The 72,089-nt window shown below is 39.7% G+C and overlaps 2 protein-coding genes across 2 annotated transcripts; both read right to left on the bottom strand.

Moving 5' to 3' along the window:
* Positions 1–21,418: 21,418 nt before the first annotated feature.
* On the bottom strand, positions 21,419–35,590 carry tfap2b (transcription factor AP-2 beta). Its single transcript, XM_042503569.1, is given in 8 exon segments — positions 21,419–21,707; positions 27,777–27,918; positions 28,853–28,971; positions 29,294–29,513; positions 31,341–31,395; positions 32,906–33,121; positions 33,124–33,366; positions 35,515–35,590. Coding segments are annotated over 8 exon segments (1,332 nt in total). The 5' UTR covers positions 35,563–35,590.
* Positions 35,591–46,847: 11,257 nt separating this feature from the next.
* tfap2d (transcription factor AP-2 delta (activating enhancer binding protein 2 delta)) lies at positions 46,848–64,546 on the bottom strand. The gene is made up of 8 exons (XM_042504074.1): positions 64,508–64,546; positions 63,338–63,856; positions 59,606–59,666; positions 53,578–53,743; positions 50,443–50,561; positions 50,181–50,322; positions 48,990–49,103; positions 46,848–47,064 (listed from the first exon to the last, which is right to left on the bottom strand). Exons 1-8 carry the CDS (start codon positions 64,544–64,546, stop codon positions 46,848–46,850), a joined length of 1,377 nt encoding a protein of 458 aa, XP_042360008.1.
* Between the last annotated feature and the right edge of the window lie 7,543 nt (positions 64,547–72,089).

The following is a 72,089-nucleotide window of genomic DNA, read 5'->3' as shown; positions in this document are numbered from 1 at the left end:
TTGCTACTCTCTGCTCCGCCTTTGCTATCAGAGTGTGTGTGTGTGTTTGTGTGTGTGTACTTGCAGAGCTACACTAAACTGTTTTTAAAAAGTTAGAAATAGGGCACGTCTGCTTTATTACACTTTATCACTACTTTGCATGACACAGTCGCAACATGGTATGTAATATTTTTATGCCTAAGTCAATTCATTCAAATTAAAAAGTGATTTCAGGATAATGAGGCAGTAATTTTCTCAGTTTTTCGCCTAACATAACAGGGTTACACAGTGTGACTGTTTGCATCTGTTCCCCTTCAAATCCCCTAAACTTGTATGTGGTAAGAAAAGTGCTAATTTAAGAAAAAGAGATATTGAGGCATTTTCTTGAAACTTGAAGCTTAAGTTTAACCATAAAGTCATCAAGGACAGAGTGTATATTCTCTCCGCTGGAAAGAACGCATTTAAAGAAATAATAATAATCGTACTTCCTCATCCCTCCAGCTCACATGATCCAAACAAGCCACCTTTAGTTCCTCTTAAGCCCTGCAGGTCATAAGAACAACCCCTCAGATCTACTACACTGAAGTCAGAATGATTACGTGAGCAGGGATGAATATTCGCCCACTGTTGGCTCCAGCGGGCGAGTTGAGACTCAGTGCTGGAAGCGGCTGGTATTACTCTTGTTAACACTCACTTTGACTCGCCTGTGGCTCATTTTAAAGACGATCTGAGAGGAGACAATGCTCTATCTGCACAACAACCCTCAATCCCGACACAGTTCGGCCATATATGATATGTTTTGTATTGTCTGCACAGCCAAAGCCTGATATATCTTACTCTTCTGTGCCATGGAACACGTTGTTGTCCAAAAACTAATCAATGAGCGACACTGATGAACTGGGTGACATGTTCCTTCATTAAAGGTCCAGTGTGTAGGCTGTAGGGGGATATATTGGCAGAAATTGAATGTAGTTAATATGTTTTCTGTAGTGCAGACAGAGTGAGAGTGGATATGGATTAGCTGAGCAGCTGTTTGTAAGTGAAAGCAAACTTTTAGACCTAGAAGAATGAATGGTCAAGTTTCATTTTTTAAATGTGTCTGAAATTCTGCCGTGCCGAATCTGGCCTGAGTGCACTATAAATAACCAAACAGCATATATATTCTAATAGCACTCTTAAAGAAAAGTCAAGCTCCAAAAATCTGTTTGTGGCGGCAGATGCTTTAATTGTGGCAGCTTGCAGCAAATCAATTAGTGCGTGGAAAACCCTGGTATAATCACCTGAAAGAAAGAAGCATTGTATTTTCGTTTACTCAAAATGAGGCATTTATATCTACATAAGGAAGTGGCTCCTTGTTAAAGGAGATTGCCATGTTGAGCTGCCATACTTCTACAGTAGCCCAAACAGACAAACCAAACACTGGCTTCAGATCGGGTCATTTGTGTTTTTGCATCATAGTAACAAGCCCATCTGCAATGAGCAGCTATGGGAAACGACTTATTTGGAACGTGTTTTTACCTGTTTGTCTTTCTGTTTACCTGTTCGTGCTTTTAAAGAGGAAACAACCTCAGTTGATAACTTGGCTTCAGGTGAAAACCTCCTGAAAGTCTTGATCTTAAGTTACAAGACAGAAAGATGACCCCACCTCAACATGTGGTTGACGAGCCGCCTGTCTCAGCATGGCAAACAGAACCAGAGAAACACTGATTTGTCAGGTCATACTGCTTTATTCAGTGTTTTAACCGCCTTTAAGAACTTTTATTTTGGAGAGGAAGAGACTTCAGCTGCCATTTCCGCTCCTGGTAAAAAACACTGAATTCCTTCTGTGAACATTGAACACTGAAGGAATTCTAACCAGGAAAAGTTTCAGCTGATGTCTATCTGCAATCCACACCATTAGATACCACTAAACCCCCCTAAACCTTACACAGTTAACCTTCAACATGAACACATACACACTGTAATTTGATTTTTAGTCAAACCTACATTCATCTGCTGCCCCGGTTGCTCATTAGAGCTCATTAGAGCTCATTTATCCGCAGCTGGAAATAGTTCCTAATAAATGCACTATTTTCTTCAGTTTGAGGAATGTTTGCTTAAAACTACTTCGCCCAGATGTTTTGGGAAATTCCCTAGCCTTCCCAAAAAATTCAACTATTTATATGGAACCTGTTTTCGATAAATTTATATCCTCTGGAGGAACTGAAGGGTTTGTGTGCCACAGATAAGGAAGGGATATTGGAAATGATTGGTAACACATTTTTGTTTGGTCTTTACAAGGGGTTTGTTGACAATTAGAAAAATGTAGAAAATTACTAGGCCTATCTTTTTAAAACTGCTGTATGTAACTCTGGAGAAAGATAATTGATTAAGTGTTATTTTCAGATCGTCAAACAACAACGCTTTTGATTGATGGTTCGGTCCGACTACGTAACCAAAGCATCAGTATTTGAGTACCTAAAATGAGGCTCAACAATAAACTCTCCAGAGTGTCATACAGCACTATTAAAAAGCTCTAAATGCAAAGGAAATCAAATCCAAACCAAACATTATTTTTTGTCACTTGTTTTTAATCTTACTTAATTTGCAGAGAAACGTAACCCTTCCACAGAAAATATAAACATTTTTCCGTGCATGATAGAAGGTCATGTTTTGGTCAAGCTGTAAGTTAGAGAGTGCTTTTGATGTTAACAGACAGAGCTCTGCCTTCACCATAAAACCATTGGGTGATTGACTTTTCAAAATGTCAGAAAGGATATAAATGAAAGGTGAAATCAAGTCTGTAGGCTGTTGTAACAACTTTGATTGGCAGCCAGAGACTAACAGACTGAGTCAGCAAATATGGGACTATATCCGTAAAATGCAGGAACGTGCATGTGAACTCAAAAATATGGACTAATTGTATATATTTGATAAAACATACAGTGCATACTGTTGTGTTTGAGAACATTCACTTTCCATACAGTATGCAGTACTGTATTATACTGATGCGATTTAACCTATTGAAAATAATTTGGGCAGTCGATAAGTTCAAAAATCTTAAAATTAACAGTTACTATTTATCCTGATTACCATTACATGAGTTATGGTTATATGGAATGCAACGAATTGTTTATTATGACAGTCCCAAATAAACTAGAAGTCATGATATTCATACTTATCCCATTTTACAGATTCATATTCAGAAAGACAGATGCATAAATATACATTACATGCATTTATGCATAGATCCGTACATTTATACATACATACTGCACATATTTGCAGACATAGATGGAACAGTTAATGGTTTTGTCATTGGGCATATGAATGCATACAGGCAAGAATGTGTGTGCATCATTGTGCATCACTCTGTGTGTGTGTGTGTGTGTGTGTGTGTGTGTGTCTGTTTGTGTGTATTTGTGTGTCTGTGCATGCATGCTTGCTTGTAGCTTGAGGGTAAGGAGCCATGTGCACATTCAGGTCAGAGCTGTCAATCATGCACAATCTGTTAGAGAGAGAGAGAGTGTGTGTGTGTGTGTGTGTGTGTGTGTGTGTGTGTGTGTGTGTGTGCGTGCGTGCGTGCGTGTGTGCGTGTGTGCGCACTGACTTATAAAAGTAACCTAAAACCAGCTATATTGGTAGACACGGGAAAAGTATCAGGACTTTCCTCACAATTCAGGGAGAGAAAAGTCCAGCAAAGAGTCCAAATATTGTCTTAGTGAACTGAGGCCCATATTGTTTCTCTTTTGTGCTAGTGAAATCGTTTCTCAGGTGAAAAGAGCGTATAGGAGAGGAGACTAAAATGGTTTTTTTTTTTTTTTGGTAATGACTTTAACTTTACCCTTACTTTAAATATAATGTGATATGACTATGTCAAGGGTCTTGGAGGATGCTCCACCCAAAAACTTTTGAGTGTCAAACACACCGCTTGTAGTTTTGAAAAGTATCTCTACCAAGTTTGCAGCATGCTCCTTTTATGCAGGACGTTGGAGTTGGCAATCCATTGCCACAGCAAAGTAACAAAACAGTCAGAGAAAGATGTTAAACCACTCGTGTAATAACTTCAACTCATAGGCTCAGTATGTCACAAATTTGCTGAAATGTCCCAAAATATGGATAATATACACATAGACAGCAAAAAATGTGAACCTTGCCAATAAATTTACCATGGATGACTTTGTAACATGAAAATATACTTCATGATTGCACATTGATATGCAGGATAAAATGAGTTTCTATTCAATTCTTCCTTTTAAAGAAATGTATCATCTTTTCTCATGTCATCAACTGCAGTATGATATTTGGATATTCAAACCTTACAACTTAATAACGTAGCACTCAAACTGGACATCCTGGATTGTACTGAAAGCTTTTTCACAGCAAGCATGGGTTTTCATCTGAAAGATTTGCAGAGAAAATTGTTAAAAAAAACTAACTTAGTGGATTAGTTATAATTGCTGGCACACCCTTGCATAACATTTGTGAAGGGGAAAGAATGTTCAGATGGCCTTCGACTTCAGCGGACTTCCAAAAATAAGTTTACCTGCAGCTGCAGAAACAGTATGGTTACAGTTAGGAAAAAATGTCGAAGCCAGTGTCTTGTAGTGAAGGGGGTGTGTCATCTAGTGAAGCGAGTATTGTGAGAAAGTTAGCATCTACTTTGGTAAAGTGGGTGTGTCTTGAGGTCCTGTCATTTAAGTGGGTATCTAAAGTGGGTGTGTTATATGCTAAAACGGGCATGCCGTGCAGTTCTGTGGGTGTGTCACATTGTAAAGTGGGTGTGCCTTGTAGGGAAGCGGGTGTGCTACATGCCACAGTGGACATGTTGGTAGGGAGTAGTCACTTTTAGATTTATACCTGTGTAAATATGTGTTTGACCAGCAACCTTCAAAAGCTGGCTTTCTGCAAAAATGTGAAATTAAAAAACTTCAGGTGCCTGTCTGTAGGACCTTGATCAAACAATCCTTCTTCCCTGGTTGGCATCAAAGCATTCTGTGCAGCAGTGATATTATGATGGTAGTGACGGCGTAATCCCCCTAAAAAGAAAATAATACTTACATTTCTTCGTGGATGGGTGATTGTCAGATTGGCGGTTTGATGTTTGGAGCAGCCAAATGGCGTAGTTGGTAAGTTACAAAGTGTGGTAGTGTAGTTGCAGGCAATGAATCTTTGTGACTGCAGGGAGAGTGTATTTTTCGAGAAAACTCGAGAAAACTTTGGAGCAATGGGCGTTTGTTTTTGGGATAACATTCTCTGTCTAGATTGACAGATTTTTGTTGTGTTGAGGGAACACAGGACTATATAGGAGGAAACTCTTTTTCTCTGTTGACAAACATGCAACACGGCACTACAGGTAATTTGCACTTGAGCACGTATGCATAGTCGTCATATGGAAAATTCTAATGTGGATATTTTGTATTTCCACGCCATATTTTCACATTGCACTTTTGAGAAAGGCTTTTAATCTTCTCATCAAAGCAACAAAGCCCTGTGAGTGTTTTGTGCTATTTTCTCAAGTGTTGTTTACTACAGAGCCTGAGGTTTGCGTCCTGCCTCCTATTAACAGTCAATTGTTTGTGTCTATAAGTGAAGAAGGTGATCTCTCTGAAACCTTAACCAAGTAGTTTTAGTTGCCTAAACTTTAATGTAACTTAACCACAGGTGCAGCAGATCAGAAAATTACACTTTGGTATGCACTGACAAATTGATACACTTTGTCGTTGAGGTATGAGGACTTGTTGGACTGAATAATTGATCTAAGGGAATGTGTCACCTACACAGTGCTGTTGGTTCACATCAACTTGGATCTTTTGTTTATTCCATCTTCGCTCTCTCCCAACTCTCCTGTCACACTCCACCGTGTATCGCTTAGTAAAACTAGAAGCTTTAAAACAGTCTGTAAACAGCGCAGTTTCTCTTGTGGGAACGTCTGACTGTGTTTCCTTTCGCTAAGCAGCCAGCAGCCAAAGAGCTGGCACAGTGGGATTCAAACTTTTTCTCCAGGGACCCACACTGGAAGCTCATCTACCCAAAACACAACACCAAAACCTAAAGTAATAATTTTTGACAGTAGCTAAAAATATGAGAAACAACCCCAGGGGAGTGTGTGTGTGTGTCAATATTTTTTCTGAACAGGATGAAAATGATTTGCTTTTCCTTCAGTTTTAAAATGTCATTTTTCTTAACTTTTGAACAAGTGGAGACACACACACACATCAGCTACATGAGAAATTGTATCCAGTACTGCAATGTGTAGATTACAACAGTGAACGAACAGATATCTGATGGAGGCTGTGAGCTGAGATGTGATATGGCTGAATAAATACGTGGGAACATTGTAACCAGTATGTGGCATTCTCCTTGGTCTCTATTTCTCAGGGAAGTTATGATGTGTCTTTGCTAGAGGATCAGCGCCAAATAAACACAAATACAGTGAAGTGCAATGGCAAACGAAAGTAAATCTGGAGCTGGCTTTTACTTTTACTCTCGTTGGAGAGTATGTTTACAAATGGTAACTGACAATCCTGCGTAATATATCCTTTAAGCTATTGTAAGGGTTAGGCAATGGAAACTCTGGGTTAAGGTCAGGGGAGTAAGGGAAATGTTCTAAAGTGCCTACTGATCAATTTAAATGTCAAACATTGTAAAATATATTTTAAAAAATTAAAATAACATTTAAATATAAATATTTATTCAAGGATAGTTTCTATTTGGAAGCCAACTGACGTATTTAACCAAGCAAATAACTTAAGGATGGATCATATTTTCAGTTGGTGAAAAGACGATATAGTTGAATATCATCCTGAGCTTCAGGGTAACATTACATAAAGGGGACCAAGTATATTATGCTCTTTTTCAGGTTCATACTTGTATTTTGGGTTTCTACTAGAAAATATTTACATGCTTTGATGGTCAGAAAACACTTTATTTGACCTACACAGTCAGGGCTGGAACACTTGTATTCACCCTCTGTCTGAGGAGGGTATGCCTTAGCGCCTCTCTCTTTAAGGCCCCCTCCTTAAAACACCCAGTCTGCTCTGATTGGTCAACGTTTTGTGGATCTCAGGGTCTCACCGTCATGTCAAGGGCACGGTCACACATGAACGAATGGAGACGAATGACCATTGTCTGCCTGGGCGATATTTGTGTTAAATGTGGGCTGACAGGGAGAGTTGACTTGCTAGCTAATTTTAGCTATCTTGCTAGTAATACAGCAAAGTAGGTTTAACATATAAAATATGTTCCGTGCCTGTCTCTCAACTTACTGCGAGCCAGGCAGCATTTCTCATGTGGGGCAGTTTGTATTTTTCAGTGTCGTACAATATCAGCTTGTTAGACATGGCAAAATCAGTGTTGTGTCCACATATACTTCTTTGCTATTTGTTGATGCTGCAACTTTTTCAGTCAAAGCTTAGCAAAGTTGAACTCTATGCAATGTAAAGATGCAAATTTGCTTTTCCACCAAAACCAAATGTTTTATTTGCTCCTTTGTTTGCATTGAATAGTGAGAGTGAAGGAGGTATAAGCAGATATATGATACAAAATTGGGGACAAATAAAAAAACATCGGCAACCAACATTGCATTTATCTGACGTAAGCATATAGCTACATGTAGCAGTGTAGGATGAAGCATGCCTGAAGCTTTTGGCCATATAAAGAAGTCTCAAAAGTTAAAATAAAGGTTGGTATTTAAATCATTCTGAAGCTAATAGGTCCCCTTTAATAAAAAAAAAAACAAACAACTTTCTTGGCTCTACCTTCTTAGATTCAGGACATTTCCATGAAGTTATTTGTCCTGGAAAAACAAACCACCACCAAATGTTGAAAGGAAAACTAGAAATACAGGGTAATGTGATGATATAGCTTCATCCAGCACCCGGCGCGGCAGCTTGCTAACTGGCTTCTCTTTGTTTCCGTTGGCCCTGCTGCCAATGACTTTGCCCTGATGTCAGAGATCTGACATGACCTGCAGGCATCTGTTCTCCTTCCCTAGAAGCTTCACATACATACACCCGTCATAGGCATCACACACACTTTTTTGCAACACACACTCCCCACACCCCTGTCTTGTGGTATTTCTCGGGTATCCACGCCCCGTGTCCTGTGGTGTGTCTCCCGTAGAGGAGTGTATGTTTTGTTTATGGTCAGTGACATGCACAAGCACTGTGGGGCCTAACTGAATGTGAGCACTGTCAGAAGAGATTAGAGCCGTGTATGTTGGTGGGTGTGTGTGTGTTGGCTAGTTGACTGGTGGGGAGACACCAGTACAGATGGGGGCTTCAGATGTGATGAGCGTCATGGCCGGGCCTCCTCCTGTCTTCTTGGTTCAGCATCAAGAAAAGCCCTGCTGCTGCCGTGCAAACTAACCCAAGCAGCCCATCGGCCACACCAGTGTCCCCTTTGTCTCCTTGTCCCTTCCACACACACACTCTCACTCTCTCACACACACAGTTGTTTCAACTGATGTGGGTATTCAAAAGCCAAAATGATATATTTGCGACTGAAGCAGCTGAATTGCTTGCGCCAATATTCGATATTTTCGCCAAAACCCAGGTTTTTCAAAGGTTAACGTAACAATGTATGCACCACTCAGTACTTACATAATTTGTATCCTGCTGCAATAAGACATTGATGCCACAGTTTGTAGTAAACAACAGTCTTGTAAAACTCTGAGAATAAAATTTGAGGGAATAAAATTTGAAGACCAAATTGGGAAGGAAAGCAAATAAGCTGCTGTTTATGTACCAGAGTTACTGAGTCTTATCTGTATATCTGCTCACAACAACAATAAAACTCCTGTATTTAACGGACAGAGGTTGCTCAATTCTACATTAAATATTTATTCAAATAAATTTCACTATCTACGTCAAATGAACTGACAGAGAGCTGATGGCTATATCTTTTTATCAAGGCTTAACACACACACACACACACACACACACACACACACACACACACACACATGTATACCAAAACAGTAGACGGACACAGTGTTAGAAGTGTTATGAGGGTGGGCTGGATGCTATAGGGGTGGAGGCTGGTTCATGGCCTTGCTCACTCGATCAGACTAGGCATTTTGTTCAGACACTGAACAGAGACCTCTATCGCCCTAAGGCCATCTCTCTCTCTCTCTCTCTCTCTCTCTCTCTCTCTCTCTCTCTCTCTCTCTCTCTCTCTCTCTCTCTCTCTCTCTCTCTCTCTCTCTCTCTCTCTCTCTCTCTCTCTCTCTCTCTCTCTCTCTCTCTCTCTCTCTCTCTCTCTGCAGTCTGTTAGCAGAATTTCTATTAAACCTGTTAGAAACAGACTATATGGTTCGCCTGATTCCTCCCTCATCATCCTCCTCTTAAACACATCATCAGCATTCTCCCTCATTTCATCTTTGATTTTGTTTACAATGCATTTGCATCATGTAGATACACATTGTGTTTGCTTGTTGACTAGATGTGATTTCCACATCAAAAGAGGATGGCCAAAGAGATGGCCAGAGTCAAACAAAAGGTTTATTATTACTAAACTAGGTGTACAGGGTTCCAAGCAACCAACACAGTTAGGAAAGGAACCAAAAGACTTACATCAACACTGAATGGTGCTTCAGCTGGAGGTTTGTTAAATGTTTTTGTATGCTTAGGTAGTCAGATGCCTTCCTATGGAGCCAACACTTTCTCACTCAAAACTTGTTAGATACAGCAGTTTGATCAGTTGCATCTTAAACTGACGCTATGTACCCCCTGTGTCAGTTTTGTATGCTCATGGTCAGTATTCAATTTCCGCACAGCCTAGTGTCTCTTCAAAATAATTTTCCAAGTTCACAGGAAACATAGGTTTCATCACCATTAGGTTTCAACAATAAAACTTGGTTAGGTTTAGGGAAAAGAATATGGTTTGTGTTAAATGGGTACTTTTGTTATGTAACTTGTCTTCCATAAGTGTTAATGAGTATATTTTTTGAGGGCTCGTTATGCCATTACCAGCTTTGGAAAAGAATCTTCCATCCTGTGTTTTTTGTCATGTTACATATGTCATGTTTCTCATGTGATGTGTATGTAAGATAGTTTTAAAAAATGACACAGTGTTTCACATGGGACACAAACGTCCTGTTAGTTCGAGCCATCCATCACTCTGCGTTTTTGAGATTTTTTTCCTAGGACGGCAAGCATGACCATCCTACTCTTCTGCTGATGGGCTCGCTCTTGTTGCCTTCATTGGTTGGATTGGTTAGGTTTAAGCAGAGAGAGTGACATTGGTTAGGGTTTGGGTAAGAATGTCAGGGTAAGCCAATCAGAGGCAGAGTAAGGCAGAGTAGTGCTGTTAACAGCTTCAACATCCTAGAAAAAAAACTACCCTCCCTCTTAGCTTACTCGAGCTCTTGCTTTTTACATTAGGTCATTGCTACAGATGGGTTCACAGTGGACCTAGTTGAAAGCCTGGTACATCTTATAGAGATACTAAAGGGTGCTTTGTGCTTCAGATTCAGATGCCAACAGCAACTAACTAAACTGCCATATTTGATGCCCTGGGAATGAGAACAGGTTGCAAAGCACACTGCAAAGATCTGCTGCAGTCTTTGACCATAAGGGTGATGGAGTCGTCTTGGACAGAACTTTGTGTATAAATGTGATATTACATTAGTTGCTGTACTCTGTATTACACTTAAAACCTAAAAGGCACAAATAAAAATTGTATATTGCACGTTGTTTTCCCAACTTGGCCCCAACTGGTCCAACCACAGCATGATTTATGAGAATGTTTATTATTTACAAACCCTGCATTTTGGCCACTGTGCAGCCCAGAATATTCTTTGTTGAAGGAAATTTGATGGTGTTGCCATATTATTATTTTTGGGGAATGCTCTTAAAACAAAAATTATCCTTCTGAGCATATTAACGCTTTTAAAAAAAAATGCTGTTATCAGTCTACCTTGCACTGATGGATTTATTTTGCTCTTCGGCAGTGAATGTCTTGCACAATGTCACATCACATGAAGATATAAATACTGCAGCCATAATCATTTTTGGTGACCAAATTTATATCTTACAGAGCCCACCTTTGGTCCCAGTGCTAACAGCACTCCGGTTTTGCTTTCTAAAAGGATTAAGAAGATCTGAATTTATGCAGCTTTTTAATGTAACTCAGTTCACGACACCAGTTGGATGTAATCAGAGGCGGTCCTGGGTAGTTTTGTGCCCTGGGCGAACCCCCCCCCCCCCCCCCCCCCCCAAAAAAAACATCCATTAATATTGTATTATCTAAGCATAATGCCTCAAATTTTAATAGTTGCTAGTTCAGCAAGGCTAAAAACCAAACACAGTCGTCGTCTTCTGTGGCTAAGTAGCAGCATATTAGCAAGAGGATAATAAATAGCGTATAAACTACTGTTTCATTACGTACAATTAACGTCACTCGACCTGCATACCTTTTATCTTTTGAGCGTTTCTCCTCTTCTTCTTTCCCTTTCTTTCTGAACTGGACATCTGATGGTTTCTTTGGTCTTTTGTCCATGATACACCCTTGACTCAATTTAACATCATCACCTTTTCCCTCCGTCAAACGCCCATGTGGTGATGTTCAGCATATTCCAACATGCTCTTATGTTGAAAGGACTGCAACAGGAAGTAGTTCTGAGCGGAAGCTCTGTATTGCGTATTGAGAGTTATGCAGACGCTTGACGGATTTAATGCGGTCAGACATTAAAGTGAGTTCCAGTAAAAACCCGACAGTTGTGGCAGTTTTTACATTTTCACATAGCGCAATAAATGTAAAAGTATCTATGTTAATTTTATGAATGAAATACAATTTATTTGGAAGCAGCTGGGATCATAACAGGTCAGTCTATCCCTCACCCCCCTCCTTGCTTTTCCTCTGAGAGTTAAACTCAACCTGCTCACAACCTCTGCAGTTGTGAGTTGATCGCCCTCCTGTCTCCCTGCTGCCTTTTCTTCTGACGCACACAACCTGTAGACATGACTCTCAGCAGAAAGTTGACATGATAGTAAGGGCGCCCCGCACCTACTCCACTAATGTGACGTGGAAATGAGCGGTAGAAAACTTGCGATTTTTATTTATTTATTTATTTATTTATTTAGCGGGTGCTCGTGCGCCCCCAAATAGATTGCGCCCTGGGCGGTCGCCCACATTGCCCATAGCAAAAACCGTCCCTGGATGTAATGGTATTCAACAGGGTCAATCAGTCAAGTCCAGCTCAAAAAGTGTTCACGCTTATGGAAAAGGGGAAAAATACTTTTTGATTAATGCTAATAATGTCATTAGTTGCCTTATTTCGCCTTCTTTGGCCATCCTTGTCTTCAGTTCGTAGAATATTTCAAAGAATTTTGTGCTCTCTGTGTATCTGCATTCGCCAAAGGGTTCATATCTCTCTACTGAGTTCAAATCTCTTTATGTCTGCAATCGATGCTCTTGTGTCATGTGTGATTTCCCACTGTGACATGCATCCTCCCATTCACACGTCTGTTAGTGTCTGTAAGTGGTATGACCCAAGCAGGCCTCCAACAATAAACACAGCTAATAACAACTGGCTCTCAGAGGACTGTGTGTGTATATATCTGTAAGTGTGGGGTGAGTAAACAGGGAGTTAATAATGTGCACACACACACACACACACACACACACACACACACACACACACACACAAATGCAGTTCAATAGTGGTGGTCCTCAACCCCCCACACATCACACCAGTAATTTCTAACTCACTTGTTCTCCATTGCTGATAGTTGCATTGATCTATGTTTTTGCATTGAAAATGAACCTCCACCGGTCTTCCCTTGTGTCCTTGGTTTATTCCCAGCTCATCACTAGAGCCGCTGATTTCAGTGATTATCACATAGCCATGATGGAGTGTAAAAGCTGGTGAATTGCAAGGTCAACTCGAACAAGCACAACATTACAATATGATTTTACATGACTGTGGAAAAACAATTTTTGAAACTGTGTTGAGCGAGTTCCAGGGAGTAATTGTATATTAAAATGCTGAAAACTTATTTACCGTCTTTGCATTCAATTTAGTGTGAATTCATTTAAATGGATACTTTAGTATACAAGGGATGAATTCAGGCATTTTAACATATGGGATTGACTAACTCTTTGAGTCAGCCTCAAGTGGCCATTCAGGGAACTGCAGTTTTGGGCACTTCCTTCAGCTTGATCTGCACATATTAGCAAAATCACAGTGACATTGACCTTGTTGAAAATCTGCAGAGTATGAGTAGTGTTTTTTTCTGCAGTAGAGTGTGTTTTTTGCAGTAGAGTGTGTTTTTTGCAATAAAAACATAGAATCTGCTTGTGAATTCGGATTTTGTCGATCTGATCATACCCCTGTTGGTATGCTGAAGACACCAGCAGTGCTTTTTTTCAAGGTTTGGCAGTTAAAACTACTTGGCTATGTCCAGGGAATGTTTGTGCTTTTGGTAAATTAGTTATGGTAAAGGCATGGTTACATAAAAGCAAAGATTACATGGTAAAGGTTAAAGAAAATCCTCATGGTGAAAAGAGAACAATATTCTTTACTATGAGATGCAATACAAACCTTGTCATCACTGTGAGGTTTTCCTGTAACCAGCTGAGACTCTAAGAAGTTGTTGCTCCCAACCAAGAATTAGTCCTGGACAGAACCCCCCATGAAACCAAAACTTTTGCAACGCAAATCAAACAAATGAAACATATGTGGTCTTTTGTGAGCTTCTGAGGCGCTGCCATTTTGTGGATAGAGCTAAGCTAGCTGCTTTTGCCTTTTCTCAGTCTTTATGCTAAGCTAAAATAATCATGTCTTGGCCAACAGGTTCTCATTCCTAGCTCGACTCCTCCATGCTGACAACTTTTTAGCCCCTTGTCGTCTCATAGTGACGCACAGGGCACTCTTGACCGTATCCGTGCAACACACAGCTGAAACACATTGTAAGACATAGTTTATGTTTTTAAACACTTGCAGCCAGATTAAGGCAATAAGACTACTTGGTTAGGTTTAGAAAAGATCTTTTTTGGGTTATAATGAGTATCTTAATTATGTAAGGTAACGTGATGCTAAATACATGATGTGAGTGACTTTAGTGTGCAGTAACCGTGCGTAAATTGAATAACATTATATTCAAACAAAACTGACTTTTGGTTACTCATGGGATACAAACTGTTGTGTCCTGGATTGAAGTCCGCTTCTGCTTGACCAATCCACCACCCCTACCTCTCGCCTTATGCAGACTTTTTCACTCTTTAGACAACATCTAATGCTCTCAGTGTCAAGCACTGCTGCTGATGGGTTTACATTGAAATTTATCTCACAAAGACGTTAAAGGGTTCCTTTGGCGCCGAATATCACTTGCTGAGAGGCATGATAAAGTGACGGTATTTGACGTGCTGGGAATGAGAACGGGCTGTCCTGGCTGAAGATTCATATTATGAGAGCGGTATCGATCTTCTCACTTAACTCTCAGAAGTAAATCAAACAAGCGTACTTCCAAAAAATGTCAACAAATCTGAGCAGATGCAAAAGCCAAGGAAGCAGCTACATGATTTATTACGACAACAGTGTAGGCATGGCTCAGCCAATAGCATGGAAGCATCAATCAAAACTGACTTGGTAACATGGCAAAATGCAAATTATTAGGGCATTTTAAAAACTTAATATGCAAGACTATAACCTGTGAAAAAAGCCACTGTGTAATATAGTACGAACAAGTAACTAGATGTTTTTGACTTTGGTGGCTAAGCATTGCTTTGTATTCCTGAGCGTGTATGCGGGTGCCTCTGTGTGTAAGTGAGCGCGAGAAGCTATGTGGCAGAAGTGTGTTCTCCTCTGTGTAACCTTGACCCGTCTGGAGAGGCAGCCTTGCCTCAGCAGCAGCAGCAGCAGCTGTGTCACTTCAACTCAGCATCTTCAGTCCAACCTTAAGGGACCCAGACTGCCCGTGTCCCTGCCCACACATCCACATCCAAGGACCCCCCTGATAGAACAACCAGCCAGACCCCCCCCTCAGCTGCCTCCTCCTCCTCCTGCCCTAAGCTACCAGCAAACACACATTCATGCGCACTGTCCATCATGCATACTGATAAACGTGTTTGCTATCAACAGCAGCAGACAGTGGCCTGGCTGGCTTGGCTGCTTGACTGCTGACAAAGCCCAGACTCAGCCTGCCTGGCCCTGTAGACACAAGAACAGCGGCGGAGACAAACACTGGCCTCCAGCCACTCCCAGTCAGCTCTACATATGTCACATGTTAATGACATCAAGTCTGTGGCCACCCACAGACCACGACATACTTGAGGGCAGCAGATCGAGAAATAAAGTCGTTTCTCCTTGGAACGCAGGCCTTATCCTTTCGCTGTGGCATTCAGTGTCAGGACTCGAAGGCTTTAACCCCTTGCATCACTGCAGGTCTGCTGTCAAGTCTCTGGTCACCTTTCTGCACCTTCTCCATGCAGTCTGCCGTGATGGGATTTGGTCACAGAGTGATTTCGAATAAAATGTATTTGTACAACACAAATATATCATTATAATATTTATGATACATGTTTTTCTTCCTGTGAAATAATGAATATTTGTAGCCTGGAGGCTTCCTCTGTTAATTAATTAAGTGAACTAGACTGAAAAGGGAAAGTAAAAGTCATTATAGTGTCTGAGTTCATCATTCTGTATATGTTCAACTGTTTCATGGCAAACAGGGAGTAGTTACCCCTTTTGTTTTTGTAGGGATTTGAGCCAAAAACTAGGATGGATGAGCCAAAAACACATTCAAAGCTTTAATCCTTATCCCATTAGTGGACTCAGGAGTGAAAATAGTAAACAGCCGCCATGCTTGACTCCTCCATGTGCAGAAAGGAAACAGTACGCCGTCTTTTGTCAAACATGACTGATTCACTTTTGCCTTTTATGTGTGTGGGAGCTTTGCCTTTCATATCGATCATGGTTGTGCCAACTGTTTGTTTTGTCTTTTCATATAATGAACCCTGGGCCCTTGGTGAGGCCCCGGCGGAGCTTTGCTCCATGCTAAAGGGCTTTTTGTGAGACAGTGTCACGCTCCCTCGTTCCGGCGAGGCTTCGCATTTCTTATTATTCATGGCTCTCTCCCCGTTTGTTGAGAAGGCCGGGATCAAACAGGCCGATTTGCCACGCCTGACACCCACTGCTGTGAGTGTGTGTTTTGTGTGTGCGTGTCTGTGTGTGTGAACTCGGCTCAGGCTCAGTAATGACAGGATTTGTTAAACAGTAAATTAATGAATAATGAAATATCCAGCACGCGCCTGCCTTGCCTGAAGCACAGTGCCCCGAGCAGGAATTACTCCCGACCGGCACTCGGCTGTCTGCATGCTGGATAACCTGTGTGTGTGTGTGTGTGTGTGTGTGTGTGTGTGTGTGTGTGTGTGTTGGATAAGCATTTTTACAGCCCATTGCGTGACAGAACGCTTAGGGGCTTTGCTGATGGGGGCCTGCTCTCTCACTTCCTGGCGAAACGACAGACAGACTGACAGAGATTCAGACATAACGGCGTGCAGAGAAGACTGTCAGTGCTCCTCTCATGCTTTGGATATCAAATATTACCAATGTCTTCATAAGCTCAGTCCATGTTCATAACTGGATTACCCTCCCCTGGTTTTCTCATTAAAAGTAACAACCTGTGACATTTTCATAAAAATAAAATGTGCTTCCCATTATCACCAATTCATCAAACGTGAGTCACTCATATTGTATCCAGATCCTGAGTGAACACTCTGCAGCTGGTGGATGTTTCCCTGCTGCTGGTGTATTTTAGCATGATCAGCAATAGCCATGTGGGACTAAAATTCTGAGGAAGTGACTACATGCTTTGCACAAATCATGTGAACCAAAAAAGGAGGAAATTATGTTACTTTAAAAGGCATACATGTAACAATCCATATTCCATCATGGCTCACTGTTCAGGTCTATAGAAGCTGTACAAGAACTAAAGTCAGCGGACCTCCAGGGGTCAGCACACCCTAACCTTTTCTATTTATCAATCTTTAAACTTTTGTTATTGTTTTTTGACTTAATTTTGTATCCTCTGTAATGAACTGCCTCAGTTAAACTCTTCATACACATATTAACTTGTTTTGGTTAAAATAAAAGTTGATAAAAAGAGGCGAGCAAATGAAACACACCTGAACAGTAACTAGTGTAACTTAAACATTGATTCTCTGCAGTGTTAGATAAGATTTGAATCATTCTATAGCTTGCATTGATTTCTGAAATCAGTATCCATTGACAAGCTCCAAGTTTGTAAGTTTTCATATCGTTGTATTCTTTAGGAGGAAACAACTACACAAAACAACGATCAGAATGCCACTGCTCAATGCTGAAGTTTTGAATTTACAGTCCTATATTGACGACAGGTGCAGCCAACTCTTTAAAAGGACTGATTCTTCAACACGAAGCACAGAACTCAAAACATGTTATTACCTGTCATTATGAACTGGTTAAAATATGCTACTAGCTTGACATGACTGTGTGGGGTATTGTATTTTCTGTATCTTAATAAATATCTTGTAGAGGTAAACAGTAAAGCCTTAATTATGTTGTAAACATAGCAAAAATAATTTTTGTAATTGATTAAATACCTCAAGCAATTTGCAGTCATGGCCAGGCAGCAGTTACAGTACGTGTTGTGTGACAGCTTAAATGGTAGGTTGTTGTAGACTGTCATAAATAATTTAAAAAGCACTGCACTTTTACAATCACCTGCAGTACACAGATCAGTGCCACACAATTACACTGCAAAAAGAAACTATTTGTAAAATTTTAAGTTGACTGAATCTGAAAAGACAAGTTGAATCATTAAAAAATTACCTCAACACCAGCCTTTTTTAAGTTGAACCAATACATTTCTTATCACAGTGTAAATTCAGTGTTCATAATTTAATAACAGACAGGCTATTTCTTATATTTTTTGTTAGTAATAAAGTTTTAAAAAACATTTGTTTTACAATATTTCTCTGGATATTCCAAGCCATTTAAACTTGCATTCTTTTGGCCTTTTCAAAAAAGCACCGGGATCATCATTTGTGGACAGCAGGTAGTTTCTGGAGCCTTGACTTCACAATGAAGCATTTTCAAGAGGCCTGAAGCTCAATACTCAAAACTAACTTTGCTGGAAATGGAAACAAAACCTGCAGCAAACATTGGTGTTAGTAACTTGTTTGAGTTGGAAGTTTGAGGAGAGAAAATAACATTCACAAATAAGTGAACAATCCAAAAAGTCACCTTTCTGCCCCTCAGTTTAGTTCACTTCAGATTAAGAAGTCCGACAGCAAGGAAGCCTAACATCCCTTTCCTCTGCTACGAGTCGCAACAGTTGGTATAAGAGATGATCTTTGCCGTTGTGAATTGCATTTTCCTTTTAATTTGAATATTAAAATGTAGTTTATTATTATTCTATTGAGCTGTAATGACACTTTTGGATGAGCTGTTTTTTCTGACCAAATGGAAATCTGCCACACACCCAGGTATCTGTAATTTATGTGCACTACTTGCTTCATAATTTTTGTTACCTATTCATTGCCTTCTTTTAGACTATATAATAGGGACACCCCACCCCCATGAGTTTATTTAAAAAAACAAACTGCAGTTTAATGAAAATGTGACCTACATATTGCCTGGCACACCTAAAGTTTTTAATAGCCTGGCTAAATATTTTGTTTTTAACTTCTAGCTACAAAGACAGTGCAATAGCTTATATATTCCTGAAGCATTTACTGACAATCAGTTGATGAATAAACACACAAATAATTATTGTTCTGTCACATAATTTAAAATATATTATTATGATAATATTGCAAATAGTTTTCTTGACATTTGCTCCTAGCTTTTATTGTACTTTTTAAATATAATTGTCTAGTTTTTTGCCACGTTGCATGTTGCCTTTCCCCCCATGTTTTGGAGCCATGGCTCGGGGTCTAAAGGTTTGAATATTTGTGAGAGGCGTCTGAATGCAGCAAAAGGAAAATATTATCGATCCAGGTTTCAAATGTTTAAACTACAGTGTCACTCGTCCTCGTGACGACCGGATGCTGCCTGCGTTAATTAGTAAAAACACCATGTTTTTTTTCTTCCGTGTTTGTTGTTTTGTTTTCTTAGGCTTGTTTGTTTATTGTTCCAGCCAACCTGTCGTTGTTGTAGCCACCGATGCTCAGCAGCTTCCTGTCTTTGTTGAGCGAGAATCGCTCGCGGACATGCGGGTGCTGAACTCTGCACCTGCGTCACGCGGCGTTCCACTCCACGGGTCACACTGAGCCCGCGGGACACTTTCTCTCCCCCTCTGTCTCTCTCTTTCTCAAGCTCCCTATTTTCCGTCTCTCTTTCTCATTAGCTTTCTTTCTCTGGCTCCCTCCACTCTTTCTGTGTGTGTCTCTCGCGCTCTCCCGTCATTAGCACACCGGCGGTAGATCCCCACCGCAGAAGCGGGCCCGCGAGGCACGATTCTATTCCCCCTGCGCGTGTGCGAGAGAGAGAAGCCTCTCTGAAACGAGGGCCTCACTGGCCAGAAAATACAGCCAATTATCTCCCTGGAATAAGGCAGTATCCATCATAGTGTGTGTGTGTGTGTGTGTGTGTGTGTGTGTGTGTGTGTGTGTGTGTGTGTGTGTGTGTGTGTGTGTGTGTGTGTTTTTTTCGGAGGCTTTGGAATATACTGACTTCAGACTGCTGATATTTTAAACCTTACAAAGCTATTAAAACATTAATGTTATTATTATTATGATAACAATTTGTAACTTTTAATCTGGTATGGATGCATTCCAGAAGTAACAGTTTCATCATATCTTTAATATCTGCAATAACAAAATATAAGTCTATAAAAAAGACTTATTTTTTAACATCATAAACTACAAGTGTGGTCAGTTATGTAGCTGAAAACTTTGAGTTAAAACATAGTATAGTTATTACTCATCACTGCATATAAGAACTCTTGTTCCTGCAATGTTATTAAGGTAAATAATCCTTAATAGCACCAGAAAATATTAATGAGTCAGATTTAGTTGTGTGAATCAATTTCTGGTTGCAGAGTTGCTGGTTGCAGTTACTTTTTCCATTTATATTCAAATCAAAGATTGTGCCTTAGTGATGAATAGGCTAAATTGCTTTTTAAAAGAAATATTGGAAATACTTATATTTAATTCTGTTTTTTTTTTTTTTTTTTAATTTTTTTATTGCTTCATGTCCTCCCAGTGAGCGAAAATTTACTGTCTGCTGCAATGATTAATTAGTTAAAATTAGAAGTAAAATTAGATTTAATGGTTTTCCTAAATGTTGTCATTGGGCCGTTAATTAAATCTTAATGGGCTATTTTAAAACTGGTACCTAAACCAATAGGGCATTTATTTAGTGTAGAAGAGACAGCGGTTGTTAAAACATAAACTCACATTTTACAAATCAAAATGACTAACAAAGATGGCCTGTGAATGCGAACCATCACATTGAACAGCACAAGAATTAAAAACTATTAGTGTTGGTGTCCTGCTTCTGTTACAGTCACTCTGAAAGTTGCATTTTCTTTTAAGTCCCCCAGATGTCAACTCTTTGCTTACAGGTGTTCATTAATAAATAATAAATAAAGGTAATGCTCTTGACATCAGCTAAAGAATGCTGTTTTATATTTTGAATAGGTTGAACTAAAAGTTACTCTGAACCCCAGTGCTTGGTGGGACTCTCGCGGAGAAAAGGCGCAGGCTGCACACCTCGCATAATAAAACACATGGTTTATTATCAATGTGATAGAAATGAAATCACTGGACAATTAGAAGCATGTCTACCCATCATCAGCACCATGACAACAGCTCTATAAGAACAGAAAAACACTGGATGAGTCCTGCCTCCCCCCGTCGGCTCACAAAGGTCGAATCACAGATAAATAGGCCTACTCCAAAGTAGCTGGTGCACCTATTTACACAACCATCCATTTAAATTAATATAAATAAATATTTACACACATAAATTAACACCCTCCCTCCTCGTACTCGTGTCAAGTAACCAAACAAACCTGTTTCACAGATAGAATGCTCATCACCCAATCGTCATATCCACAATGCTTTTTCTGTGTGAGGACAAACACAAGCACACACACACTCACTCACTCAGCTGCACACACACACACACACGCACAATGTTGTTTGTTGGCTGCTCACAGCATCTCAGTCATATGGGATGCAGGCAGGGGGAGCGAAATGGATGTAACACAGTAACCATCATGTCCTCGGGGAATGAAAAGAACGTAACACAGATGAAACATCCCTCTGTGCTCTCTGACACTGGCCCACAGGTGTCTTCCTCTGTCTTTTTTCTCTCTGCCGAACCTTCCTCTTCCTCCGCCTCCTTCTCCACCTCAGCCCTGTGTTGTGGCAGGTCAGTGGCAGTGGTGTAAAGCTAGAAGTAACGGTGTAACGCCTCTGTCTGTGTATCTGCCTCTCTTTCGGCTCGCCTTCATCGCCCCCTCCTGCTTCATTTCCGCTGCTTCTCCTCTTTGTCGGCCTTGTTGCCGCCGTCCCCGTGCCGGTTGTTGGGAGGGTTGTTGAGAAACATCTTGTCGAGTCCTTTGAGAGCCTCGGTGAGGTAGTTCTGGAGGGTGGTGAGTGCTGCGCAGATGGCGGGTGAGCCGAAGCCGTGCGTTATGAAGGAGAAGTGGGAGAGGCAGCTCTGGATGCCGGGTTCCAGGATGGGGCTGGGCCTTGAGTTGCCCAGGGGAGTCCTATCCTGGGCCAGCAGGTCTGTGAACTCCTTACACAGCTGTCTGCAGGGGAGAAGACACAATAGGAGGAAAGGTTCAGGAGGAAACTCTGCCTCATTGTAGGGTTTCCCCAAAATAGCTAATGTTTGGGATAGATTATGTCATACAAGCTGATAAAGGGAAGTTAGATTTCTTTTCTGCATCAAAATTGTATGCATTTTACATGGAACTCTCTTCTGCAATGGCTTCTATAAACATATACAGTTATAGTGTGTGTAATTTTTGTTCTCTCTCAGTGTTATTAGTGGAGGGGCTGACAGAATTTTGTTTACAGGATATCTTAACTCTCTGAAAACCAATACTTCGATAACTGCCCCTTGTACTGAACCTGCTAATCCAACAGAATCATGCATACTTGTGTGTAACCTGATCAAAACATCTTAGGGTGCCTGCAGTCAACATGTAAATAATCAAATCACAGAATATTAGAGCGCAGTGAGTGCCGAATATCCAGTTAGTACAGTACTGACCCTGTCAGCAAAACTGTATACAGTACTTTATGTACAACTGCTGCCTACTAGAAACCCAGGAAAGCAGCCAAACCAACCACCATCAACATCTCACTGAGATGCCTCTTTGGTGAAACAGTCCCAAGAGATGACAGGGATGGTGTTTTTCAGCATTAGTTGCAGATGTTCCTGCAATACTACCTGAAACTGAATACATCCTATTAATTAAAAAAAAAGCTTACAAAGCAGGGAAAAATATGTCACAATTTTACTCTTCAAAGTGCAGTGAGGAAAAAAGAACCTCATTCAGTTTGAGCTGCATTTCATTGTATCTCTTATTTTTCAACCCGGCTGTCAGAATAAATGTTGGCACTGTGTGTTTCTGCACGGAAACTACATCACTGGAACTACATCACTTGAGAAATGTTGATTTGATATGTATGAAATGTACAAATGAAGCATATACATGATTTACAAAAACATAAAATGCCGACATTTTATTCTGGTAATTGGGCTGTTTGTTTTTTTAATTTTCAAGTGGGAAAAAACTCAATACTAAAAACAGTTGTGATGTCAGTAATGTTACAGTGAAGAATGTTAGGATAAGAAGTGATGTGTCAGTCACCAAATGTGCTGTGTTTTGTGAATACGCAGCACATGTAAGATTATGTTTGCGGTGGTTTAGTGGATGAAAAAGGAATAGCGGTGGTACACCAAAAACATCGTTCTTGTTAAGATGGGAATTACCATAACGCAGCATTCACACCATCACTGAAACCCAGACCGATTAAACTTATTTCAGATGGTTCAGCAGCTCCTGAGTTCAGCATGACCCCTCCCAAATATTCACTGTGTGGAAGACCTAAAACAAACACTTGGTGCATCAGTGCTGAGTAATCAAGGCCAGATTTTAGATGTTAAACCACCTTTCATGGTACAGTTCTCTAAAATAATCCCTGGTACATGTTGCAAACTGCCCTCTTCAAGGACCAGCCCTAAAACGTAACTCTACTGCCTCTCCAAATACTGTGTGCCTTATCAAGATATTTACAAGAAAACTGGAATGTTTTTACCCTATTGTCTGTTTAACTTCCCTTTATCAGTCTGTTTGACAATCTCACCTGAAGGAAAATACTCCCCCTGACACTTTTCATTTTTAATCCCTTTAAGTGATGTTCAGTGTGTCCCAAGGCTTATTTTTCAACAAAGTGTAGCACACTCTTTCAACTTTTCTCGATTTGCCTTCGTTTCATTTTTTGTTTTCCAAAATTCTTTGGAAAAACAGTCAGAGGAAAAAGCATGAACTTGATGGCATCAGCTGCTACAGTACACCTTTTCCTGGACGTAGTGGCAGCGCCAAGAGAATTTTCAGTGCAATGAGAGTATTTCATAATAATAAAAACATCTCTTCTGGCTGAATTGAATTTTGACATACTGGAACTACTATCTGTAAATCTGTGAAGACATTTATAATTCTTCAATGTTTTTCTTTGAGGGGAAAGTTCCATAAATCTACAACAAAGCCCTTTCTTAAACAACTTATCAATATGATGTCATACTAGAAGTGCGGACTCGAGTCACATGAGTTGGACTCAAGTCAGACTTGATGCACAAAATTGATGCCTTTAGACTCTACATGATAAAATCTAAAAAGACCTGACTTTGGACTTTAACACCAGTGATTTGTGACTTTACTTTTACTTGGACTGAACTGTTTCACTTCCAAAGATAAAGAGTTGTTGTTTTTTAAATTGAATCAATGTCCCTTCATTTCCCGAATAAATTAACATTAACTCTTTTAAATCCCATCAAGTCAACACTTAATTTCCCAGATCCACTAAGTTTAAACTAATTCGACATCATCCAGTCAAGTTACAGGAGACAAACATTAAGAACTAATGATATATCACTGAGAGACATTTTTAAAAAGTGAATAAAAATACTAAAGATAATTTCCTCTATGTGCAAGAACTATGCAGTGATGAACCAGAAACAAATTAGTTATGCAAAGCCTGCAAGTCTGAACTTACAGAGAGACGCAACAACCTCCAGCAAACTTTTTGTAAACAAATAAATACGAATTTTGAAAAGCATTCAGAACTTTGGTAGATTTAGTGTCTTTTTAATCTTTTTTTAAAGTGGCATTACATTTTGTGATGAGCACAGTATGACTTGTTTAAGACTTAAACTCAAAGTTTAGGACTTGGGACTTGACATAGGACTTACTTGTGATTGCAAAATAATGTCTTGATCCCACCTCTGTATCATAACATTTATGTTTGACAGACTATCTTCAAGGCTGAGAAAAATACATATGCACAGTACTCAAACAGCAAAATGCACCCATAAACACAAGGCTCATGCCAATAGCACATATTTGAACACTGCACAAAATCACCTCTGTCTCTTAAATGGATTGAAGCAAATGCTGGAGCAAAAAAGTTGTGTGGTTTGTGGCCTACACATTAAGAGCCAATCTGTAACTGTTAATATTCAGTTTTAGACAAGAGGTCATCTAATGGATCTTCATTCTTTACTTTTGATTTCAAGCAAAAAATGCAAAGAAAATTGCATCTTCACCTCATTCTCCTTGTTAAATTTCAGCAAATTATCCTCTGGTTTTAGGCCCACATTTTATATTCGAGACCTCTCTCTCTCTTTCTTTCTTAAATTTGTTCTTGCATGCCCCATGCACACACACACACACACGCACACACACACACACACACACCCTGTAAGCGGCCTAAGGGCAGAGCTCCAGCAAATGAGTGACAGGCTGTGCAGGCCGAGCCCAGCTGGGGTTAGGGGAGTAGAGAGGAGAAGCCGCCACCCCGGGCTACACTCAAGGCTCTCGCTGTTGTTTTCTGACGACTTGAAACACTTCACTGCTAAATAATGAATTTCTAACAGGCAGCACCGACACACAGTATTGGAACAGGTTTGAATCTGAGCATCAAACATCCACCACCGAACACATCGTACATACCAAGCACATTTGGATGCACACTCACAAACACACACACACACACACAAACAGGCAGATGGTTTATGCAGTGCAGGCCAGCAGACAGCACTATTTATGCAAGCTAAAAATACAAGCTTCCTGAAGGGATTGTTGTTAGATGGTTTGCAGCTTTGCTTGCAACCTTTTTATCTAGAAAACTCATTTAGGGTGAGTAAATGGGCACAGAATAAGACTACTCATTAACTGGCAGCAGGCTGATTTGGTCATTGCAAAAATAGCAAAAAGTAATTCTGTGATTTAATCCGCATTTATAAATTCACATTACCTCTCATAGCCTGGTTTCCTTAAAGAAAATCTATGTTGCTCGGTTGCTAAAGGTAATCAGAAGATCCTGGATTCAATTCCACACTTTAACGGCCATAAAAATGGATTCTTATAAGTAACTTTACGAGTAGAACCAGTAAAATGGAGTGCCTCTAAGACCAGAAGCCGAGGTCAAACATACTCTGGCAACTTCAGAGCTCATTTTTAATAATGTCTGTGCGCTATAGAGGCCACATTAAAGTGTTCAGCATCAAAGCTAAAGGTTATTCAGGTGGTGCAAATTAATGCCTTGCCACTTTTGTTTGAGATTCATGACATAAATATGAATTTCTGCTCATTTCTTAAACTGTTAAATTGACTTAAAATGTGCTAATTTCTTGATATGACAAATTTTCAATCATCCATGTCATTACAGGTTAGATACATGTTGAGTTCAGTGCATTTCGTTAAAAAACTCTTGCTCTCCTTTTTCAGTGTCAGTGGTATGTTCACTGCAAGATGGACTGTGTGTGATATAGAGTAAAGCGTAGAGGATACAGAAGAGGTTTACACCCCCAGGGGTCTCGAAGAGGGACCACAGAGGCCCCAGGAAAATGTAATTTCATCATCAGAAATGGAGCTACTTGCAGGGGAAGAATGGCCTGTTTGTCACCCTTTATGTGTGACAATTATGTAATTCAAAGTAACAGCAACAAAAACATTTTCAAATGGCACTATGAAACTGTAGAGCTTGGCAAATTCTGAGAAACTGAGCCATATATGCAAGGTTGTGGGTTTTGTTTCAATATTTGTGTGATTTTGTGGGTGTGTGTGTGGGTGGGTGTGTGTGGGGGGGGGGGGGGGGGGGGTGCTTTGTCAGAAAATTTTGACTATCATACACTTAATTTGCTGCATTTGGGGAATTTGTATGCACTACTTTTTCTATTTTCTGCATCAATGAATGATGGAAATGTCTTTAATTTGGTAATTTAGTTAAAATAAAATTCCTTGCTACTTTCATGTAGGGGTGGGCGTTATATCGAATGCACTCAAGGTATTGCACCTTGTTCCACATGCGATATATAACATGACTATATTGCAAACATCTAGTATAAATTATCACGTTGTTTTTATAAGCCACTGGAGTTTGGGTTCCCTTGCTCTCTCATAAGGCTCTCTCTCTCTTTCTCTCCATCTCTCTCTCTCTCTTTCTCTCTCACTCACACACACACACACACACACACACACACACACACACAGATCCACACAAAGCAGGTCTTTTGCAGAGCTCTAGACGGGTAACTATTTCGTCACATATTGCTACCATGGAGCACTACTGTGATTTCCAAATACTAATACTGCATGACCTGGACAGTTGTTTCCAGCTTACAGTGAATTAATCACAAGTTTAACACTGCTGTAGTAACAGTCTAATTTAATGAGTGGTAGTGGCGTGAGCAGGTTAGGCGTGTGTTTGTATTTGCAGCGCTCCAATCGCAACTATTTAGTCACATTTTGCGACCACGGAGCAACTTGGGCAACCTAGTTGTATTTGAACTGGAGAGCTGTTAGTTAGTTGGCTGCTCAGTGAATGAATCCTCACGGTTAAAGGTGTCACATTATCTGTTCAACTGTCTGCTAAGGCTAACATCCAACTGTTGACCAGAAGCTTAAAGTCCACAGCAAAAACATCAACACTTTGGCCTGAGATGAGCCAGGTCCTTCAAAATAAAAGCACCATGGGTACTCCTTTGATTTGTTTAATTATAACAATTATTTTAAAAATTTCATTATAAAATACTTTATTTAACTTCCTTATGACCATTTTTTATTAAATGTTATTATAACAGTAATGTATTGCGATATAGCCTTTAAATATTGCGATATTATTGTAAAGCCATATCACCCAGCCCTACTTTCATGCTTTTATGCATATGTTTTAAATTTAAAGGGGGCATACCCCCTGTATCCCCCCTGAAGTCTACACCTCCGCATAAATTTATGACTTTTTTGGTTCTGTATTTAGACAGTCTGAACTGGAAAAATATATTTCTGCTTCTCTGCTTGTCCTTCCTCTCCAAGCACTTTTATTTTACACACCCCTCTGCTGACGAACAGGAAGTGTTGTATGTATCAGGGCCTTGACCTTTGTGCTCCTTATTCTCCGTGATGCTGCGCTCTGGTGAAATATTCGTAAATACCGAAATTGCTCATTTAAATGATTAGACTACAACTAGAGTGTAATGTCATTACGACCCGGTATCCATGCTACACTGCAGATATGCATTATATATTCTATGACAGACAACACAATATAAAGGAACAGAATCTAATCAACCGGTCCATCAAACTCACTTTGTCGCCAGCAGCATGTTTTTCCGCGTGTGCAGCTCGTTGGGGTCCGCGTGCTGCCGGTTGAGGTACTCGCTTACGGCTTTGGTGGGAAACTCCGTCTCGCAGATGTAACCGAAATCCCGGGCCAGGTGGACCGCTTCACCTGGGGTGAGATACAGGCGCGGTTATAGTGGATGTAAATATAAGAAACACAAACGGTAAGCTGCATTTGACTCAGTAATTATTATTTTGGGAGAATTTCTGTACAGCCATCAGCGCAAAAGAACCTCCCCTCCGTTTTTTTTCTTTTTGTATTAAGCATTAATTGAGGTAATATTTCCTGGGCTTGCAGAGATTGTTAAAAATGATCATTTTAGGCACTGATTTCTCTCTACTGTCGTCCACTCGAGTGACGCAAAAAGAGTGACGAAATTCATAGTTTTGTTTTGATATTTCATGATAGCTGGGTTTCATTCATATTTTTATAATTTATTTTTTGTGGGCAAGAGTGAGCACTATACATTGTAATTTAGACGTGTAAATAGAGTGTAAGAAACTGCCAATCAGAATTTCTTAGTAGATTAGATGAGGGATTCTGGGTTAAAAAAATAATTAAAATGAAACTTACAAATATTCTCATTATATAATACCATGGTGCAGGACAATGTCACATTCTTGAAATTAGTAAATTTATGGGAAATATTCTTGTGGCCTATGAGAAATATGTAAAATATACAACTTGTGCTGGCCAAATGTTGGTGTTCAACCAGGTAGGCCCAACCTGCAACCTTATTTTACTAACTACAGTCCTCCTCTCTCCACTCCAACAATATTGAATATTTTCTTTTTTCTGGCGTTACATTCTTGGAGCAATTTTAAGAAAATAGGTTCATTGTCATTTGTCAAGCATGTAAGGTCATGACCTTTGCAGTCCTTTATTTTAGCCATGCATGCTTTTTCAATTATTGTCAGGGAGAGTCTAAGGTGCAAGTAAAATGTTTGGTTTTTATAGTCTTTTGCACAGTTTCCCCAGTGGGCTTTCTCAGAGTAAAAGAGTATATTTGTAGAGTATTAGTTTAGAAGAGTAAATAAATCACCTTCTACAAGAGATGTTAGTAATGTGACATTGGCAGCTTTACGTCTTCCAGCAGGTAAATTCAGTCCAATCTTCTCCAGCTTTTCTCTCAGACATTTCCCTCCGTTTTTAGACTTTGCTCTGCAGAAGAAAATATTTACATTATTTGCATATTTAAAGCAGGGTATATGTATTTAGAATTTTTTCTAGAATATTACAAAAAAAATATCTCACATGGCATTTTATTATTAAATGACCATTATTGACTCCAAAGTTTGGAAACTTTAGTTATCAGCTTGTACGTTTGTCTCCAGAGGTTTTGTTAAGTAGAATTTATGGCACAGATACAGAGGCCTTTTCATACAGCTCAGGCTGTAATTAATAGATCCTCTGCATATTTAACGAGCCACGAGCTTCCATAGAGTTCTCCATGCGCCAACATGCTCTGAGGCTGCAGTCGTACCTTCTCAGCACGCCTCCCAACAAGGAGGCGTTGAGGCACTCGGGCGGGGACAGTCTCCTCTGCACCTCCCCTACGGTCACTTTGTACTTGGAGGTGGAGCTGAGCAGGGACAGGCGGCCCGGTACCGAGCAGAACACCTCGTTTATGTTGACGGTGATTCCACCGATCAGGCCGTCCTTGCCGAGCATCAGGGAGCCCATGTTCTTGGGTGGCATGGGGACTGAAAGAGGAAGGTTAGAGTCGGTGTGAGTGCTTCTCTTAGTGTGAAGTCAGGTAATTTCGGACACTGGTAAATGAGACAAATAATGTTTTACATCTTGGGCTTCTTAGATATTGAGGTGTTGCTACAAATGTGCTTTACATGAAACAGTTGTTTTTATTGGTTTGAAAGGATGAGCAGAGCAAAGAGTTAAAAAAAAAAAAAAAGACTGTTACAAGAACTTGCCAGGAAAGCCATGTGGCATGTTGGTTTTGTCATGTTTGTAATAACGGCAGCTACAACAATAAGGGTTTAACAATAAACTGGTTGTAGGATGTTGCTTTTCATGAACTGTTCGAGTTATAATCAAAATATTGTCAGAGCAATCTTTTAAAAAATAATTTGTGTCAGTACTTATTGCAGGTAAAATGGGACAAAATAATAAGTTAAAATGGGACCTTTTTCTAAAGTAAACCAGCATGTTTTGGGCTATCAGATGCCATAAAATCATGATTTAGGCGATTGTGTGCTACCTTGTCACATTTCAGACATTTTTAGTTTTTTGTAACTTAAAAAATATTAAATATGAGTCAATGTCAGCCACAACACTCGAGCCATCGTTATTACACAAACCATGTTCATTGTACACATTATGGCACCAATGAAACATGCAACAAAGGAACTTGGCAGACAATTTGACAATCGTTTTAATGAATTTCTAAAGGTTACATTATGATTCAGTGACTGAAAACAAACATTACTGTCCCATTCTACCTTATGAGCTGTCCCATTTTACATTTCACTGTTATAAAAAGTAACACTTAAGGTCTGCAGAGTTTTAGGTTTTCTTGTTAATTTACCAAAAAGTGTCCGAAATTACCTGACTCCACGCTACATAAAACGTTTTTCAAAATAAGACAACGCTATCACTCAAGTTACAAATCTTTTTCTCCTGTCAAACTTTGTGTGTGAGGCCACGCGGGCTCAGAGGGCGGCCCCGGTCTAATGAAGCGCCCACGCGCCGGGCATTTGCTGTTATTTAATGTCGCGCGACATTCTCATTACAATATTATCGATTGTTGATTGGCTCGCGCTCTCAAATCGCATTAACCACCTCCCCGTCTTTTCTCCACGGCCGGTTTAACTCCCACCAGCAGCACTGGATGCTCCTTCATCCTGCGTGTTAATGTACGCGCTAATGGCGCAAAAAAAGAAAGAAGAAAAAGCCAGCCTCGTGCATGCATGCGTAGGGGCCAGTGCGAGGGGGTTTTGATGGCTCCACGGGGGATAATACCGCAGATTAGCTCTAAACGAGCTCACGAGATCTCCGTGAGCGGTGCCATTTATTACATCAGCGGCTTAAATGCCCCGCGGGGAGCTCAGTCACTCAACATCCCGTAACTAAATCACCGCACATCATCAGGGCGGCAGCATGGCAGCCTGTCAGCGACGAACTGCCTGCGAGTCAATATACCGGGATCGTTAACCCGGTACCTTCTCATACTGCACACCAAAAAACAAGAGGTGCCAGCACAATGCATGGACCAGGGATCTGCGCTTAAAAAACATGGAGATATGTCGCGTCTGGTCCAGTTAAAATCCAAATCGTGCCCAAATTTACCATTATTATGGGAGAAATATATATATATATATGGCGCCGCACATATAAATATATATTATATATATATATATATATATATAATCCAAATTATTTTATATTAGTAGGCTAATAAATCTGATCATTATCATATTGCTGCATGTATAGAACATTATTTAAAGCACAGACATACAGTGTGTGTGTGTGTGTGTGTGTGTGTGTGTGTGTGTGTGTGTGTGTGTGTGTGTTACCTTTCTTAATTACTGATTGATCCAGGATGTTCGTGCCGTTGGTGTCGTCAATGGTCTGTTAGAACCAAGATAAATACAAATCATTATAGTCTGCTTTATACAAGCAGATCCGTGCTGTAGTAACCCACATAACGTGCATGTAAAACTTAATTATTTCTTTCAGAAATTCCTACTGGATTCGTTTCAAGTCTCGAAAAGAGGCGTATTTAAATTATTTGTTTCCATAGAGCAAACAAATCTGATTCATAATCCAATCATTGTTGTTATTCATCACGACGTGATTCATATAGAAGAATCTATTGTCACACATTTAAAGCTCAATTCATCAATTTAATTCATCATCCTGCGAGATAAATTCCTCGTTCAATAGATCTGCTGTATATTGTCATTTTTGCACACTCCTATACAAAAAAGAAAAAAAAATAGAACTTGTTAAAACAAATTTTAATGGGGTTAATAGATGCATGACACAAATACGGAAAGCCAGAAATGAGAATCTAATGTGGAGGTTAAATGGCAAACAATTCGTGATGGTGGTGCCCTGAGGGTGGAGGAGAGAAAAATGGAATCCTCCACAGCTGACTCTAAAGTCTATTTCACCAAGTCTTGTGTATTTTGCAAATTGACAGTTAAGAAGGAAAAAAAATCTATATTACCCTAAAAACTGACAACTGACTCTTCAAAGTTCAATAACAATAATAATAGAAGCATGAATACAATAATAATAATAATGATAATAATAAACACTTAAAATAATTTGTAAAAAAAAAAAAAATCACACAAAATGAGAAAGGTTAAAAAAATACAAAAGTATTTTTTCTACATATCAAATTAAATAAGCAAGACTTTTGCTTAAAATATATAGACCTATTTATTCTTATGTCGGTGAAGGAAGGTGAATCTGAATTCACGAGATGCAAAATTTGAGCTCAGTGCAGCAATTTGTGAATCATTCCTCATATCAGCATCTTCTCATCAAATGAGATGTCTCAGCTCTCTGAAGACACTTTGTTTAGCTGTGGGCCATTTGCGTTTAGGCTACAGCTGCTGAGAGTCCAGCCCTGAGGGAGCTGCTCTGAGTTCACTGACCTTAGCTCTAAAGAGGCCGAGACAATGGAGACAAGTGTAAACAATTACCAAACCCTTAAAATTGTTTTTTCTTTCTTTTCTTTTAATTTTGATTTGGTGTTTCATGCCATTTAAAATAGGAATATTTTGCCATTTAAAGGTTTGTATACCTGCAACACATACGCTTGTCTTAGTTATCTATAAACTTGACTGGAAATGAAAAAGTTAAATTCGTTATTACAGTGCATATATATTATATCTACTTCTGAGATAATTTAGAATAAATTGTTGTAGAATTACAGTGGCATGTTCCCCATTTTGTCCAGCAGATCCCGATGGTCCCTGACCTGCAGTGTTCTCTGATATAGTGATAACAAATTTCTTAAAATAACTTTTTCGTAAAACAAGAACTAAAAACATCATTATAATTTCAACTGAAAAAAAAATGTTACGTGCACTTTAACTGCTGTAAATCTCAGCTGTGGCCTTTGACTCACCTGAACATCCTCCATACCGTGCAGCCCGTGCAGCAGTCCGTCCCCCATACCGGGCTCCAGTCCCGGGTGCGCGGAGTGCAGCAGCACATCCGGCCGCCGCACACCGTAGTCCCTCCGCGGGTCCAGCCCGGGCAGCTGAGGCAGCGAGGCCCGAGGTTGCGCCAACAGAGCCGAACTATCCATCCGCTCCCCGGTGGCGTCCTGCCGCTGCCGCGCGCGCCCCATGCGCTCTGCTGGCTCTGGTGCAGGGAGTTCAGGGAGTACGGGTCGCTGACGTGGGAGTATGGGTCCTGGCTCTGGTAGTGAGCGAGTGGCTGGTACGGCGGCGGAAAGTACGGTGGCTGGAAGTCAGACGATGGCGCGTGAGACAGCGGCGGCGCACTGGAGTAGGGTCCCGCGTGCGATACCGAGCCCAGCTGGGACAGGCGCGAGCTGTGGCTCGAGACACCGTCATGCCGGTCCTTGAAGGGGGTGCAGAGAAAAAAATCAACTCCGTGCAGAATTGGAAGCACATTTTAACGAAATAAAACCACATAGAGGCCTAGGATCATGGTGCATGTATTAGAGTATATCGCCCCTGGTGATGTAGCCAAAGTAACACTGAATCTCCTGAAAATGCCTGGAGAAAAAAATGTTATACCCTAATTTAAAACGTCTCACAACGAAAACCTCCTAGCAGCAGATTCACCATTTGCACAATGCTGAAATTGTGAGAAACTCACCGCAGTGGAGTAGGAGTGAACTAACATTTGTAAACCCCCTGTTGGTGTCACGAACGAGCTCACGGTGAAACAGCAGGATAGCAGAGATAGTGATGGGCCGAGATACTCAAACTCATTCCAGGTGAAAGCAGCGCGTGTATATCTGCAGGCACGGCCCGGTCTACAGCTCCACGCAGCACCTTCCTCCGCCCGGAGCTGCCGCCGCTCTGAGTGTGAGCACCAAGCGCCCGCCTCTACCCCCGGTATACGGTGTAATTGTTATTCATGACTGAGACTTACAGGAATATTAATGTGCGCGAGGCAGGGGACTGGCGACACATGGAGCGTGAAGCCTCTCGCGCAACCGTGAGTGACGTTTAAATTCCGTGGAGAGCCGAAACGACGCGCGAACAGCAGGAGATAGAAAGAGGAGTCTCTCAAGCAGGAAAAAAAGCGAACAGGGTGACTGGACCCTTGAGGAATTCCCCATCACAAAAATACGCACTTTGGGGGGCTTTTTATAGCCAAAATCTGACGCAGGAAAAACACACTTTGTTGCCTTTGGAGACACTTTTGCGCAAAGCATTTCCGCGCAAACTGAGCATACGCCAAGTTGGTGGATAACAATATAAACAGAGGTTCTTGTGAAGCTCACCGGGTCAAGTATGACACTTAAGCCACCTGGGTCAGTTGTCTGCTCCTGTCGGATACACTCAGTCTCGTGCCAATCCAAAACGTTGTAGAAAAGGGTTCTACCAAAGTAAAATAGTCTACTTTTACGCACAGACATAAATATCTGCACAAAGCAAAAGCATCTTATTATATTTACCATAAATTTCAGCCTGCCACCACCCAACCTCTGAAAAAATAAAGGGCGTCTCATGTAGTGCTGCAGCTGCCTTTATACTGAAAAACTCACCCGACACACTACAGGGCGCACGAAGGGCTCGTGTGAGGGGTGTCACGAGTCAAAAGAAGCGATTAAACGTTATATTGTCGACCACACTGGCCCCTCTTCGCCCTCCTGGATGACTTGTTTAACAACATTATAGCCTCCCCTCCCTCGCGCCGTGGGAGAAAAGCCATGTGCGGCACGAGACAAGGGTTTCCCACCAGGCTGAGCCGAGGGGCCTCGCGAGCTGCCCGTTTTTTTTCTTCGTGCGCTTTGTGCTTGAGCCCATTCAGCGCGAGCCGGAGCAGCGTTTTCGCCCCCACGCGCGGCGGTATTTCTCCCCCTTCCCCTCGCTCGTTTTTAAAAATTATTGTTTCTGGAGCAAAGCCAAATGATTTACATACTTCTGACACATCATTACCCTCCTCTGACCCAGCGTTTCTCACTCATTTTTCTTTTGCTGTAATTTAATATATAAAAATAAATTGTATTGACTATTTTAAAATACATTTTTGCAGCACCACTGGTCTTTTCCTGAAAGTCTTTCAGGACATATTTTAAACACTAAAATTTTTAAACCAAGAAAACCGAAGTTTGTGATTGATTTTACACACGAATTTGCTTTTACAAAAAAGAAAAGAAATAAAAAAGATGCGCCCTATTAGAATATATGTGAAAATTCAAGAAAATGTGACAAATTATTTTTTACTCAATGTCAAATATTTTTTTTTACCCTATGGTCCAAAAAAAACGAATTCATGTAGTGTACACCCTAGCCACAAACACAACATACAATTTCCACTGAAAAACATTTGAGCGCAAATGATCCAAATATCTGTCGGAACGAAATTGTCATCTGAAATGTCCTCGGATTCATATTCACAGCCACCACATCACTAAAATAACAGGCCTGCAGCCTCCTGCAGAACACCTCACTTCACTCAACACTTCATTATTCCCCAAAAAGCATGTCACAAAAGTCCTGCAGACCACAAACAGACGGGCGGTAACGTTACCTCATAAATATCTTCATACTTGACATTCTCAACTAGTTTCCACAGCATGGTCGCTTCTCCGGTGTCGGTAAACCGAATGCAGCCAAGTGAGGAAGGGACGTCTCAACTCTCTCTCTCTCTCTCTCTCTCTCTCTCTCTCTCTCTCTCTCTCTCTCTCTCTCTCTCTCTCTCTCTCTCTCTCTCTCTCTCTCACTGTCTCTCTCTCCGCCCTCTGTAAAGTCAGGCAGGCTTTGTGAATGGGGAACCCCTGTAAAGACTCCACTACTGTTAAGAAGAGCTATAGGGCGGTTTGACAGCAGCAGCAGGCAGCTCTATCTATGAGCATGAGGGAAAAAGTACAAAGAGGCGTGCATGTTTTATTTATCAGGTATCTCTGTAATTTTCAAAATAAAAGCACAATCAGTTGGCAGAAGCCTTTTACTTGTTGTACAACTTTGGGAAAGGGTGACTTAGAAGCCAAATATTCTAAAGGCATAATATTTTTTCTTACAATGTCTGATTTTTTAAAAACAACAACAACAACACAACAACAAAAAACACACAGACTGATCTGATTGAAGTCAGAACATGACCAAATGTAGTCATTTAGTTGTACCAGGAACACTGATGAGACTAGAGCTGCAGTGATTAGTTGATTAATTGATAAGTTGTAAACTATTCATTTAATTACCAACTCATTTGATAAAAGATTTAGTGATTTGAGTGATATTTTAAGAAAACAGACGAAATTCTCTCATTCGAGCTTCTTCGATGGAAATATTTTCTGGCTTCTTTCTTCAGTAAACAGAATATTTTTGGGAAGTAGACATAACAGTACATTTGAGGATGTCATCTTGTTTTTTGGGAAACTCTGATCAACGTTTTTTCAACAGTTTCTTACATTTTATAGACCAAATAAATAATTGATTAATCGAGAAAATAATGAACAATGAATATAATCGTTATTTGCAGCCCTTGATAAAACATTAAATAGATTTCAAACATCAGTGACTAATTATAGCAAACAACCCAAAACAATGTAAAGTCTAATTTATAGTTTGTTTTTTCATTTATTTATTTTTTTTTAGCTCTTTTTCGGTTTTTCTTAATGTTACACATTAGGCGCAACAGTGGAAATAAGTCCATTACTTAAGCGTTATATTCCTGGCAAAGTCTGATAAGTTGTGTGATATAAATATATTGAATGTCACAAACCAGTCATGTGAGTATTGGTCCACCGCAAACCTCTAGAACAGCTTCAGTCTTCCTTGGCATAGATTCAAGTCTGTGTATCTTTACTGGAGGGATGAGCAGCCTCCTTCTGCAGATATTCCCTCATTTGGAGTTTGTATGATGGTGGTGGTGGAGAGCGCTGTCTAAATAGTTGGTCCAAAATTTCCTGCGGTTGTTCAGCTGTGTTAAGATCTGGTGACTAAACCATTCGGTGAGCCCGGGTGTCCTCTGTGGAAGCAGTCTGTGCCTTTTTTCTCAACTAATCTAGTCATTGTTTTTTCTTTAAAATATCACCAGTCTGTATGTTTGCCTACATTTTAATGATGAGGCCTTATATAGAGACGGCACTTCTATTTGCAAGACACTAATACTACATGATTGCACAACAGGACTCACTTTGGCTGGAATAAAAAAGTGCATGAATTAAACATCAAAACAGTATTGTAACAGGAATTAATGTAGTAATAATTTATTGATCTATTGTCATAATTGTCAATGGAATATAATGGTGGGGTTATAGTATCCCACCTATCAGCTGACTTATTTGGAAATAGTGTAGTCACAGTATATTCAGCCAACACTTCTCTGTTGACACACAAAAAGTAGCAGCACTTTCAGATAAATAATTAAAAGAAGTATATAATGATAGCGCCCATTTCTCACAGATGCATCTGCAATTGCAGTCCAACCTGCAATGCTTAGTGGTGATACTGATCTTGAATTTGAAAGTTAAGCATCAGTTCATATTGCATCATATTGTAGGTGTGGCAATATATAGGCTGAATAATGCAATTAAGTAGTATGTCAACATTAATATGTGATGGTAAATCTAAATAACTTTAAGTAAGTAGAATTTTATTTATCCAGGATGAAAAGCAAATGTACAATAAAAAATAAATGTAAAATATAAATACTAGATAAAGGTAAGGTGCAAAATATAGAAGTATTAACCTCCTTTTTATACCAATAAATCACATTTTAAAAATGTTTCACTGAAATTAAACCCCTCATTAAAAAATAGCTCAAGTATTCAAGAAAAAAGCTTAAAATATTAATATTGTCAATATACATATATATATATATACATATATTCGAAAGATTTCATACAAAGATTGTTATAGTCCATATATATCAAATATCACTTACATTTAGTAGATCTACAGAGGATATACAACATAAGATACTTTATTCATATGACTGAGTCATTTGCACAAATAAGTTTGTTTAAAGATCCAAGCTTTTTTCTTAAAGCATCCCTGTGATCTACAGTATTTTTTATGTCGTGTATCGACATATTCGCAAGAGCTGTTGGCTCCATACTGTGTTTAGTAGAAAGACCAGATGCATTTCATTTGCTGCTGTTGCACATTTCCTCAGTCTTGTATATGAACAGATAATAAACATATTCAGTGTCATTGGTAAAATTACAAAAAACAAATAATGATCATTTTCAAAGCTATGTAGACTACAACTATTTAGAACTAAGTACTTCCCCACAATCATCCCTGTAATTATTTCCTGTGAGACTTTGTCCAAGTGTGTGTAAACTGCTCCCCCTAGTGTCATAAGAACACACATGCATCCATTCATCAAAACTGCCTGTACTTGATGAAAGAGTTGTCCTCTTCTTACATTGTTTGTACCTCAAAAGGCCTCAGAAACATTGATTAAATGGAGCAAACTCTGATTATTTTAATGTTTTGCTTTAACTTTTCATTTATTTTATTTATTTAACCAATTTTAAACAGTCTCTTTTTCAAGGTCGACCTGGCTAAGACAGCAAAATATAAAATATTGACATCAAGCAACAACCACAATAAAAACATGGATGATACACATTAACATGTCAAACCATTACTATTACTATTTCTATCACTTTCACAATGCGCAATGACAAATACAAACTGATTCATTCACCACTGTACTTAAAGTAGCTCTAAACTCAGGCAAAGAGAGCGAGTCTCCCGGGCTCTTTTTGAAGGCTTTTGCAAGAAAGGGGAGCAGAGCACAAAAAAGCTTAATTTCTCAGCTCTGCCTTTACACTAGAAACAGACAACAAGATGAAATGTAAAATATAGATCTCAGACTGTAACTACTGTCAGATCTCTGTTGAATCAAAGTGCTAATGCAAATAAGTAATTTAAAGTAGTTTTAAATGAAGGAGAGGAAACTTTGAGTCTATGTTATTTAAGTTATGTGTTATTTAAAATAAAAAAGAAAGATACCTTTTGGAGGAAATATACATTTGTTTGTTTGTGTGAGTGAACTTGAGTTACAACTTGACATTCAAACCAGAAAATGACTGTCCAGGATTCAAGTTTTGGTTTCATAGCCATCTTTAAAATGACTGAAAAAGCTGCCTTCACAAGCATCAGTTGTCATATACATTTTGGACGTCTGGACCAAGTCTCATACATGTATCCATGCTCTCACATCGTCTGTATACATGTCTATTAACTCCTGTGTGTTTTCTCTGACATGGTTGAGCTCCTTTTGATGTTGAATGCAAAAAAAAAGAAGCCCTGCCACTGAGAATACCAGACATGAATGTTTAAGAGGCACGGCTGTTCCCATGTTCTCTGGAATGACCCGCTGCCAAAGATTCACCCACCCTCTCTTTCTCGCTCTCTCACACACACACTCACACACACATGGCAGAGCATATGACTGTCAGCAATGACAGATGTCCTGACAGTCTGGAAGTCTGGAGGCATGGTTGTGGTTGTTGTCCTGCAGGGCTTTGACACACGATGTATCAGCATACATTACACACACATGTCACACTAATATCGCTGTATCTGCTCCCTGTCTATTGTTTGCAACTGACACTACAAAAGAGACACATTCATCTTTACTTTTACTGGGACTGCGGTCAGGAGGAGGGAGGTCATATTCTTTGGTCTCACCTTTTCTGGCCCTTTTGGTCGTGTGATACTTACTGAGCCTTTACAGTCGCTCAAGTGTAATAAGACATTCTGTACGTTTCATGCTATAATTCCTTTATTCCCATTTCTGCAGTTACACCTAGCATCTCCCAGTGAATGAAAACATACTATTGTTGTTCAGGCAAAAGTCAACCACTAAGTGTGGTTGATAAATCAATATGGCTGATAAACAGTGGAGTTATCCTTTAATAATTTCCGTACTTAGATACTTGTAAAGGGCTATAAGGAAAATGACTTGAAGACAAACCAAATGAAATTTTTACAAATTCTTTCTTGTGCACCTCTACACCCTCATTCATGTAACTTCCTGTCTTAGCAAAGAGAACTGTAGCGCATTTATGATATGGCCACAACATCTTTTAGGTGCCACTAAGGTGCAGTGTAGTATACTCTTTTTATCAGACCACCTATGGTTTGACGAAACCTGGCAGCATTTATTGTACAGACGCTTGTAACGGTTGGTCAGTTCATAATATGTGTCATAATATGTCTCAAAAACCTGTAAAAAAGGCAATAGACAGATTATTTCATTTCATTCTATTTTTTTTTCAGTATTACACTGTGCATGCTTTTTCAGTGATTTATAAATTTTATTGAAGGCCAGAAAGCCTGGAAATCAGGTGGTGATAATAATTCCTTTTGGACCTTTTTGACTTTTTCCTTTTATTGTTATGCCTATGCTGGCGATAGCTGTGGCCAGAGGCATTATGTTCTTGGGTTGTCTGCCTGTCTGTCCCATTGTCATGAATGTGATATCTCAAGAAAGCCTTTAGGGAATGTGTTCAAATTAGGCACAAATGTCCACTTCGATGTGCTGATTAGGCTTTTGTGCTTTAAGGTCAAGGTCACTATGACCTTGTGTCCATCTAATTCTTGTGAGAGTGATATCTGATGAACACCTTGAGGGACTTTACTCAAATTTGGCACAAACGTCCATTTGGTCAACTACACTTTTTAAACTGGCATTAGGTTAAATTAATATTTATTAAATCAATAATAGTAGCCTTTACAAAAAAGAAAAGACGGTGTGCAGTTTGGAATCATATTGAGCTGTTTTCAACAAATTTGATATATTTATTCATTGCAGTTTACACAGTTTTGTTTGAATACAATTAGCTGTGAATCATTGAGCAAATTTAATTGTTTTTTATCAGAAAAGTCAAAGATGATGACAATTGATAAATTTTACTCACTGAGAGGTCTTTAGTATTAATTGATTAGAATTTGGTGCTCAAAGGTATAGTAGTCATTTTGACCTCACAAAACATGTTTTTGGTCACAACTCCAGAAATCATACACAAATTACGAGTAATACATGCAGCATTTGGATCTGACTTATGTGACTCTATGATGTCTTTTAAGCTCATGTGGGCTGGATATTGTTTATCACAAGACTTCATTTGTTCACTTGCCCTTCATGACAACACTCTAAGATACCCTTATCCTCCATATGTTTATCAGGACTTCTTTTTCTAACCCTGTCAAGTCTAAAAAGCCTTACAATATGTGCTCAAGTTATGCAGACCCCAGCTGCAGTTCAGTTGATGACCACTAGGTTACACTAGAACACCACAGAAAACATACAGTAAAGGAGGCAACAACATGGAGACCTGAGTTCAGCAGTGATTTGATAAACTATCAGCATACTAATGCATCGTAAACTTCTAACTGTTAATAATGGATCTGAAGGACAACTCAAGGAAAATGTCAGCAGGAAGTAATTGTAAGACCTAAATTCTTATCTGATTTATTATGAGCCTATTATTTTTTCAGGGAAGGCACCCTAGGTGTATACGGTAATTTTTTAAACTAATAGATACCACCATGGAACTTTATTTTTTACATCACAAGTTTTCTGAAATTGTATGTTTCAATTTTGCAAATGAGGCATTATCTAATTAAGAAGGCACTTTTTTGCATACATTTCCAGAATATACATCTCAACCTAATTAAACAACTAACTTTTTATTCTATACTATACTTTTTATTTTATATGTTTTCATTCCAGTGCTCTAAAGGAAGACGTGTTATGGAAGCAAACAAGCCCCAAAATGTCAAAATTTAGCAATGTATGAAAAACCTACATTTTCACCTGGGGTGTCTTGCCTTAAATGTTTAAAATTTAAAGTTGGCCCTTTTATCTTAAGACATCGTGACATATCACAGTAGTAAAATCACATGTGTAAATAATGACATCAATAATGGCTGAGTTCCGATCAGCTGGCTCAGTTTTAGGCGTGTACACTCTGGCTCACTGTCACCTTGTCAAAGCTTACTGGGACACTTTCATCACAAAATATAATTAGTAGCATCGGTGCTTTCACTACTTTAGCAAGGCCGACTTGAAAACGTTTGTAGTCTCACCTATTCCTCTTGTACAACAGAAATGAGTACCGTAAAAAAGCAGAATATTTCAGTTTAATCAGTGTTTCAATGCTAGCAGAACAGCAGTAACCCTCTGCATGATTCAGGGGTAAATAAAAACAACAGCACCTTAATGATGATGTCCACATTGATTCTAGAGTGATTTGATTTGAAGTTAGAAAAGCTTGCTTTGTGTTTGAAAAGAAAACAGTAGTGTGGTATCAATAAAACCTGAGATAAGACTTATTCACACAAACACCTCGACCAAACTTCATTCTGCTGCAGCATTAAATAAACTGCTTCCACATCCAATTCCCATTTAGGATCTAACAAATGGAAGCAGCAGATCACTACATGTAGAATAGGGGGTTACTGTCTTTTTGGGTTTAGGGGAGTCTTGCAGGTTTGAGTGAGTGCAGTAGCATGTGTGTGTGTGTGTGTGTGTGTGTGTGTGTGTGTGTGTGTGTGTGTGTGTGTGTGTGTGTGTGTGTGTGTGTGTGTGTGTGGATTGACAGAGAGTGATGGGGACAGTCAGGACAGCAGCTGAGGAGAAAAAGGCCTTGAACGTTCCTGGGACTGAGCGGGATCAGGACAGAGGAGGAAGAGGTTTTAGCAGAGAGGCAGGGGAGGAGGAGGGTTACAGCTTCAGAGGAGAGAGACTGGAGACACGGGGCTTAGAAGTTGGCAGAGTTTGGTATTCGTGACTGTGGGGCTCAGTCAGCAGGAGTTATAGTCCCTCTGAGACCTCAGACTGTTTAATTCACTTCTATATAAATGGCAGAATTCATTGCGTGCATTTTGGGGTTGAAGACGTGCATTTTTAGTGTGTGTTCTGGTTGTTAAACCTTGTATAAATATCTGCAGTGCATTGAAAAGATGCACACATTTAATTAGATTTATCACATATATTGCATACTGAAGGCTGAAGAGGAGAAAATTGAATGCTCAGTGCGGTGATAACAGAGCACTGCATTGTAATACAATCAATAGCCTGTGTGAATAATGCATCGGCCGCCCCATCACATTATGCATTGCTGATGTCAAACTTATGATTCATTCTTGTCCGTTTGTCAATTTACAGAAACTCCGGCACAGGCGATGCATCGATTTAATTTTCTAGCTCATTTTGATCAAGCTGCTTATTATTCTGATGTGGGGTCAGCAGGGACGCCTTTTGCTAGGATTACATGTTTATCATGCAAGTAATAACAAACAAAAATGTGATTAAGTTACTTTTTCTTAGTGCACGTTGGTGTGTGTGTGTGTGTGTGGGGGTGTATACAGTATGTATGTTCTCATACCCTCCAGTGAGATACAGCAAGCATCAAAGAGCCAATTTGGAAAGCTGCTGCGCTTCATACACATCACTGTGTTACATCTTCACTCACAGTGGTTCAGATACATGAGTTTGATTATATATCAGGGATGATTCTTTTATATCAGCCACCAATGTGATTGAAGTTCCTCTCAGCAGCTGAGCGCAATTAAAACATGTCCTATTATAAACAAAAGCAAAAATAAGAGGATCTGCCTACATTTATATAATAACTGCCATATAAAAACTGCCAGAGAAATGTGTAAAATTGAATGGTTAACCCTTATAAACCCAAAATGTTGAGTTCATGTCATATTGGACTTCCTGTTGTTCCAGACTGCTGAGTGCAGACGTATTAATCCAACCACCTGGTGATAAAACGTAGGTTGTGTGTGAATGTTTCTCAGGCTCAGTTATCTTTGTTGGCTTTATGAAGTGTTTCAAGACAAATATATCCAGAAAATCACCAAAGTCAGGAGCAAAACATGTTAAAAATGTTATGTTTATGAATTTCGGAAAGAGCCAGGCGCCCACGTTTCCGTTTTGTGTTGATTTTAAGAGATTATTTTGGATCAAGATGTTCTGATGAGTAAAACCCTGAAGCAGTGAAAAGCTTATCCTTCTTGTAAAAAAAACCTGAATGTGGTAAAGAAACACCAAGTAGAAAAGTAGATAAACAAGACTGCATTAATATAGAAGTGAAATCACAATAAGCAAAAACGCTATCAGTTAATCATTGGATTAGGTCTATGATTAATCATAATTACCCATGACATGTCGGAAACAGTAAAAACAGTCCTCAAGTCACTTGTTTTTGTCCGACCTATGGTCCAAAATTCAAAAGTATTCAGTCGTCATTGATGGAAATGAGAGTAAAGCAGCAAATTCTCAAATTTAAGAAGCTGCAAACGAAAAATGTTTGATGTTTTTGCTTGATATATGAATTGTACATTTCTCAGAATTGTCGATTTTGTGGACGAATCAAATAACTGAATAAGAGTTTCAGCACTAAAGAAAAATATTGGCAGTCATGTAATGGTTTGGTTGCATTGCATAGGACATGTTTTAATCATTTTTGTTTTTTAACTGTCCTCGATTTGGTTTCATACCTTATATTTTTATTTTACTGGGTAGACACTGTAGGCAAGAGAGCAGGTTTAGTTTCAACACTGGGATTGGGGACATGTGAAATGTGGGAGTTGGGGGTCCTCCACCAGAACATTTTGAGCATCAAACACTTAATTTCCTGCATTCTGCTGAATTTTTACGTGCCGATTTTTGCTTTTTTTCTGCATCAAATTATAGTGTATATATCTTTAAATTTCTCAAAATAAACGTCTTTACTGGGGAGACAAACACACATTTTCTAAATATTGGTTGCCCCATGTGCCCCCCTTGAAATCTACACCTTAGGGTGTAAATATACTGAAAGTTATACTGCAGGCGTCAGTCTGCAAAAACCTAAATGACTCCATAATTAGAGTCTGTACGAAGCAATGTGTTGCTCCTGTGCAGGTATGCATTGCTGTCAAAATTAAACAACCTGTTATTTACTATTTGTCATCATGCAGTCTTTTGAATCTTTGCGATGCATTATCAATGGTTCAGCATTGTTTCAGAATCTTAAAACATTGACTGCATGTGTGTATATTTAGGGGGCAACACCATCTGTCAAAAACCAGACCAAACAATAACAGCAAGATGAGGAATGTACTGGAAACGTGCACCCATGTCACTTCCTCCCTTTATATCCTCGTCTTTACCGCTATTGCTTTCCCACCTGAGGCTCCACTTGCATTGACTCGGGGTGACAAACCGGCACAGGCATCACTGTAAATGCATCCTGTCTGATTATGTATTTTTGTGTTATGCAGTGAACGTGACCTCCTTTTAAATGACTGGAATATTAAAGAGTAAACAGAAACTACAGAGCCCGGATGGAGACGCCAGCAGGCAGCTGCTCCTCTCTCTGTTTTATCATCACACATCGAAATATAAATAAGCAGAAAAACCTGACAGAAGTCGCTCAAACTGAAAGAAAACACATGCTCGCGCACACAAAGGAGGCTTTTGAACTTTTTTGTAGGTGTAGCCTTTTTTCACAACATTAGAGAGGAACTCTGACTTTTTATAATTTTAACAGTGTGAACTCATATGGATAATTCACACTCGCTGGCTTTGATCTGCACTGCCTCTTTTTAGTCTCGGCTTGCTCTTTTTCCACCTTCTGTATGTTTATACATGGTGTGTGTGTGTGTATACCTGTGAGTGTGTGTGTGTGTGTGTGTGTGTGTGTGTGTGTGCAGCACATCTTAAAACCAGAGTAAATAGTAGAACACGTAGCAACTGTCTTTATTGAACACCAGCATTTTAGAAGGTAGGGATTTAACATATATATAGTTGAAAGCCTACAAGAAAAGTAATTTAAATATTTATATATATCTTTACAAATGTTCATGAGCGAGTCAGAGTCAGCTTGTGTCGGCTAAACTTGCGATCTGGGGAGTGTACAAAGATAGACATGCACAGGGAAGAGGGACGACGGCAACCGCAAGAGTCACCATTTACAAAATGGCTGAGTTGGACCCTTTTCTCTCTTTCTCTCTCTCTCTCTCTCTCTCTCTCTCTCTCTGCATCTCTCCCACACACACATACACAAAAATACACAACAGTGTGGCTTTCCCCAGGCAGCGACGTCAGTCTCACATCCAGCCAACATGGTTAAACACACTGTTTTCTATGGCACTGATTGTATGGTGTAAAAATTAAGTAAGTCTGCTTGGTGGGGGTTCAAGTGCTCTCACAAGTATAGGTGTATGTGTGTGAGTGTGTGCATGTATAAGGGTTGGGGTTGGGGTACTTTTTTAGATTTTTTTTAATAAAAAATTGGCCAAAAATATAAGGAGAAGGACATAATTTCAATTTAGTTGACTGAGGCTTTAAGCAATATTAGAAGTTTGTTTGGTATGACTGAGATTTATCTTGATATTTTAATTCAAAATACATTAAATGAAGCTTCAGAGGGAAAAAAATGTTCCAGTTTTTGTAATATTGCAGAAAATCTACACCTGAATTAGCTGGATTGGGGTCAAATTGCCCAAAACTTGTGTGTGTGATGTGCGCATGTCCATGTTTACTTCCTTTTTCAGATTTGATAAATAAACAAACGTCTTGGATGAGTCACAGCTGTCTCCATGGCGAGGCTCCTCTTAGCCATGACACACACACACATACACATACGTACGTACGTACACGCTCACACACCTAAACAGAATGTTTCACGCGCAGATCAAATGTCTTGTTTGGGACACTTCTGGTTAGTGTTACATTTCAACATAAGATAAATAAATAACAATAAATATGAATTGTCCCAAAGAAGACTCATTAATGCACAGGAGTTAACAAATCCTTTCTGAGAGTGCATTCATACACGCATACACACACACACACACTCCTAAATGCAGCGCTCCAAGGCACGGGGACCGTGTGGGTGTGGGCTACTCAGTCTTTTCTGTTTTCCCGTCTTTGCTCTGGGGCTCGGCTGTTTTCCGGAGCTGCGTCTTTTCCGAGCTGTTGTTAATCTGTTGGTCGGTGGGTCCGCTTGTCTTCCCGCTTGAGTTTTTGTCCAGGTAGTTGAGCATCTCACTCAGGACCGTCTGGAAGGTGCTGAGAGCTGCGCAGACCGCCGGCGTGCCAAACCCGTGAGTGATCAGACTGTTAGGGAGGCAGAGACAACCATCAGAACGGTGACAAACCTTTGTTTCATTCAGGTGCAAAAAGAAGAAAGAAATCAGTGGTAGAGTTTGGGTTTGTAAGGCAGACTGGCTTACTGAAGTACTGCAGATTTCGTTTTCTTTCCTCACATTGCTCACCTGCCGAGAGAATCTCTCCTTTCCCTGCATTATGGAGCTTCTAATCCTCCTAAAAGAGTGTCTTTAGTCGGGCTAACTCCTGTCAGAGCAGAGTTTTAATGTTCTGTGATGTTCTAAATGCTGTTTCAACCCTCTTTCTACAATAATTTAGGAAGAAACACTGAATAATACAACTGCTTTAGCAAATTCTAGGCCTGAATATTGTCATTTTTACACATCCATTAGTCATTCAGCATAAAACTAGCAACCACTGAAAATCGTGTTTAAGTAATTTTTCCAGCAAAATGACTAAATATTCCCTCATTCTACCTTCTCATTTGTGAGGATTTGCTGTTTTTCTTTGTCTAATGTGATTGTAAACTGTATTTTTAGGTTTAGAACTTTTGATCAGACAAAACAAGACATTTGAAGACTTCATTTTTGGGCTTTTAGAAATCGTGATGTGCATTTTTCTGACATTTTATAGACTAAATAGTGAATCCAGAAAAGTAATCCCTCTTTGCAGCAGCATACTATCACACAACATACAGTGGCTGTTTGGGTCTTCAAAATCCGATGTAGTGGAGGGTATAAGCAGGTACACTAGGTATACCTCTTTGTCTGCCTCTTTGTATTACACCCACCCATCAACCACAAAAACATAAGAATGTCTCAGAGAGAATATCCACTTCCTCCTCAGTAACCTACCCATCAACCGAGTACACCCACCACATCATTTACCACTACAGCACTGCAAGGCATTTAAAATGATCAACAGTCAGTTCTATTTTAATTTTATAAAACAAGATTTACCATACCTTTTTAATTTATTTCTTTTTCATTTTCTGAAAGTACTATAAAACAAAGTTTATCCCACAATTTTTGGGGGACATTCAATAAAATCAAACATAAATAAAGATGGTGAAGTTTACATGGAGAGCTTAAGTAAGTGAAAGAACATTGTACAAATGAACTATTTGTTTCAGTGTAAAAAAGTTAGTGTCCTGACTTCCTTGAATTTTCAAGTTGACAATTTAAAGACAAATTGAATCATAACAAAATCACCTCAACTTGTCTTATAATTTAGTCAACTTAAAATTTATGAGTCTTAGTTATCTTAGTGGTATATTTATGTTGATTTCTTACTAGCTCTCGTTTTTGTGATGACAAAGATATATAGATAAGACAGTAATATTAAAATTTTGGGGGGGTTTGGCTGGGGCACTGAACATGCTAGGTCCAGGACTGATAACAACAGAGAATATCTGAGGTAAGATGGCCATAAAATAGGGTTTTAGAATCAGTTTTATAATATGATACTGGTTTGTCCACCCTGTAAAATCCTCAGGCAGGTTCTCGCAGAGCTAAATGTCAGGTCACCTCTCAGCTCAGACCTTTAAGCTGCCAGAAGGATGCTGCTGTTCAATCTGTCAACCGAATTCACATCTTATTTCTCTGCCCGGCGCTCTGCAGTACATCTCCCTTTGGAGGTTTGACAAAACTGTGTATATTCTGCGACGGATGACGCCATAGATGTGACATTTCTGCTAACAAGCCGCCGTTCCCTCCTCCTCTGTCATTTGTGCCAAATAACAAACTGCACTAACAAACTGCACAGCTGCATCGTTGGAAAATGGCAAAGCGGTCAGAGCCAAAACAGAGAGCAGCCGGGCTCTGCAAGAAAACTGTCTGCACTCGGTAGTTTCAATTGGTTAGAGTGACTCCAGATTGGAGACATTGTTAAAAAAATTGTCTGTTAGCTCTCTGTAAAGAGCATGTGTGTGTTACCTGAAGTGTGTGAGGTGTCTCTGGATGTCCAGGTCCAGGATGGGGGTCGGTCTGGAGGAGCCCAGAGGAGAGCGATCTTGGCTCAATAAGTCCTGGAACTCCTTACAGATTTGCCTGGTGGACAGAAGGAGGGAGGGAATGAGGGTTTACCATCTGTCTCCAACACAACCGTCGCAATTTGGGTCTTTTTTTTTCTCTCTCTCTCCTTGCACCCATCCTCATCATTTTTGGATCAACCTACACATAAATTCCTCCCAAGAAACAATTGAAGGGCATGCAGGAGTGAGACAAGCTCAATGTCAATCCAAAAATGAGCAAAACACTTGACACACAACATGACACCAAAAAAGTCTTGGTTTTCAGCATTTGTCCACGTTGTCTTTTTGTATTTTATTCAGTGTGGAAACCAGTGTTTGGATGACTTTATCAGGGAAAGAAAATCCAACTTAGCTGGAAAAGAGTGGGAGCTGTTTTCCCTCAGCACACCCAGCACTCAATGTGCAATAGTCAGATATACTGTAAATGGAGCTTATACTGTTATATAAACAAAGTTTTTAAGTAAAATATTTTTTTTTATCTAAATTCAAATGCAGTAGATGCTCTATGCATGAAAAGAGTGTGTGGTTGAGAGTGGGAGGCTGTCCTGTCTCACAGCAACACCTTTTCCCTACTATGCATGAAGTTTATAGTCTTATATAATCTTTTTGTTCACCAGTCATCCCTAAACCTTTATTACATTTTCTTTGCTGTCTTTACTCTCACATAGCCAATACAAACACACATTTTGTTGTTGTTTAACGTGTTGGTTAAAGCATGTCTCTTAACAAGACATTCCCCCAAGATGAGCAGTGGGGTGAAGTTAGGAATTGGGACTGAAATTAGGACTGTGAAGTGGCAGTAAATGTGATCACAAGGAGTTAAGTGAGAGCAAAATCAAAATCAAATTGGATTTAAAATCAGTTTCTCGACCCAACTAAAGTTTAATGTGATTTTCACCTAAACTTATACACCTATAGACATATTCAAACATCATTCTGGACGTTTTGAGCTTTTTAAATCTCTGAAAAACAGGAGAATTTCAGAATGAAAGACTCTGTATCTTGTAGAGATGCTACAAGAAAAGCTCTGATCCGTTTCAGTGTGTCTGTGCTATTTTATTCATGTGCGTATGAGTATTTTTTGTATTCTCACTTTGTAGCCAGGACCATTTTCTTGCGCGCGCTGGTCTCTTTCGGCTCACTGTGCTGCCTCGCCAAATGTTCCCCCACTGCCTTACTGGGAAACTCTGTCTCGCAGGTGTAGCCAAAGTCCCTCGCCAGGTGGAGCGCCTCACCTGAGCACGAAAGCAAGGAAAAGACTGATGAAACAAGCGCTAAAAGGATAAATAAGAAAACAAAAATGCAGAAATTTTTGTCAAAGTTTTTGGAAAGTATTTTGGACAAACATCGCTTACCTTCCACCAGGGAGGTGAGCAGTGTGACGTTGGCAGCTTTCCTTCGTCCTGCGGGCAGGTTGAGGCCTAGACGGTCTAATTTCTCACGAAGACACCGGCCTCCGTTCTTGGACTTTGCTCTGTGGAAAAGTCAATTTATTTATTTTTTATATCACACATTTCACATCATCACACTATAACATGTTATAAGACACAAAAACTTGGATAACATATCATCATCGTCACTGATGTTTTCCATCGAAATTAAAACAAAATACAAAAAAATAATAAAAATCTGACATCATTATTCTACAAATCACCATGTGTTTAATTAAGTCTTGAAAGTAAGGCGTAAGGATGGAAGAATATAGATTAGCTTTGATTTGACAAAGGCATGAAATTAGGCATAATATCAAAGAGTTTAAAATTAAAACACGTCAACTTGCTACATACTAAATACGCTTTTGTTATGCGTAGATATGGCTACATGTCCCCTTGAGTTTCCTCTGTCATGGTTTGAGCATTTGTCACTTTCTATACTACAAGTAAGAAGTTCTATTTTGGAAACCAGAGGACCAGTGGTCCCTGTCATTTCTTTATCTTTTTATGTGAAATTTTAAAACCATATGCGCTTACTTCCATAGATCCTTTTGGGATATTTTGATTGAAATTACTGAGGGATTTCTATCATTCTGTAACAAACTAGTGTCCAAACAAACAGAGGCACCTGCACAGTGAAACTTCAGTTAAACTTCTAAACAGTGAGTGTGATTTTTGGTACATGTGAAAACACATTCATGTTTTCATCTGTTAGAGTAAATGTCTGTGTTGTTGTTGCTATTTATTCTATTGCAGACGAGGATCAACACCTCTATTTGCACTTTTTTTTTTTTTTTTTACTTTGTTGATGCCTCATCTTGTAGGACCAGCCATATTCTCTCTCCCCCCCCCCCCCCCTTCCCTTTCTCTGCACCTCATCAATAATACAGTGCTGGCAACTCTTGCTTTCCTCTGGTTCCTCTGATCCTGGCATGCTTTGGCCTGGTCTCGCCTCCCTCTGGCTCCCTGGGCATGGCGGCACGTGCAGCCCCGGCCCTCGTTCGCCTACAATAGTCTTTGTGGGCGCTACTGTATATGCTCTGTTTCATCTGAGGGCTACAAAGACTCAGGCAGTGCTCTCCAATGTTCACCAGCCAGATTCATGCTTTAAAAAACTGTGTTTTCACTTTTAAAATCCCTCTCTGTCACACTCTTCTCTTCAATAATATTTTGTTAGGAGATATACAAGGGGAGGACAAAATAACAGGATCATTTTCTTTTTTAATTCAAATATAATCCAAAAAAAACAGCCCTGCAGTAAATCCACATTGGCCGCGACTTTGTCTACAAGTTGTTGATTTGTGAGGCTAAATTTGACTCTGTTGTATTGTTTTTCACACTTTCACTTATACACTTACATAATTTTATTGTTATATAACCCTGTTGATCAATGGTTTGAAAGTTTTGTCTTCTACAAGCATTGGCATAGATTTCAAGGGTGATGCAGGGGCCCTTTTCAGGTAGAGGACCCCTAAACCCTCAATTCCAAATTTGCCCCTTTCCATATTAAATCAAAACCAACAGCCCTTGCCTACATGTTTTTTGTCAAATAATTGAGTGACAGGTAGATTTTTAGGGAGAAACTTTAGGTCTAACTAGAGCTCTGGAAATAATCTGGCGATTTGATACGTATCACGATACAGGGACAGTTCAATATATTGCAATATATTGAGATACTGTAAACAAGGTGATGTTATCTGATTTTTATATTTCAAATCTAATATAGGAAAATTATCAAAGTATAAACAACACACCATCATGTGCATAAAATCTGCGTAAAAAGTTGACTTTTTTATTCAGGCAGAACAGTGGGATCTGCTTCTGTATTTATCATATTCCTGGCAACATGCCAGCAAAATGTTGTTATGTTGGAGTGGAAGTAGGGCTGCACAGTGAATTTATATTATTATTGAAGTTGCAGTATAGCCAAGTGTAATGTCTGAATTGCAGGAGCTACACAATTTTTGATAAAGGTAAAATCTGTCAGAGCATTGTGGTGCTACAAAGATGGTCTATTCCAGATGTCGTGGGAACATGTTTGTTTGGTACACATCCTAGCAAAAAATCACATCACTATCATTTTTTATATATTTTTTTTTCAGTGAAAATGAAATTCTAAAATGACCATTCCCACTCAAATCATGACACATATCCATTGGTATAGTGGTAGTACATAAATTCTTTGTACAGCTATTCAATGACAAAAAGGCATTGATTGACTGAGTTGATGAGGTGGGTTCACTAACAGGTAGATGGGTCGGTTACAGAAGAAGAAGTGGACATAGTCTCCTATATATTCCAATGGCCTTTTGGCTGATGAAGAAAAAAAAAAAGAAAAAGAAAGTGGGTATACCCTGTACACCTGCATATACATGTCTATCAGTCAAAATAATCACAATGTGACTTTTTTTTTTTTTTTTTTTTTTTGTGCATATTGTGCCAGCCAAAGTTGAGTCAAATAGCCAAAGATAGGTTACAACGCTAAAGGATCTTGTCAGGGGGTTTAAAAACAACAAACATAAACTCAGCCACAAACATTTTTTCTGTATTGATTTATATATATATATATATATATATATATATATATATATATATATATATATATATATATATATATATATATATATATATATATATTTTTGAGAATTGAGACAGTATATCAGAATATATATATATATATATATATATATATATAATATTTTTGAGAATTGAGACAGTATCCCAAAACGTAATGTTGTGATACTAAATTACATCACAAATTTTTGGACACCTCTAGGTCTAAGTTCCTCTAAATTGTCAACAACTATAGTTTTTGCAGGTGCAATGGTTCTACATGGAGCCATAATGCTGCAATAAGATGAGATGAAATGTAAACATTTACTATGTCAGCACTGCAGAACTAAAAGAACTAAAGGACTAAGCCAAATTGCTTGAATCACTGTAGTAACATTTAAGTCCCATTGAGACATCTAGATTAGATTTCACTTGCAATGAACCCTTGTTTTGCAGCAGTGTGTGGTCAGATTTCTGACCTTGTGTGTGTGTTTTTGTACTGACCTGCGCAGTATGCCACCCAGTAGGGAGGCATTGAGGCACTCTGGTGGGGACAGTCTTCTTTTCACCTCGGCAATGGTGACTTTGTACTTTGAGGTGGAGCTAAGCAGTGAAAGGCGGCCCGGTACCGAGCAGAACAGATCTGTAGGATTCACCACACACGTCCCCCCTGCACACAAATTCAACACAGGTGTTTACAATAAGGTTCAGTGTGGATGAACAGCAGTACCACAAAGAACAGTTAACAAGATCCAGGGTTAATATAGTCCAGCGCAACCCATATCGCACATGGTTCCCAATCAGGGTTTCTGGGGTGGATATCTGGTGATTTTGGAGCATTTATTTTGACGACTGCCATATCCAGGAGGCTCCTGTGATCAGTAACTTTGGGTTAAAGTAGAATTCCAAGTGGAATAAAAAAATGCAGATACTATTCTGGAATGTGCGGCTCCAGCCACTTCACAGTTGTAGCAAATGAAATACTTAAATCTTCAGATTTTAGCTGCTGTTTATGGCTGTGCATTGTGTATAAATATGGAGGCAGTTAGTGCATCGAGAGAAGTTTGATGTTTCAATGCCAACGTGGTGGAAGTGAACATCCAGTATACCTGGATCTTTGTTGTTGGTAAATTGTTTTTACCCTTAATCAGTTGAATCGGTATTACTAAATAAGTGCAGAGATGTTATTGGCATTATTCAGCTAAATATTTATAAAAAGCTAATAATAATGCTGCCTGCAAAATTTCGCTGAAACATTCAAGTTTCTGTCTACACAAGGGTTGCCCAAAAATACAACAAACATTATGATTTGTGCCAAATGTGCCAAAAAATGGGTCAACATTCCTGTTAAATGATGTTTTGACCTATCATTAGACGCTGCAGTAGTACACACAAGTACAACAGGTTCAAAGTACATTTCACTGTTAATTTATTAAAGTGAATGCTAAACAAATGTAGCAAAAGGTTTCAGATCTGATGGATTGCTCCATGGTCATTTCCTTAATGGTTCCACTGTTGTGCTGCGTTATTTCAGCTTCATGTTGGTCTGTTTGTTGACACAAAGCATCATTAGAGAACAATTTTGCCAATTATGTATTCACTCGTACATGAGCTGAAACACAACAGTGTTTGTATGTTATAATAACACACAGCCAGTTATCCAGCACAGCTACATGTCAGCCTTCACAACAGCAAACCAAAGGGACCGCAGATTTACTGTTGCATGAAAAACCTGTATACTTCTTAAGATAAGCTATTTAAAATCATATTATGATCATAATTTGAAAAAAAAGAAAGAAATAAGGATAAAAATGGATTTTTGTCTTACTACAAAAAAGGTGGCATTTTGGAGATAGGTGGTTATATAGGACAACTACAAAGATAATAATAGGTTGCATCTTTAATTTGTGTAAACAGAAATGTGGACTGTGTAACAATTTTAAGAAATATATATAAATAGTAAGTTTGACAATTAAATAATAAAATAATACAACCGTAACCACTGTTTCATTGGTGTTGAGTGCATGACAACAACCATTTAAATTTCTGTTCCTTTAATATACTTACAGAATCATTGCAAAATACTAGTCTTGCATGATCTACATAATAATAATAATAGAATTAAGTTGACTATATTTGCAGATTAGTTTTAACGCACAAAATATTAAAGTCTTGCTTGATATACATAATAATATAATGCAAAAAAACCACTTCATTTTTTAAAAGTTTTTTTTTTTTAACAGCAAAGGGGGATATATTAGAAAAATAGAAAAGGAGAATAAGAAGAAAAAGAAAAAGAATGTATTTTACTCAGTTGAAGAGCTAGACAAGGAGTGAATGTATGCAATGTGAAAGGTGCTCCTTTGTTTCTCTCTCATTTTGTTATGAATTCTGCATATCTGAGAGTATGCTGTATTTACAAAAGTAACAGCTCTTTTCTCTGTTTTTGTGTAGGTGTTTTCAGTTCCATAGTGAATGTATCCAATTAAAATAAATTCTGACCTTGAAAAGCCTCGACTCATAGTCAAAAAAAGGAACTAATGCATCATAGCATAAATGTGTCCTCAAGCCTGAGGAGGAGGGTGGCTTTAGCTATGTATAACTTGTATAACTACTTCTTATTTTTAAGAATCACATATCAGGAAAAGATACGAGTAATAAAATAACAACATATATGAGCAAAGATACAGTCTCCTGTCTGGGTGCAATAATGTGTCAGTGCAGCCAGTGTGCAGTATTTACAGTGAGTGAAAATGTCCAAGTCCAAAAATGCTCATCACTGAAGCTTTCCTACTTGTGTGATATCAAAACTAATTGATTAGACTTGATATTTTCATATAAAATATCTTTTGTCATTTGCAGTATGTTAATCCACATTTTTGTTTACACTGCTTCAAATACTTGCCTCAACACAAATTAAGGATGCAGCCTATTTTGATCTTTACACATGAAATGTCCATGTCCACAATGTCACCTTTTCAAGAGCTAAGAAAAACAACCGTGTTTTCAGCTTTGTGATGATACATTTTTCAGTCAATCTAATGCATTTTAAATGGCTTGTGTATCTTAAAAAGTAGAATTGTTTTGACGGAACAAATAAGTCCTTTAGTTTATCTGACAAAAAAAGACCAAAAAAACCCCCATGTTTTTTTCAGTGGAAGTCTGACTTGTTCACAGCCTTTATATCCTTGTACACTTTTCACAGTTACAGCTGTACACATAATATATGTTTAAATATTATTTTAATCAAAACTTAAACCAGAAAAGATTGTGACTATAAATGCACACTCATTGCATAAAAACACATAGGACGAAGTATCTCCAATCTGGACAGATCAATGTGTTTTGCTCAGCACTTCATCAGACTCTTTCCCAGTAGTTAAATATTAGATTTTCTCTATGTACATATTCTGCTTCAGCTCAATATTTGTCTGTATATAAGACAAATCTGCTGAAATCTACAACAAAACCTCTCTCTAATCACCTTCCACCAACCACTGCGTTGATTTCATTGTGTACTGGAGGCTCCTGAATGTGTGAATAAATGATTGTGGTTGTGATAGTGAAGGCTCTTTCACATTATTAATTGCATCTGAATCAGTGTTGCTGGCTCCTCCTGGAATATATCGACCGCTCTGAGTAGGCCTATTATTATTAAACTTTCACTTGAACTAACGTCCCAAGCAACTGAAACGCAAGGTTTCTGTCTGATGTACTGTAGGCTATATTCTATTATTCATCTGCCTCATTATCAAATCTAACAGCAGGGTGTGTCGCTTTGTTATTAGGGCCGTGCTGGATATGATGGAATGAAGAAAAGGATGCCATTTAGGCCGCATAGAACAACGCTGCAGGCGAAGATTGGATGCGCACGCCAATCTTTTTCAGGGCAATGTGGACAATTTGGCCACCGACTCAGTTTCATATATGAGCAACCTATATTTTTGCTCTAAGAATCTATTATTCACAATCAGCAGAAATGTGCCAGTTTCGTCAAATTTCTGTGGCCGTGGGAAGCCAGTTAGACCTGCAGCTTCAAAAGCATGTCACCCAGGTTCAGCACCATGGACAGCGGCTCCCACCTTTCATTTCAGCACCTGGACAGCGACTCGTGCCCACAGCACAACTGTGACATCATAATGGTGTGCTAACAAAAGCCTGTTGTACTCCAGCGGGCAGCACTTTGTACCAGGCAGTATGGGACTTGTATTTCACTCCGGCTGTCAAAAATGGACGCTTGCAGGTCGAGGGAATCGATTGATACTATTGGTTCAGCTTGAACTCATGTGTGTGTGCGCGCGCGTGTGTGTGTGCGTGTGTGGGGTGCGCGCGTGTGAAGTCCGGCTCGTGTGTGTGTGTGTGTGTGTGTGTGTGTGTCTATATGTGACACAAACCCTGCAGACCTGTCTGTCAGACTCACGCGCTCTGACAGGGGCGCGCGTCTCTGAAAGCCGCGGGTTCACATCATATTAATTCCCCTAAAAATGTTTTGATTCAAAGTAGTTTGTATTTTATGTTGCCAAGGGCAATCGAAAAGAGCTATTGCCGGTAGTGCAGTCAGTGGAGCGCGCGGGCCCAGAGGCGATAACGGTATTTAAGCAACGGAGAGTAGCCTCGGGCTGCGGCGCGAGCGGCGGGCGGGATCACACGCGGAATCAAGCGCCTTTTACGAGTTTGCCACGAAAATTAAAGAAAAAGAGACACGGGCCAAATGTCATTCTCCTCATATTTTAACAACAATGTTTATAGCTCCTAAAAAAAGCCCGCCAATGTCTTGACAGAAAAGAGGGAGGCGCGTGCACGGACTGTAGTGGCGGGGGCGCGCGCCTGACAGATCAGCTTGATCTGTGAGGCTGCTGTTAGAGCTGAACTGGAAAAGGGATAGCAGGGTGATTAAAAACACAGACGACTCCTCCTAAGTAGGATCCGCGTTTCTTGAGTGATTTTCTTTTGAAAAAGGTTATGTGAATATTCATGCCGCCAAAGCCGCAGTCAGAAAGAACAACATTAATATGATCTCGGCTGAATCCGGGGCCCCGCTCGGCATTAGCATATCAAAGCGTCCGCCCGAGGCGAGAGAAGCTATCGATACGGGAGCGGGAGGTAAAGCAAAGATTATTGGTTGTGATGGTTGCAGCGGCTGAGCTCAGGGCCAAATTCGGCGCACCATTAACCGAAAGTGATAGCGAAGGGATTCCCGCGTCAATCCGAGAGAAAAGCCCCAACACCTAGGCAGAGCTGATGAAAAATTAAACCCGAGACACAGCCTTCCTTCTCTCTGTATGGAAAACTACACATAGTCCCGCCTAAGAAAAAACCACAGGCTTTGATGGACCTAAAGCAGATCCACAGCGTGTTAAAACCCAGACTCTTGAGGAAATTGGCTGGCCTCATATGTGTTGATGCAGGCCGAAACCACATCCACATCTTCCCCCTCAAGAGTCAACCTGAGCCGCAGCCTTTAAAGGCTGGGATTAATTCCACTGCTTCTGATTAAACATACAAGAAACAGCAATTACTGCACTCGAGAAACATAAATATTCCTGTGATATGGTTTACATTACAGCCCACAGATAAATACATAAAAGAAAAATAATAATAAAATAAAAAAGTATTTGCCCAGAAGCAATCAAATGGGCACTTAGCTGCTAAAACATTAGACCATAGATTGCCTATTTAGTTTCAAGTATTTTTTAATAGCCTATATGAACGTTATTTTGTGTTTGCATAATAGAATGAAATTGAACTTATTAATTTACAATAGACAGAGCCTATTATTTTTATGCGATTAGAGTGTTAAAATAAGCCTATAGCTTTTTAAAATATAAATTATAGTCTTATTATTATTAGTCTGTAAAATTGTTTTTTTATATAGGCTATAATTTCGAATAAAAAAAGTTGTTGTATATATAACAAGGCTTTCCCTTGTAATAGTATGCGTAATTTCCTATTTAATTGTATTACAGGTGACAGATAAGATCATCAATAGCAGTGTTTGGGGATTATTTCGAATTTATGATCTTGAAACAAGCATGAATATTACATTAAAATAGTGTGTTTATTGAATGGAAACAAAGTTGTCGGTCTACATTTAAAATGTAGTCTAGAGGTTTGACTTCAAACAGGAAGTGTTATACGTCAAATGCATATTTGAGTCCGAACTATAGTAGGTATATATCATCAAATCGCTCCCATATTAATTCATGACTTTGTTTACATTTTAATTTCCTGGGGGAAAAAAACAAATAAAACAAAGAAAAAAGAAAGTGGTAAAAAAGAAAGCCCGTATGTGTTGAGTGACAGTCCATTTCATACTGTAAATAGGAAGCAGCGTCTGTGCGCGTGTACAGTATGTTAGTGTTTAAATAGGCGAGAAAACGGGGCCGTTCCTGCTGTAACATGTTGACAGCAGACAAGAGAGCAGTGTTCCGCCTGTTTGTCTGTCTGCTCGCTGTCTTGTCGTGTCGAGCCGTGAGTTGTTCACGGCCTCCGGTATACAACAATAGAGAGAGAAAATAAACGGGGGCCTTACCTCTCCGGATGACGCCCCCTTGGCCGTTCAGCACGAGCCCACACTGCGCTTCCACGGAGCCCTGCGGAGACACGCACTCATTAGGACGAGCAGGCAGGTGAAATCACTTCACCCAGATTTTTTTTCCCTTTTACTGCTGAGGCACAGTTTACTAAGCTGTCAGGCTGCAGGAACACTTGAAATTAATGACGTTGCTTTCGTTTTTCTGGGGTGCTGTGATGCTTTGAAGGACATCCATTTACCATCATAATCATCTCTAAAATATAGGCTACAGAGAGAAATTAAACTAAGACCATAAAGTGAATGCATTTGCAAATAAAGACAACAGTATATTGGAACATACACTGACTGATAATAGTAGCATTATTGCTGGTGTAGAGCATCCTGGGGTTCCTACTAAGAGTGTAATATGAGACTTTCACAGACCGATAATGGTCTGAGAAAATATCACGGTGTTTCTGTATCATGGTATAACATCATTATTATTATTATTATTATTATTATTATTATTATTATTATCAGTTTTAGAGACCCTTAAAGGAATGAAAACCGATATTTTGTTTTTATTATAACTGACACATTTTTTCAAATTTAAAGTAATACAAGAAGTCTCCTATATGAAAATAAATAAAATAAAAGTGACATTCTTTAAAATAAGCCTTATAGGCAACAGAGAGAAATTAAACTACAAGATCATGAAATCAATGCATCTACAAATAATCTGCATATTGAAATATAGTATACATTAACTGACATTAGTAGCATCCTTGCTGATCTGGAGCAAAATGGTATGAGACACAGTACGATAAACGTCTCAGAAAAAAATTGTGTTGTCACTGTATTGCAGTATAACAGAATTATCAATATTGCAATCAGTTTGAGTGACCCTTAAAGGAATAAAAAGTTAAGTTTTTTGGGGTTTAAAGGTTTGACTATTACAATTGAAAACAATATTTCAAAATAAAAGCATTTATAAAAAGTCTCCCTTTTTAAAAATCAACCAAAAGTGAGATTTTTCTGTCCAGTTGCATTTTTTTCAGTACCGTAAAACAAACATGATAACCATGAATTTTCATACCACTTATATCTTGAAGCTGAAACCATATGGCTGCAACCCTAGTTCCTACCTCTTCATTCAATTCATTCAATTCTAGTTTCTTAGAATTTGCCTTGTGTCCTTTTAAAACGCATCAATTCTGACTAAATGTCATGCTGTTAAATTTTAATAATTTTAGAAGCAATCAGTTATGGAAGTTAGAATTACACAAGAAAAACATTATATAAAAAATAGGCCTCAAGAGTGTGTAGCAGAATTAGAAAGTACCTCAGGTGTAATCATCTTATGACCCCTCACATGTATCTTGTGACCCCTTTGATGGGACCCCGACCCTTAGGTTGGGAACCACTGCATACATATAACTTAGATTACAGTAAAGTTTGCCAATAAGAGCTCAAACAGTTCACCTTCCAGCTCCCAAACACTGGCCCTGTTGCACGCCCTTTGAACAATATTCTGGTGGTGGAAGCCTTTTTGTTAGAAAGTGTACGTCACTTAGCAGGCTTTGAGTAAAATTGAGGGCACAGTAAAAATAAAGGATGCATCTCACGGCTCGCCCAGAAACGAGCTTAATTTGAAAGGCTTCAGGCGATAAGCGAGGACAGCACAGCTCGTCCAGACTGAGCAATGAGCACAAGTGTCCAGAGTTTGTTTTCAGCCACCAACCTGTTGGGGATCACTCACACAACAAGCAGTCTTATATGGGGACCTGTATGTATGGAAACCTGTTACCGCCGCCATTTTGGTCCAGATCACACTCGCGTGCTATCAACAATGTCATCAAAAAAGGAGAACACGCGCTTTTCATTCAGAAAACACTTAATCCCCCGTGCGAGCCTCGAGGCCCTGGCCCACGCAGAAGCCCTGATTAAAATAAAGTAGGAGAAAAGGAGCTTGTTGTAGTTCTTTCTTAACCAGCTCCTGCTCTGTTTCTTTTCTTCTATTCCGAAGCTAAAGTGATTATAAAATCAATATACAAAACGCAGAGGTCTTGCATGAATTAGCTTAGTGACGGGAGAAAGGTGTGGCAGCTGCTTTTGTTCAGCATGAAAATCTCTTTAACGCGCTCAAAGATGCGACCGGGCTGCACGAGACCATAGGCGCATCTGTTCCCGTTCATACATCCGCCTCGCGCGAGCTCAGGTTCACGAGCCGTTTCTTTCTTTTTCTCAATAAAGGGTCAAACCTGCGCTCTTTTCAAGTGCCAGCAGCTTGAGAAAATATAGTATTAGCTTTAACAAAGATGAGAGCTTATAGCTTTGAAAAATAAAATAAAATAAAAAATAGGCAACGTGACTCACTGACACAATTAATTTTAGCATTTTAACAACAAGTTTTATAGGTTACAATAAATAGTATATTGTCACTATTACGGAATTCACTTAATTAAATTACACGCAACAAACGCTTAAAAATACGTTAAAGAGCAATAAAAATCATATTTAAAAAATAATGCAGACGCAACTATAATTTGCTGCAATGGGACAGTTAATGTTATTTTAATTTAATTTAATTTAACACATACCCAGGCTATACTTCCACATTTGAATAAAATAATATCATTAAAAGAAAACTGAACCAAAATTTATAAAAGATAATAAATGTTGATTATTAATCGCTAAAGTAATACCTCTGCTATTGTTTTTATAGATACTGTTTAAACACTATAAACATTAGGATACTTGCAGCGTATTTAGCGTAATGACATCTAAAATCTGTCAATAAAAGCGTCTCATTATCGAGCTGAACTTGAGTGGAGATGGTAAATAGTTAACGTGACTGAAATTATGTGTCGCTGCGTTAAATTGTGTTTAACCAGAGACGTGTTTTTAAGCAGCTCAGATGTCGCTGCATAAGTAACAAAGTTGATTGACGTTAAGTCGGTAATTGGATAAACTACGGTGCTTTATGGCGCTCGAGCCGGGCATTGTGCCCTGAACCCCGATCCGTTAATCCGCCCTTTACCGGAGAATAGAGCAACCAGCGGCTTTTCTTTGCCTCAGCAGACAGCCGGACACACACACACACACACACACACACACACACACACACACACACACACACACACACACACACACACCGTGCGAATCCCGTTTTTCATCTCGACCATTTCTTTACATCGAAAAGAATTATGTAAAATATGGGTCACGTGTGTTTCTGGGAAAATAAAAGGGCGGATTTCACAATAGGATTGTATAGACTGCCAGTCAATTAACCTTTTAGAAACAGGCCCGGCTTTCAGGGCGCCGAGTGGACTTGACATTTACTTAGCCTGTTGTACAGTCACGTTTGGTTTGGCAACAAAATTATCTCAAGATGATATTCCAATATAATTTACTCCAAAGTAGGACAGAGTCAGTGGGCATAACCTACAGGCCAAGTGTAGCAGAGCCCTGTCAGTGTCATAGACAACAAACAGATGAAGCAGACAGGCAGACAGACAGACATCTGGCGCTGTCTTTCTGTTCAATATTTTTGGAATTGCTGTGTTACAATAGGGGGGAGGAGGGGGGGTTCAATAGTAGGCCAGTGGGGCAAGGATGGGCCTTGTTGCAGCTATAAGGGTCTGTTTTAGTATCATTAGGGAGCAGTTTTAATAAACAAGAAGGAGAATAAAGGGGGTGCTAAAAGGGCCTTGAGGTGATGGAGACAGTGAGTGAAGGGGCCGCCGGTACCTGCAGGTCGTCCGACGCGGATGAAGGGAGCCCCAGGCCGGCGGCGGGCAGCAGCCTCTGGTCCGGGTGATGCATACCGACGCCGTAGGCCTGGGAGCCGTGTGACGTCATCAGCGACAGGTCATGGCGCCGGTAAGCGTCGAGGCAGCCGAGCTCGCGCCGCTGCTGCTCGTCCAGGCAGGAGGACTTGAGGGCCGAGCGCGCATTGTGCAGGTTGATGAAGTCTGCGGGCTCTCCATGGTGGATCTGCTGGTAGTACTGGCCCGAGTGCAGCGAGTTGAGCCCGTAGGCCTCCGGGGCCACGGCCGGGTGGGAGTGCTGGAACTCGTAGTGGAAGGACTGGTGGTGGAGGGGTGTGTACTGGTGGTTGGCCGAGAAATAGGGCGAGGCGAACTCCGTCCCCGCCGGCGCCGGGTAGGTGAGCGGGGAAGAGGAGGAGTAGGCGACCGAGGAGTTGGCCACGGATTCCAGGCAGCCGAGCTGCATGAGCCGGTAGCTGTTTGATCCGTCGTGACGTATCTACAAGATAATAAAGAGACGGGGAAATATATGAGCCGTGTCATTTAGCATCAGCCGGTGTCTCCTCTCTCTGCCTCCCAAACACACTCAAAAACACAACTCACACTCAAAGCGTTTTTTTCCTCCACACTTTAAACCACCTGAAGGAGATGTCATTTCCACACGCCCGGGAGGGGAACGAACGCACGGCAACAGGAGCCATCGGTATTTTTTCCCTCCCTTTGGCATGCCTGTCACTCTCCTTGCAGCGTTTTAAAAGGCGTGCTGTTATATATTATTATTATTACCGAGCTGCTGGCAAATTTACTGTCCCAGCCCTCTCGCTCAGTCTGGATGGGAGGTAAGCAGAGTGAGACACAGCGGAGTGTTCCGCCCTAAAATGTTCTAATCACACAGTTACCGGCTCACACACGAGCCTCATTTGCTTCCACACACTAATAAAAAGCCCCGTTTTTACCGGCAGCTGCACTGAGATGCACGACACATCTCTCCTTCCATGCATATTATTTTTTATCCATGCGTAATGATAGCTTAAATTCCAGTTAGATACTTTATTCAGGCTTGAGATGTCTCCTAACCAAACAACATTAATTCTACAAAGCTTCTGTAATTTCATAAATTAAAAGATGTTAAGTAAATATATCAGCCTACCTCTGCGTCGTGGACAAGTCCGGGGAAGGTCGCTGACATTGTGCTTTCTCCAAAGTAACCCGTTTTTTTCTCCGTTCTCCGGCCCGATCGAATAATAATAAAAATGCGTTAAAATCCTCAAAAAGCGAGAGAAATGGAAAAGTCCCCCCTCGCGCGCTCTCGGTAACGGCAGAAAGCTGGCGGAACGCGAGCGTCTCCCCTCTGCACGGACGGGGCTGGCTCACGGATTTTGTACTTGCAGGGTATTTCTCGGCTGATGTCGTAGGTCCCTTGGTAATATAGAAGTTTTGAAAATTAAGCATCAGCACTGAGGAATGGGAGGACAATAGACGGAGCGGAGCATCCCAGGAGACAAGGAATAAATATTGTATCTTCGCCTTAATAAGGAACCAAGTGCTTCTTTCAACATTTTCTACGCTTTTTGTGGACATTTTCCTTTTTGACCCGTTTGTATTTTCACAAGGTCTTCTACTCGCTTTCGTCGTGTTATTTTTTATTCACACCGGCTAAATTGTATTTACAAAAAATGTACGGATTTTCAACGGAAATGTAAGTTTGCTTTGAAATATTATGACGATAATTTCGACAATTATCACCGGAATAAAGCAGTATTTCTTTTAGTTTCTAGAACAAGCTCGCAATGAATTTAGTTAGCTTCGAAGAGAAATTTCATTTGGAAACGGGGTGTTTTCGATGCATGCCTCACATGAATTTTGATTATTACACTTTTTAAGCATTTGCGGTTATTTCGTATTTCGATATGAGACAATCACGTGTGCACACATTTTTCTCATTTGATGTAACCAAAATGGGATCGATAAGATATAATAATTTTGCGAGTTTTTGAATCAAAGTCGTTTTCTAAAACATATTTCAGTTATAGCAGTTATTGTGACTCAAGTTGTGTGCTTGTTTATGTGCTAAATTAAATCAGTAACGTTGAACATTTTTTCTTTTTTACATATTTTTAGTCATGCATGGAAAACATCTTTTAATGAACATTATTTATTTTTATTTATTTATTTTTTTTATTGGGCGAGGGGGGTTACTATGAGCGTTGCATTTGTGAAGAACGGACAGAAGCACGAGACCATTTCTCTTTTCAAATCAGCATTGTGTGTGTATGTGTGACCAGAGGCGCGTGCGTGATTGAATGGAAGAATGGACGATAGCGAGTTATTATTTTAATGTTATTATTATTATTATTATTATTAGCATTATATTTGAACTGACAGATCAGACCTGGGAGTATTTTTTCGGTCAGTCGGTCAGCCTCGTGACCCGTTTCTCTCTCTCTCTCTCTTCCTCTCTCTCGCTCTCTCTCTCTCCTTCTCTTTGTGCCTTTCTCCTCGTGCTGTAACTCACCTGAGCACGCGCCCTCGGGGTGGTCCTGCTCAGCTGAACGGAGCCGTTGTGCTGTTGTAGAGATGATGGAGGAGTTTTTTTGTGTGTCGATATTTATTTGAAAAGGCTTTTGGAAAAAAATAATCAGCAAGCTCTAATCAGGAGAAATAGCTTCTGTAAGGCAAACAGGTTAATTTATTTGTTGACGTTGTCTAGGCTAATAACAAAGCATCAAATAGTAACAGGTGTACAAAGCCTCACAGTGAACATAGCCTATATTATCAGAATGAATACACAGCACACAGCCTATTGCTGCCTTGCCCTTAGGCCACCCGGGAAGCAACAGAGATACAAAACGTGAAAGCAGAAGCCCAAAGCTTGTGGTCACAGCCTGAAGAGGAGCAAAGGGAAATAAAGGAGATGGGAGGAGAGGAAACTGAAGGAGGAGAGAGGAGAGTCTGTCAGATTTCCTGCCATTCAAAACAAACCAGCAGAGAGAGAGAGGGAGAGAGAGAGAGAGAGGGAGGGGGGGGGGGAGGGAGAGCAGAGATAAGCCCTAATCAGTCTTGTTTTGGATGTTTTTTTTCCTGCTCAGCTGTAACTGTAACCAAAGCGACTCCCTGATATTATTAAAGTGCAGACTGTGACCGTGCTGACGCCGGGACGCCGGGATTGACTCTGCACTTTAATTAAGCAACTATTTCTCCTCCCATCTGTTACTGCATGCGTCTCTCTATGTCCAAATCTGTCACAATAATAATAATAATGATAATAATGATACACTTGACGTTAGCTCGAAATAATATAATAATAATAATAATAATGATACACTTGTAAATAACCATTTTGATTTGTTTGTAATAGGCTATATAAGAAAACATATATTTCTCTTTTGATAGTAGTTTTATTGATTTTTCTTTCGTCATTTGGCACCATTTACATTTTCCACTTCATCACTGTACAGATAGCTTTAAAAGACACACACACACACACACACACACACAAACAAGCTTAAAGAATATCCAAGAAGTTCATTTTCCTCGCGGTCAACACTATTTAGCCTATAGTGTTGCAGTCGCATCATAAAAAAAGGCCTAACAAACACAAACGGCCCTGGCGGAGTCACAGGCGATGCTGGGGCCGCCTTAAATAGCCTCTTTTAAAAAGTTCTCAAGGCCTTTTATATTTTAATTAACCGTTACCGATTGTTTTGCCTCGGGGCTCGACGTGAAACCTCTGCACGACGAGACCGGTGAAGGCCGGTTGTCGCACGCCAGGTATTAAAAAACCGAAGAGAGAGAGAAAGGGTGGAGGGAGAGAAAATGAGGAGGAAGAGGAGGAGGGATGAATGGGAAGGCCACCGGGCAAAGAGAGATGGCGAGAGCGAGAGAGAGAGAGAGCTTTGGTGTCAATTAAGATACCTTAGGTGATTCTTAATGTGATCCTATGATCAGGATTTTGTGTTTTTTTTTCTTATTTTGGACACTAATATCAAGAAATTCACCAAAATTATGTTTGGAGGACAGAAACTGGAACTGAAATGACACCAGGAGGCTTTGGTTTCAGCTCTGGGCAGTGAATCATGCTGACATATAGGCCTTCAGTGGAAATAGTAACAGCTTAACCTGTTTCCTCTCACATCATCATCAAGGTTGGATCAAAAGACTGAAATGTAACTGTAGTTCTGCAGGTCTGAGAGATCCAAACTCATTAAAATGTGAAACCTAGCAATCTAATTTATTTTTTAAAAACGACTTTAAAGCCGTTAAATTGAGTTTCTTGCAACCAGAAGCTTTACCCCAAAATGTGCACACTCCATTGACCGGCGTCCTAACAGATCACTGAGCGCAAGAGTCACATTAAGTTATTCATGTCAGGAGGTTTTGGTGGTGAGTTCAGTTGCCTGAGACAGATATAAATGTATGCAGGCAGTGCAGCCACCGTCGCCGCCAACCCGAGGCACCAGTTGCACGGTAGACGGTCCTAATAGGGCTTAATGCCGACGAGTGGCCTCGCTTTTACCGGGGGCTGGGAGCGCCGCACCAGATGCGCACTGATCTCCGGACAGGAGCCAGTCCATCTGCCGCCTGACGAGGCAGGGAAAGGCCCCGAAACCCCGCGCAGCACAGCCCAGAGGCGAGAATTTAGATCAGCCCCAAGGTTTCTGGATGGACCGCTGCTCCTGCAGAGAGCAGGGGGCCCCGATGCCATATTTCTGGAACAAGTGTCAGAAAATAAGACAGGCAGAAGATCAGGGTTTGAGAATACAATGGGTATGTGCCATGTATGTGGCTGCGCACTTGTGACCTTTATAATTGTAATTTAAGAGATATTTGTAGAAAGAAAGAATAATGACAGGGAGAAATGCGGACTACAGCCAATAAAAAAAGTTGAATTTCTCAGATTTCAGCTTCTTGGATGTGAACATGTTCTTTTCTTTACTTCACATGGTAAGAAAAGTGGATATATTTGGGTTGTGCACAAAACAAGACGTCAAGGACGTCAGTTTGGGCTTCTGGAAACACCGACTGACATTTTTCACCATTAGGGCTTGAGCGTATATGGGCATGTGTCATGTGGTGTTTGTGGTGTGTTTATTATTGTAATTTAAGAGATATTTGTAGAAAGAAAGACTCTTGTCAGGGAGAATTAAAGATCAGTCCCCTCTAAAATGAAAACTTAAGTTACCAGCTCCATTTCGTTTCAGCAAATGATTACTTTTCTAAAACCAAAATCAGTTTTTGGCACTTTTGATGGCCCAAAACGATTAAATAAACTGACTTAAATGCAGTTTAGTCTTAAATATATAACCTCTGATCCAATGCGTTTCTATGTTCAAAGTCCACAGTTTCACTTCACAAGAATAATAATGTAAAAACATGGGTTTATTGGTTTAAACATAACTTCTGTATAACTAATCAGTCATTTAGCCTATCGACCAGAGTAAATAGTAATCCCCATAGGCTCTAAGTATATTGTGTCAGATTGAAACACTTATAGCTGATGATGCATTTAATGGGTGTAGGGATCCAGGCGGAGCTATAATGAGCCTATAGGCTACACAGGCTAATATCTATTTCCCTTCTCACGGGTTCACCGCTCATATAAACAGGCTATATACAGTATGTGCTATTTAATTTTTTATTAATCACCTGTAGTCTGAAGTCAGAACAGTTAAGAAAAAAAAGCTTAATTCACAATACTGTCTGCTAACAGTCTATGTGCACATGTGTTGTCCTTGTTTATGAGTCTGTTTTGGTTTTTAATCATCTCCGGTCAGACACCGGCCTCATATGGCCATGGGCGTCCGTTAACTCGATCTTATAGGCTGTGTGTGTGTGTGTGTGTGTGTGTGTGTGTGTGTGTGTGTGTGTGTGTGTGTGTGTGTGTGTGGGCCTGCACCTTTCCTAGCCAAACTAACGACTGGCATAATGAAAAGCAACCATAACAAACGGCCCAGAAGATGTTTGTCCTCCACCATCAGCAAAAGCAATTAAGAAAATGGTGTGTGACCTACATAAAGGATGCGCCTCGGAAGGAAGCACAGGTTAATATGCTAATATGGATCTGCTAATTGTAGGGGATTTACTGGTCGGTTTGCGGAGGGGAGGGGCTCAGGGCGTCACTGCCGCGCTTAAGCCTTCAAGATCTGCAGCAAATTAATTTCTTTCCATGCAGTGCGTGAGGTGAGGAGAGCAGAGGAGGCAGGAAACAGGTGGTCGCTATTTAAATGGACAGTCAGGGAGAAGGAGACCAGTTTGTAGTCCAGACTGACCAAAAAATAAAAAATAAATTGTACAAATCTGAATGATATCCTCCTACTTTCTTCATTTTTTTTCTGTTAATGTATTTTCCATGGATTTAAACAAATAAAATACATCTGTCGAGTGCACAAATCAAATTAATTATTATCGCCCCGGGGTGACACCCCCCACATCACCCCCACCCACACACATACAGAGCCGCAGGACGTTTAGGCTACTTCAAGGACCCTCCATCTCTCCAGGAAACAGTACTTTTAAAGAGAAACAAAAAATGCAGCAATAACATGGGTGCAGAGGCTACCTGTCACAAGAGGCAGCCACCGGGTATCATTGCCGGTTTGTGTTGTCAATTAGCGCGTTTAATTGTTGTTCTTTTGTTGCTGTAATTACTCCCGAAGTCAACTCAGAAGTTCAGTTCAGGGCAGACACGTGTCATCTGCTGCGAAAACACTAAAGAAAAGGCCAATCTGCTGCCAACGGACAGTCACTCACCAACATATTGAATATATGTAATCCGTAGGCCTGTAGTCTACATGGCGATAATAATTAAAAACAACAAGCCCTGCGTTTTTAGTTCATGCTTTTTTTTTTTTTGGTCTTTTATTGTGAATATCGTACTATTTTTTTTTTTTAATTTATGGGTTCAGATTTTCTTAAAATGACTTACAAAACAGCAAAAAGTATTTTTATTTTCTCTCTCTCTCGTTTAAGAGTAAACTTAAATTAAATAAATTAAAACTACAAGTAAAGTATATGGCGGTTACAGCGCGGTCTGTTTCGTGGTTTTCTCCTGTATTCAAACAATCAATTACTGCTCTCCTACGTTGAATGGTTAACATCATTTGAAATAGACGATTAAAGCCATCACTCCGCCATAACTGATGCTATAAAATTGATCTCCAAAACTTAACTTCAGCAGCTGTTGGATCAGTAAGCCTGGTGTGTGAGTGTGTGTTTGTGTTTGTGTGTGTGTGTGTGTGTGTGTGTGTATGCGTGCGTGCGCTTTCGCGCATCGATCGATGTTCATTAACTTCTCTTTTCAAGAGTTTCTGAAGTGCTCCTGAAGATCACACGAAAGCTAAAAGTCTTTTGACTATTTCCCATCCAGTTGTAATGCACGGATGGGAGGAAAGAGCAAAATGTACTTTCATATTTTCATCAGCTTTTTTTCCTCCTCCTCCTCCTCCTCTTCTTCTTCTTCACTCTTTTTTTATAAATCCAACATTGAGATGCAACAGGCAGCAGAAAAAAACAACTTTTTTTTTTTTTTTTTTTTAAAACGTTAAAATTAATGAATTATCTCTCTGGGTTCTGTTTTGGCAGTTTGTGTAGACAAATGATGTGTCTCAATTGTGTCTGTGGGGTTTCAAATATAAAGATAGTAAATTACTTGCGTGATTACTTTAGATATGGCTCCAGGCATCTTCTGCACATGAACTTCAATGCCAAGAGTCAAGTGGGTATTTGACCTTTTGGCTTTATTCTCACTGCAGCCAGTTTCAATTGATGTCAAACTTTGGACGGCTGCCATATATGTACAGTATAGATGTAATGCAAATTATAGAAAAGTTACTAAACTACTGTAGGTGGTTGCATTTAACAGTGAATGTAGCTTTGTTCTGTGGGTACAATATTGTCTCTAATGTGACTGTCAGAAGAGAGTCTCTTAATATGTCTGTCTGTAACTGTATGTAGGGGATATTGGTGGGATATTAAGTCTGCCTTTATTGAGACAACTTGCATGTGGCTGTTGTACTTCAGTCCCAGTGACAATGTTGATTTCTCTGCAGCTGCTCCCTGAGTGGAACAGCTGCTTACCTTCTATCACGTCTTTACTTCCTGCTGAATTTATATCCGTTAAGAACTTAAAGTGATCATACTCTACTCACTGTACCTTTTTGGCTTTTAACCCCATAAAGGTTCAGTGTGTAGGATTTAGTTGCACCTAGCAGTGAGGTTGCAGAACTGAAACTTCTGCATTATGCGAAGCATGTGGCCAATGCAAAAATGTGAATGGCCTTGTCTAGAGCCAGTGTTTGGTTTGTCCCTTCTGGGTTACTGTAGGAATGACATGTCAAACACTGTGGGAAAAGATCCACTCCCTACAGATGGCGTATTCCATTCAAGGTGACGAATGCACAACAATTCCTACTTCTAGGTGATTTTAAACTAATGAAAATATAGTTAAGAACATTGTATACCATTTTTGTCAATAGATGCCATGAAATTTTACACACTGGACCTATAACCCTATGGGATGTTTACTTGTTCCCCCTCCTCATTTGTTGCACATGTCTATTAGTTGTCAACCAAGGGATGTTTTTTTTTCTAATGCCTATTTGTTTTGTTTGAATGATTTGTTTAAGTCCTGAAAAGGTCATAGGATAAAAACAAGGATACGAAAAAGCATAATTGTATTTTCTGTACTCAATTTTCTGCTTCATCATCTTGTGACCCCTTGAACAATGGCTTCA

The sequence above is a fragment of the Plectropomus leopardus genome, chromosome 16, assembly GCF_008729295.1.
Source record: "Plectropomus leopardus isolate mb chromosome 16, YSFRI_Pleo_2.0, whole genome shotgun sequence".
In the NCBI taxonomy this organism is placed as follows: Eukaryota; Metazoa; Chordata; class Actinopteri; order Perciformes; family Serranidae; genus Plectropomus; species Plectropomus leopardus.
The sequence above is the reverse complement of the archived record's forward strand: the minus strand, read 5'-3'. Positions and strand labels throughout refer to the sequence as shown.

Coding starts and splice junctions, on each gene's coding strand:
- tfap2d (XM_042504074.1), bottom strand. CDS start 64,546: ATGTCAGCGACCTTCCCCGGACTTGTCCACGACGCAGAG. Junction 63,857..64,507: donor GACTTGTCCACGACGCAGAG/GTAGGCTGATAT, acceptor ATTATCTTGTAG/ATACGTCACGACGGATCAAA. Junction 49,104..50,180: donor AAAATGGTCCTGGCTACAAA/GTGAGAATACAA, acceptor TCTGTCCACCAG/GCAAATCTGTAAGGAGTTCC.